At 41.8% G+C, this 72,089-nt stretch overlaps 2 protein-coding genes and 1 pseudogene across 2 annotated transcripts; all 3 read left to right on the plus strand.

Annotated features, from left to right (window-relative positions):
* The first annotated feature begins 21,155 nt into the window (after positions 1–21,155).
* LOC142137181 (U2 spliceosomal RNA) lies at positions 21,156–21,266 on the plus strand (annotated as a pseudogene).
* Positions 21,267–21,659: 393 nt separating this feature from the next.
* On the plus strand, positions 21,660–40,189 carry LOC142150625 (uncharacterized). Its single transcript, XM_075205854.1, has 3 exons — positions 21,660–22,595; positions 22,866–23,013; positions 40,149–40,189. Exons 1-3 carry the CDS (start codon positions 21,660–21,662, stop codon positions 40,187–40,189), a joined length of 1,125 nt encoding a protein of 374 aa, XP_075061955.1.
* Positions 40,190–57,217: 17,028 nt separating this feature from the next.
* Positions 57,218–59,095, plus strand: GADD45G (growth arrest and DNA damage inducible gamma). The gene is made up of 4 exons (XM_075211137.1): positions 57,218–57,381; positions 57,751–57,852; positions 57,993–58,206; positions 58,321–59,095. The coding sequence occupies exons 1-4, from the start codon at positions 57,329–57,331 to the stop codon at positions 58,429–58,431; spliced, it is 480 nt and encodes a 159-aa protein (XP_075067238.1). The 5' UTR covers positions 57,218–57,328; the 3' UTR covers positions 58,432–59,095.
* The last annotated feature ends 12,994 nt before the right edge of the window (positions 59,096–72,089 follow it).

Genomic DNA, 72,089 nt, shown 5'->3' on the forward strand with positions numbered 1-72,089 from the left:
TTTATATAGCGCCAACATATTCTGTAGCGCTTTACAATTTAAACTAATAAACAAACGGGGTAAAACAGACAAAGAGGTGAGAAGGCCCTGCTTGCATATAGGATAGCATGGTGTGTGGATAGGTGCAGGCGTTAATCTGTGGATGAATTTGAAGGAAGAAGACTGGTATGAAGAGGAGTAGCTGTAAGTATTGTTCAAAGTCAGTGGATAACCAAATGTAAAGTATAATATCTTTATTAGTCTCTAGCATGGATGAGAAATGTTCTAACATGGCCATAGGGCTGTGTGATGCAGGCAATGAATAGGCACAGAGCAGCCAGTACTATTGTCATGTATTATGGGGGGTTACTCCATAATGTCTGCTATATAACCTAGTTATACATACAGGTGTATCCACCTTTATCCTCTATACAATGGATGCCATTTTGTGTCAAAAGGATTGCAAAGCATGTCAAATCAAGAGACATGACATAACTCACTATTTTATTGGAGTATATTGTGCATATAGTACTTATCACAGCCCAGAATATAGCCAAGTAAGCCCCATGGAAGCTTTCACTTATTTTAATAAATATAAACTAGAAAATATTTTGATGTTAACTGTGCATAATGATAATACTTTTGCTGATCATTCGTAGGATAATAAAGTGAAAATAAAATAAATTGAAAATAAGATTTACTTATGGATGGGACATATATTTTTTAGTTGAACACATCTGGTTTGTTGAGCAGGATGCACATAAAATGAAATGGTGCAGGTCACTTTGGGATTGTTAGAATTGTATACACATAGCGGGAGGTCTCTCTAGGGAACACTGTGGCACTGCAGGATATGTAAAATACCATTATCCTGCAGCTCAAGTGCAAACAGCAAATCTTTTCCTGGTTGTCCTGGATTCTGCCCAATACTTCCTGCTTTTCTAATCACTTGTTATTCTCTTAGCCTTAAGGGATAGGGAACATACTGATAACTGATATGTAAATTCGAATTACAGTAACACCCATTGCACCAAAAAATTACGCTTGTCCAACTCTAAATGAGCCCCAAAGTAAGCAGTACCCTGGTATACGTAGTGGAAGCAGATATTATGGTCGTACCACTGTGAAATGTTTGACACTGTAGCACAAACTGCCAATGGCTGCATTTCTACTATATCTGCAACAGTTTGTCCTTATTTGCCCTGCACATGTTGTATCTATTGTGACCGTGCAACATCTGTTGTCATTGTTTGAGCAGCATCTATAACAATAAGTCATGCTTAATTAAGTTCCCAGTTTATAAAATGAATTACCTGCAATGTACAGCACCAAAAAGAAAATTAAGGTATATGATCTATTTTCTGCATAAGTAATTTGCCATAACTACAGTCGAACAAATTTTTGCCCTCTCTAGTGATTATGAATATATTTAGATAAGTAAATTATACACCAGTGCAGCATGAAGCCGGGAACCTTTAAATCACTGAAGTGATGTGATGTGATATGTTACTGTATGTAATTGCATGCAAGGTACATTGCATCATTTGCATGAAAACATATGCGCATCAATTAAAATGGACAGTTTCTCTATGTTGTGCGGGCATACAATGACTAGTATTCTAAATCAATAGCTGACTGATATCAATAAGATATTAATCAGAACTGCCTGAAAATACGGTCAGAGGGTTGTTGTGATCTGATCACTTGGCTGACAGACATCAACTGGATCCATCCAATTTAAATCATGTTTGGTCAGATTGAGTATGTATGCAGCCACTCGGCGCTCATTAATATATAGACTTCACCTTTATCTTTTTATTATCCCAACTATTTAATAATTAAATGTAACTATCACTCATAATTGCGTTTACTTTTTGGAAAAGACTGATTATAGATAAGGATATAGGGCTGGAAATAACTTTGTTACTAATCGCCATATCTCTAAGATGTCAGTGATGTCAGTATGACAGTAACACTATTGCACTGGGCACAGTTCACTATACCATGCAATTAAGAATTTGCAAGCTCAAATATGTTGCACTTTGGAAATGATCTGAGCAGTGTTACAATGAATCTAGCTTTAACTATTGCAATTGATTTGACTAATTTGATTTTTTTCTAGGCCAAATCAGCCCAACATTGGCACCTGTATTCAAGGGCAGAAAAGTGCATAGCTGAGCCCATAGCAAAGCATGGGTATGGGTCAGACTAAGCCAATGTAGCCACCCGGGTGCCCTGCTCTTCTCTTAAAAGAGCAAAGAGGACATATCGGAAGAGATCCAGGGGCCTGGAGCATTACCAGGACATGCCACCTCCAGGCTTCCAAGCGCCTGCACCCCTTACACCCATGGTAGTTCCGCCACTGCCTGTTGCCTGTGATGTCGGTAATGTTTTCATCCAATTGTGGCCAAATTTTATCAAGCACAGTCAACAATCTGGTTGGCTGTTGGTCACATCAGCATATAGGGATGGTCAGCTTCCAACTAAAGGGCCCCTTACAATCTATTCCTTCTACCAACCAGCAAATGACTCCATCTGTACACTTATCATCATCATGGTTTATTTATAAGGCACCTTAAAAGTCTGCAGCCCCAGTCAGTATTAAAAAATCATACAAAAAAACAAATCACACAATTAGAAGAAGGACATAGGAGGGTCTAGAGGGCCTTGCTCATGAAAGTTCACATAAAATTTTCTCTCGTGTGTATGACCAAAAGACCACAAATTTAAAAGTGTTATTAAACATTTAAATTACAATAATCAATGTGGAAAATTATATTTCCTATAACTGCTCATTAAATTATTGCAGTCATTGAAGCATGTTTTTCGGTTCCAGTGCAAATTTTGGCAATGAATGGAAAGTCACATGCCCTTAATTTCCAGAATGCAAACATAAAAGAACTCTACACTAAAATAAAAAGCCTAACATTATCTATTTATAAATAAAAAGATCTCTTTCAGTTCATTACAGTGCTCACTGTTCAGGCTATATATATATATATATCTATCTCTATCTATATACATATATCTATATATATATATATATATATATATATATATATATATATATATATATATCTATACATATCTATATCTACATCTATATATATATCTATATATCTATATATCTACATCTATATATGTGTGTGTGTGTGTGTGTGTGTGTAGATAGATAGATAGATAGATAGATAGATAGATAGATAGATAGATAGATAGATAGAGATATAGCCTGAAAACTGAGCACTGTAATGAAATGAAAGAGATCTTTTTATTTATAAATAGATAATGTTAGGCTTTTTATTTTAGTGTAGAATCCTTTTATGTTTGCATCCTGGAAATTAAGGGCATGTGACTTTCCATTCATTGCCAAAATTTACACTGGAACTGAAAAACATGCTTCAATGAGAAGTCATAGAAATCTTTCCAAAAATGGGCTTTGTGGCTCTTTATTTAAGCAAAATGGAAAAAGCGAGATGCTCCTATAAAAGGAAGTTATTTACAATGAATGTCTCTTTACAAATAGGCTTCGCATGTGCAAATCTTTTTTTTATTGGACATACATAGCTACTAATTACATCATCATAATGGTTACTATTGTAGGCTGTCAGACAAAATAAGGATCAGGGCCTGAGATCAAATAGTTATAGAACTATGCGGTGCAACTAAACAATAACAAATCTCAGAAGATTAAATTGTCAAATATGAACCATGGATGTAGAATACATGTCTCTGTGTTAACCTGACAATACCCTGAGACTCTGCTAGAAGTATTACATCCCCAATACATGACAGCTGATGTGCCTCAGACATCTTTAGAGACAGCTGATTAGATCTGATACAGGCTGAAAAAGCTGGTGTTGTAGGCAGTTAAGTTACTGTGACATCACTGGCCCCGTCCCTATATATGAATGAACCAGTCCACACAGTGCATTTCTCTTTAAGAATCCTAAAAAGCCTCATACTGCGCCTGCTTACTTCCCTCCTAACATGGTTACTGCAACAAAGGAGCGAGAGAGAGCATAGATATTTAGCTATGTATTAACACTCCAGTTAATTCTTGTATATTACTCAGCTCAGTAATACACAGGAATTGCTATATATTCAAGTAGTGGTTTGCCTTGCTCTTTAAGACAAATGCTCTCTTCTGTACCAGTAAGACTAGGTACACACTACAGAAAATTTCTCCCAATGCGATATCGTTAACGATTTTACCAACAACTGAAAGTCCCCATCAGCATGCCAATTTCTGTATACACACTATTGATGTTTTACATGATTTACTGTCAGATCTGTGCTCTTCATCTGTCATAACCACCGGATGAAAAGATTGTAACTGCACACATCATAGAGATCTATGGACATTACCGGTCATGAGAGCATACACACTGCAGGATTGGAACAACATTGTTCTATCGCTTATAGAATTTTTTAGTCTAGTTTAATAATCAAATCAAACGATATGATGTCCTTTGAAACAATAATCTTTCATCGTTGGAGCATACACACTAATGCGATATTGAGTCGAACGGTCGATTATCATGAGATTGGCCCGATAATCGGGCGAAAAACCTGTAGTGTGTACCCAGCCTCAGGGTAGGTGGCACTCAAAGTATTGGCAAAGACAGTGAGACCTATTAGAGGCTGAGGATGTGAGTAAACAACTGATAGCCAAGAAAGCCTGCAAGGATGTGTCTGTATGTGTCGAAAGCAAAAGCCTCTTCTATTTATATCTGGTTCTGCCCCTCTTGCCTATACCTTGATATAAGAACAAGGGGCCTGATTCATTAAGAATCTTAACTTGAGAAACTTCTTATTTCAGTCTCCTGGACAAAACCATGTTACAATGCAAGGGGTGCAAATTAGTGTACTACATGAAAAAATGGTCAGTATTTAATTTATGTGCAAAACAGAATACTAATTTGCACCCCTTGCATTGTAACATGGTTTTGTCCAGGAGACTGAAATAAGAAGTTTCTCAAGTTAAGATCCTTAATGAATCAGGCCCAAGGTTATTTGTGCAAAATAAAATTCACTAATGATGAATGTAATACCCAGGAAAATCCTAAATATATTTAAAACATATGTCTCTTATTCCCCAATAAGACTTGATTGCAAAGATATCAAACAGCTATTGTGGAAATAAAAAAGTTAAAGCAGAGCAATATTGTTATTAGTATTAATCAAGATAAAAGTATATTTAAAAAATCCTCTAGCATCAAGTTGCTGACCCTTGTTGCATATTGAGATCTAGGGGTATATTTACTAAACTGCGTGTTTGAAAAAGTGGAGATGTTGCCTATAGCAACCAATCAGATTTTAGTTTCCATTTATTTAGTACATTCTACAAAATGACAGCTCCAATTTGCTTGGTTAATATAGGCAACATCTCCACTTTTTCAAACCCGCAGTTTAGTAAACAAAGCCCCTGACCTTTTAGCTATAGATTGCATTTTAATGTTAATTCCATCTTTAAATAATATATGTATGCAGTCAATATTTGCCTGTATTTGTAATTTTATTTTATTATTTTTGTCCCAGAAATGCCCGTTTTTAGGAACTTTTTTAAATCCCAGTAACAGTTTTCAGGAATTTCAATCTGCAATCATGGTAGAGGACAGATAGGTCAGAGCTCGGTGTAGAGTGATTGTGGCAGTAAATTACACCTCTAACCAGAGCTGGATTAAGGGTTGGAGGGGACGGGGCACTTAGGAAAGTGAGTCCCTATTGCCTAAAATTAAGGGCATTGTGTCAGGGCACAAGAGAAAAAAACTGTATTATTGTTACACTTATGTCTCTCTCATTTTACCCTTCATATCTCTCTTCATCCTCTTTCATGCCTCTTTCATTGCAGCCTTCTCTGTACCTCTTTCATTGCACCTCCATGCCCTTCCCATTGTTGTCCCCTCCGTGCCTCTCATTGCTGCCCCCATCATTGCAGCCCCCCCATAGGAGTAATTGCAGCCCACCACCCACATAGGTCTCATGCAGATCCCCCATAGGTCTCATTTTAACCCTCCCATAGGTCTCATCTTAGCAACCCTTCCCAACCTCCCCACTCATATGTCTCATTGTAGCCTTCAAGTGTCAGGATCTGAGTAAATATGAATCACAGATTGTAAGGTAATTTTTGCTGGGGCATCTTTACCTTCTATTTCATGTCATTATACATCAGTTCTATATATCATGATCCCCACAATGTGCAGCACTGCATAATAGCACTTTATAAATAAATAAAGAATAATTATTATAATAATATACTCAGCAGCTGATACAGTATTATGGTAATTATTGTACATTATTATATGTAGTAACATTGCTGGAGAATTTCAGCCTTTTTCATATGAAAGCACTGGGAACAAAGCATGGTATACTAAAGAGAAACACTTTTTGGCTCTTTAGCATTAAAGTGGAAAAAGAAGCACTGAACTACTGCAGACATCTTATGTGGAGAAGCAGGTGCTGAGAGCCAGGTGATTGCAGATAACACTTACAGCAGATTGTGGACAGAGGAACATCAGTGTCTGCACAAATAGATAAGACTTGATGTTATCCTGTTGGTCTTCATTGCATATCACCTGCTGGTAACCCTTTCACAATATACGTATTGCACTGTTCTTGCATTAACAATCCACAGAGTTCTAGCTTAACCACACACATTGAGGGATAGATAATATAGATCTGTTCATTGGGCATGCGGGCTGTGGATTACAAATGGTCACTGTATTGTGGTCAGCTGATGATCACACATGCCAACAATCTGCTTTTCCCTGTGATTAAAATAGGACCCCAGGAGCACTGCTACCCCTGATTCCTGCAACACAATCCAAGGAACTTTATAAGTTTTGGGTTACAGATAAATAAATTGACTATATAAAGGGATGAGGCTTTATTCCCAATGCTTTTATACTGTTCATGAAAACACAATGTGATTTATTAAATCTATATTAAGTTAGAGTAAGGGGACCTGAGTCATTAAGGAAAGTAAGGCAAAAAAGGAGCAAATGTTCTTCGGGACAAACCATGCTACAATGCAAGGGGTGCAAATTAGTTTATTACTTTGCACATAAGCTAAATACTGTATGTTTTTTCATGTAGCACACAGATACTTAATAGCTTTAATTTTACACTGAAATTTAAAGTTGATCTAAAACATGTCCTAACTCAACTATAAATCTGTCCTCACATTTTACATTTAACAACATGGTTTTGCTCAGGTTTAATGTTACTCCATTTCTATGCTTTACTCTCTTTAATGGCTCAGGCCCAGGCGCGCATTTTTCTTTATAATACACACATTTTTCTAATGCACTCTGAAGTGATGATGTCAGAGTTCCTCAAATATACAAATATTATTTAGAATTGGTTCTATATATTAGCATCACTTGGGTATTATAGGTATATTATGCATTATGTAAGAGATCCCAGTAATTACATATCTGACAGATTAATTCCTGTCATTCACGTTATTTCTTAACATTTATTTATATAGGGCCAGCATATACTGCAGTGCTTTGCAATTGGGAATAAACATGGTAATTACACAAGGCTGGATAATAGAAAGACAGAGAGGTAAGTGTACCCTGTTCGCATGCTTACAATCTATACGGAAATAGGAGTTTATTACTCTTACAAGAGGTTAAGGGGCATATATTGCATATTGGTGCTGCCAGATAGCAATGGGAAAAGTGAAAAAGATAAAGGGGCATTTCGTTAAATGAATGAAATGTGTACAAATGAATAACGTCAATTGAAAAACTGCAGCCAGGACAATTAAGACCAATATATATTTGAGAGCAAAAGAAAATGTTGTCAAATTGCACTAAAGCAAATGTTAATCACGCTTCAGCATATACATAAATAGGAACATTTTGCGCACAATATAGCTGGTAAGCTTATAACCAGTTGAGCTTACCCCAATATAGCTATATTGTGCACAAAATTCTCCTGTTTATGTATATGTTGACACACAGATTTAATTCTCCGCGTTGCTCCTCTGTTGATTTTTTCTTGCAGCTCTCAAAAATCAGCGGCGAGATTACCATAGTAACGGTAATAACTTATATATTGATTGCTTTAGAGCACCAGACAATGGTTTCTTTAGCAATGGGAAAGTGTTTAGTGGATTACATTGATAACAAATTGTATATATGAAAGATTACTTTATCCTCTCATTAATAATCACTTTTACACCAATCGCCAAATTACATTTTTAAGTTACTTTTGCTTACATTGCATCGAAAGCAAGCCATAGAAGTCAGTTGTAACATTGTATATTACATTGAAATACAACACAATAACTTTCTCCATCAAGCGCATCTCCACAACGGACAAGAACCAGGGGCCTGATTCATTAAGGATCTTAACTTGAGAAACTTCTTATTTCAGTCTCCTGGACAAAACCATGTTACAATGCAAGGGGTGCAAATTAGCATTCTGATTTGCACATAAGTAAATACTGACTGTTTTTTCATGTAGCACACAAATACTTGATAGATTATTTGTACACTGAAATTTAAAGTTGATATTTGTGTGCTACATGAAAAAACAGTCAGTATTTAACTTATGTGCAAAACAGAATACTAATTTGCACCCCTTGCATTGTAACATGGTTTTCTCTAGGAGACTAAAATAAGAAGTTTCTTAAGTTAAGATCCTTAATGAATCAGGCCCCATGTCATTATAGTTTGTACAGCTATATAAATCGCTGCTGACGTCCTCTGCAGTCAGTGATTATGCAAATATAAGATTGAGAGAACTACATTGGACACAGAAGAAACATCCAGTTTCGCAATACAGTTAAATCAAACCAGACCAGGATTTTTTTGTGTGTGTGGTGTGTTTTTTTAAACTTCTGACAAATTTCCTCCATCGGAGCCCTATTCTTTTTGATGTTACGCTAGATCAAGAACGGCATCGTCTGCAGCCAAAACATAGTGAAAAGGAACGGACATGCCATGGTTTTATTGAACATCTGTGTGAAGCCAGGACGCAGAGTAGACAGCTCCATTACCAAAGGTCACAAGGTTTAGATAGAGAAACTTCTCATCTTATTGCTGGTACTAATTATGTGTCCTGATTTCCTCTTTCCCTGTGTGTTTAACAGGGGGTGAAAGGGATTTCCTGCCGATGAGATGACTTCACTCACTGTGCACACACTCTGCGTTAATCCTGGGGAAAAAAACGCTGCTGTAGCTCTGTGATCTTCGACAGGATGGTGCAAAATTTTGCAATGCTTGATGGCATTAACTATCCAGTTCTGCAATCTGAATATGAGATTTAAATGGCTATTGAAACAATAACACAACCATTATAATGGAAAACATGTTTTTTTCCTTCTAAATATGGAAATGATAAAATGGTTTACATATGCAGTGACTTCTAATATACCTGTTTATTTGAGAGGTACATTAGTCATATATATATTGGATAATGTACTTGCCACATTTATATATAAGTATATTAGAAGTCTGAGAATGTGGAGTGCCGTTATACAGGTCATGTAACTGCTTAACTGATTGATCAACGCATCACTACTTTACTGATTACCTCTTCCCACTTTCCCCTTCAGGACTTTGCCTGGGCTGTTTCCCAGCTGTGAAAGGATTTCTCACGCCCCATTAGGTTATCCTCTGCTCTCAAAGGCTTCAAGAGTGTCCTTAAGACTCATTTCTTTATTCAAGCCTATCAGCCTTCCTCCTTGTCTCTGCTTTCACCCCCACTCCCCCAATCGATACCTCCCTATTTGAGTCTTCCCCTTTAGTATATAAGCTCTCATGAGCAGGGCCCTCTTTGCTTGTGTTCTCCTTCTAATATTCCATCACCCTCTGTACCTCTTGGCCTGCTTCCCTAGCCCTGTTTTCTTGCACTCAGGCCTACTTCACACTGGTCATTACTATCAATCTCACTCACTGTCCCGTAAATAATTTACTCTGCATTACCATGTTATCTATTATTTGTTTATTCAGTATGTCTGGTCTTTCTATTTTGTTTTTCATGCAGCGTGTATGTGCTACCTTTTGTGGCACCTTATAAATAAAAGATAATAATATAATTACAGCTAACGGCAAAGGGTATTTTATTCCTGATGATATATAAACAATTTTTTAATCAGGAAATATTTTTTTTCTGGCTTTTAGTATCATTTCGGTAAATTATGTTTTGATATACTATTTGTTGTAATTTTCTTTTTGTAATAAAGAGACCTGTTACAGAGTGTTTGGGAGGCTTGTGACAGGTTGTGCCGAGCTAAGGTGTTTTGTGCACAAAAAAGAGGTTGCAGGGGTATACGTCAACCAAATAACATTTATATCAAAGCACACACCTCCAGTTTGCAGAGTCAGAGAAGTGTTGTATCAAAGAACACACCTTCTGCTTTTAGTGTCAGAGTCGTGTCAGGCTCTTTGGCAAGAAACAACCATTGTGCCGCAACTACTGTTGTATACAAAAGCTGGAGATGGATTTAGTAGGGGTGGCCTGGATTAGCAGTTGGATATACTTGTTAGATCAGCCTGTGTGTTTTGTAAGTGGAACTAAGAGGGAGGAGTGAAGCAGAGAAGCAATAGACAATGCTTAAACCCTGTGTATCCTTTGCATAGCATGACACTGAAACATAAATAAGGTATATGAGGTAATGGATTATGAAATATAAGTTGTTCTGTCACCATGTAAAAACGTCTGGCCACAGGTCAGAGAATTCCAAAGTGACATCTATCAAAATTGACTCCTTTTAATATATAAGTACTTATATAAGTACTAGATTTATCAAATTTTAATGTTTTATTTACCACTGTGATAAATTATGTTTAGGCATATTTATTTAGTTCAGTTGTATAAATGTGTGTTCTTTTTAATAAGAGACTGGAAAGCTATCATACCACTGGGTCATGCGAGAATATTCTATAACATATGCTGCATGAGGGATAAACTGGTGCAGTGGTTGTTCTGTGTGTAGTTTGTGCAGTGTAATGTCTAGTTAAGGTAACTTTCAAGGACAAAAATAGGAATAAAGAAGAGAAGCTGTAAGTATTGTTCAATGACAGTAGATGAATAAATGTGAAGTATAATCTTTGTCATTCCCCAGTATGGATGAAGAATGTTCTAACATGGCCACTGTAGTGAAATATAGTATCATCTTTAAATATATCTTTCACCTCTCTCACTCTCTCTGTCTCCCCCCCCCTCTCTTTCTCCCCCCACTCATTTTATATTCTTTTTATGCATTTTAAATACATTCTGTTTTCTCATAATTTATCAAACCTAAATCCTCAGTTAAATCTCCAAAAATTGTGATTTATGATCATAGATATCTGCTGCTTTGCATTTCTTTTTGTTTTACTGTGCAGTCCCCATAACAGTGTGTGGGGAGTGCGCCGTAGTGCTATTTACCAATGTCTGAAAACAATTCTTTTTCTCTTTTGTTCCAATGTTCATGTTCGCCAGCTGAAGCTGGCGTACATTAACATAATAGAAACTTTTACTGCTGTCAGCTCTGATCCCTCCCTGTCACATGACTCACTTTCTTGCAGTCCAGGATTTCTGTGCGCATGCCCGAGGTTTTCGGTCGGCGACTGCGCACCGGGATTGAAAGGAGGAAACATCAACGCAATCAGCATCGCATGGGAGAAGAGGAGGAGAGGTAAATGAAAGGTGAGTTTTGCACTTCACAGGAACAGCAGTTTTCGGAACTGCCATTCATGTGAAAGATAGTTCAATCCTTATCTATGCAATGAGGATTGAAAAACTATCTTTCATATTATGCAGTGCATCTTAAATATGCCCCAATATAACATAAAATATAGTTAAAAAGAGCTATCATTAAAAAAAGTAGCCCTGCTTGTAATTGATGTCTGTCTGGTTGTGTAATGTGAATTTATTGTTCAGCACTATTGAAATGAAACACCGTGCACCTGTATTTCACAACTGCTAAGATCTAAGGCTGTTGATAAAAGCAGTCTGAGTAACTGTAAATTATAAACACTTCATGAGCCATGGGACATGAGAACAGAAATTGCAGACTGTGAACAAACATGAGCAACATACAGCTCAGTCTTGTGTGCAGAGAAAACCAGAAAAGAGTGAGCCAGCCAGAACAAACTATGCCAGGAAAGTGGACGTCTTTCAAATGATTTTCAAAGTGAACATCTTGATATATAGAAACTACACAGATTACTTCCCAGACAAATTATTTCCTGAGACAGCATTTTACCCACATGCAGATGACTGATGCTAACAAAATTCAGTCCTTGACCCTTCGTAGCACCATGTGATGTAATGCTGGAGGACAACATGAATACAAAATATTTGTTTACCTGTAGATGACCTCCTCTGAGGCACAGTCACATGACAAGTGTCATGTCTAAAGCACAAGATGCTATGTTTAGCATCAGCTCAGGTAAAGCACTTTTCATGTTTGTGTAAATTACATATTTTTAAAATACTAGAGCAGTCCTGGCCAACCTGTGTCTCTCCAGATGTTGTGAAACTACAAGCCCCAGCATGCTTTGCCAGTAAATAGCTGTCAGGGCATGCTGGGACTTGTAGATTCACAGAACCTGCAGAGCCACAGCTTTGCCAGGCCTGTACTATAGTGTGTTTTATTAGGGAGTAAAAAAACCTACTGTGTTCATTTATTCAGGTCTCTGTTCTCATTGTGGAACCACTTTTGGGATCAGCACATGAAAACAGCACCACAAATGCAGTTTATATCTGTTGTCATGCATCTAGGAGGACTCAGTGCAGTTGGATTCAACGGAGTCCTCCTGAACATATGACACCTACATGAAACCACATATGTAGTTTTAACTCAGTGTGCAGTTTACCCACTGTCATACTTCCCAACTGTCCCCGATTTAGGATTCCTGATCGGGATAGCGTTGTCCCGCTTTGTGGGCAATTTGGGAGGTATGTGAGCTGCTGTCAGAGTGCTACTAGGTGCACGCTCCCCTCCTGGAGGGGTAAGTGATCTCCATTGAGTCCAGCTCACCTTATACATAAGATAATGACCCTTTATTCCCTTGCTTTAGTGCTAGGCAATTTCCCGGGGAGGGTGGCCACACCCCCGGGATGACACAGACACCCCCCCTGATGATGCAGACATGCCCCCGTGATGACGCGGGCACGCCCCCTTTAGTCGACTATCCCGGTTTGAGATCTTTCAGTGTTGGGAGGTATGCACTATCCGTATTTAACTGCACATTCATCTGATACTCGGGTACTAAGGGATTCAGTCTTGTAATGGGACCACTTCAATTGAAGTTGTAGATAAAGTTTCCACAGTATGAAGGCTATCTGGGCTTTTAGCTATGCCCCATGCAGGTTACGGCATTGTATGCTGGTCACTAAGATCTCTGACTAGTATACACCCGCAACTCTTGCAATTTGCTTTCTAGGAGGTTCGGGGGGCAGGTGGGGCTAGGAGAATCGCATCATTGGCCCCTCCGCTAAACTGTCATAGCCATTTTTGATCTATAACAGCAAGGGTTGGAACCAGCATGACGCATGCATTGTGTCACTAAGCCCCGCCCCTCAATTTAACTTACCAAACTGGCCGGGATCCGGATATTGTCCTGCTCTTCCGGGAGTACGTACAGTATACATTAATAATATCCTGATAAACGTATTTTATGGGGGAAACATTTGTTTTTAAAAAATATCTTTTATTTAAAATGCTTTTATTTTAATGACTATGGGCCTGGTTCATTAAGGAAAGTTAAGCAAAAAATTGAGTAAGTTTTCTTACTCAAGTCTTCTGGACAAAACCATGTTACAATGCAAGGGGTGCAAATGAGTTTATGATTTTGCACATAAGATAAATACTGGCTGTTTTTTTCATGTAGCACACAAATACTTGATAGCTTATTTGTACCCTGAAATTTAAAGTTGATCTAGGACATGCCCTACCTCAACTATAAATAGCCCTATGTTATTAACATGTGACTATAATTGAATACTTTTTTTTTTCTGTGTGTTCTCCTGGGATTTAATATTGCACATATGTATATTGTACGGATCCTGCAGTGTGTTGTGTTTGTCTCAATATGGCAAGTGCCATATAAGCAGAGTGTACCTAGACCCATATTCAACAAGAGATATTTCTTTAGAACCACTTCTAGTTACATATGGATGTGCGTATGCCCAATTTATGTGCATTAAAAAACCCCTCAAAAAACCTTAATTTTGCGTGACTTAATAAAACATGCCCCCATTGTTCAGTTCTTCAACATGCTTTCACCAACTCTTTCTACAAACAAAAACAATCCACCCCAGCCCCTCCAAACAATCACTCAGCATAATGTCCAGTATTGAGTCCAATGATTTTTTTCTCCCTAGTTCTGAAAACTCTGGAAAAACATCTGATTTCCTTTCTAGTCAATGAAATGCAAGGGAAATGGTTAGAAATGATTCCCATCATTATTGGATTTTTTTGCATGGGTTACTCTCCCATTGCACAATGGCATTGGAGTATTGGTAAGTGCCATGAGAAAGACAAGGGCATTTTAATTAACAAATGTAACTTTATTTTGTATAAAGATACAAAGAAACAGACATAATATATAACATTCAAATGTGCTGCGTTGTGAATACACTGTGAAACTTAATCAGATATACCGTACTTTATAGTACAATACAAGACATATGGTACAAGATAATACATCCTACACTATACATCAAGTACTGCACTATCCATGCATCACTTTAACAAGACAACAGTTTCAACAAGCAATGGATGTTAGGGGGGAGGTAGCTGGAGAGGGGAAGGGGGGGGAGGTGGAGATCACCTTCCTGTAGCTTTATCGATAAACAGACACATATAAGGGGAGGGTGAATAAATAATGGCAAGATATTCAACAAAACGTCAACCAGATGGGGAAATGGGGTGGAGGGGGTAAAGGAAGGGGGTCACTGGCCCAAAGTTTTATTGAAAATACAGCCACATAGGGAGGAAGGGGAAGAAAGAGGATAATCTAGTCCTCTTCTTCTTCCTCAGGAATGTTCATTATGTTATAGTCATTTAGCAGGCTGTGGATGAGCTTGCGATAGTCCTGGATGGACATCTTCTCCCTTTTCAAAATGAGGGGACTCCTGGTAAACCATAAGCTTCCTTAAAACAGTTCGTAAGGTGCCAGACCTGCAGGATTCCCCAATAAGTGTCGTTTTTATAATCCATAAAATATACAATGGTATGAAAGGCAAGCACACTGTCTCTAAGTTCACTGTCTCAATGCATTCAACAGTGCCTGGGCATAGGGGCAGTCTCAAAAGACATTGTGCGTTGTTTCCTTGTTGACAATGAACCAGGGGCAGTGACCATATATGCACAGGTTTTGGGAGTGCATGCATGTCCTGAGAGGCAAACCCCCCTAGATAACCATCCATGCTAAGTGGTAATCTCTATAAGTCAGCTTCTTGTGCTAATCTCTGATGACTCCCATGGCACCCTGTTTCCCTTTTCTGGGCATGCTGGTCTCCTCTCGCAGCTCAGGCAGGGGCGTGTAGCCAGAGTGGACTTTCCTGAAAAAGAAAGAGACATTTCTCACCCTTTTCCAGATTATCCACCTTAGAACGAAAGATGATGCGTCTGGATTCTTCCTTGAAGTGCCTCTCTTGTTAAACATGTCAGGTATAATTCAGGTATCTGCAAGAGTATAATGTCTAAAACATACAACAATGTGATTATCCATGATCGATTTGCTGATTCTATTTATAGAATGGAATGCTATTTTCAATATTAAAAAATAAAAACTTTCCTAAATATTCAGCTCTCCAAATATGGAGGTAAAAATATGGCCTCCATAATGAATAAAGTATAAAGAAATGTATCAAATATTAAATTGTTAGATGATCAATTACATTGGTTTACACGTACCTACTAATTGCGGATTGTGGTACAAGACAGGTGAACTTTAAGGGACAGGGGGCCTGATTCATTAAGGATCTAAACTTGAGAAACTTCTTATTTCAGTCTCCTGGATAAAACCATGTTACAATGCAAGGGGTGCAAATTAGTTTTCTGTTTTGCACATAAATGAAATACTGACTGTTTTTTCATGTAGCACACAAATATCAACTTTAAATTTCAGTGTACAAATAAGCTATCAAGTATTTGTGTGATACATGAAAAAACAGTCAACATTTAACTTATGTGCAAAACAGAATACTAATTTGCACCCCTTGCATTGTAACATGGATTTGTCCAGGAGACTGAAATAAGAAGTTTCTCAAATTAAGATCCTTAATGAATCAGGCCCAGTAACTGTTTACTTATAGTCCATTCCCAGTTTTAGCATATGGTCAAAAAGTATTTTTAGCCCTTTCAAATAACGCAGTTTTGGAAATATTGAAGATGAGGCAATGGCCATTACTGTCATTGGAATTCACTGGATAAACATTAGTTCAATTGTGATATAGAATACAGCCCATATATATCGCTTTAAGCTCATGAATTATTTTAAGCAATGAAATACAACAAACACCTGTGTATGCACAAAGCAACCACATATACACATTTATTTAAAAAAATGATGAGCTGCACGTCTCCATAGCATCTCTCGGAAGGAACAGCCTTGATATGTTAAGCAAGAAGACCTCTACACACGTTTCGTTAGAACGTCCCTTTACAATGCACATTTATTTACTCTCCTTTTGTGATGAATTCCTCTAACAGAATGTAATGATTGTCACATGAATTATTGTTATTAAACAGAAGTGGGCAGGCATTTTAGTCTCTATATTCAGTGTCATTTTTCTTCTACTTCCTGTTGTTCTGACTCTCTTCTATGTAATTTATATTTTCACATATGCTACAGTGATTCATAGTAATTACTCTCAAAGAAGGGGTTTATGGATTGAATAAGAATTCATAGCGATTGCCATTAGAAGCAGAGACCAGTTGCAGCACAGAAAAGAAATGACAGTTAATGAGCTCAGGCAGTGCTTGCCAAACAGGAAATCCCCGTCTCATATGTCAGTACTGGTGGGAGACTTTAAAGGGCCAGAAAAGGCCAATTTCCGGAAAAAAATATTTCTATGCTGCCTTTTCAAGTAGGCATATAGTAAACAACAACATTATTAAGGAAGCAGCATATTTCCTGCTTGTAATACATATAGATGCAGGTTCTAATATTTGTATTGAAGTTCTGAGAAAATAAAAAGATCAACATTTTCCAATTGTCTATAAGTAATTGAAAATACTATATATATATATAAAGCATTGACTGAATGATAAAATATTTCAAAACTTGTATTTACAAAACATATTACACTTATTTCACAAACTTTTAGAATGCTATTTGTTTGTTAGTGTCACTATTTGTTTGTTAGTGTCACTAAAGGCGTACTTGCCAACTTTCAGCAAGTGTATTCCGGGAAAGGGGCGTGACTAGAGGGCGGGAGGGGGCGGGGTGCGGCCAAACGCGTCATTTGACCGCACCATGGCGTTTTGTCTGGGGGGGGGCGGCAAAATGTCACGATTTGCCGCGGATCACGTCATTTAGACTAGGCATGTACAGGATGCGGGAGACATGCCTGCTGCCCCAGGAGTCCGTGAGACCAACCCGGGAGATTTGACTAAAGGGCCTATATAAAAGTGTGCCCCCCCCCCCCCCCTATTTCTGCACAAATGCAAAAATCTTGCATTCAGGATATATATTTAAATGAGATTTCATGGGTGGAGACGGCACAGTTACGATGCCATTCCCTGGTTTGTGGACGTTGCACATCCCCTTACCCTCTGCAAAGAACCTGCATATTCATGCCCTTGTTTTCACTGGGACGTCTTTTGCACTTTTTAGGTGCTCTTTATATGAGATATTGCGTTTCTCTTCAATAAAAATATTTAAATGTATTATAGTGACACATTAGACTGTCTTAATGTTCCCTCTGATTTATTTGAGACATGAACGAGGCTAACCCAAGCCTATTTTTAGGAGAAATGTGGAGAAGTTGAAGTGAATGGTCCTAAAGAGGTTGAAGGACTTTGAAGTGATGTTTTTATTTGTATTCTTTCCACTATGCACATTAACAACCAGACCTGACATTGGGGTGATACAGGTGGATGGAGGCATGGTTTAGGTGTATCAGGGGTTTGGCCAAATTTCTCCTGTTTTTCCAGGACAAATTGGACCAAATGTTGTGAGGTATGACACTAAAGCTAGGTACACACTACAGAAATTTCAACCAACTTTTTATGCCGAGCGATTTTACATGCGATCGATGTTCCGATCGCTCGGTCCATGGACTGCATACACACTAGCCTCGTTTAGGACGATAAAGGGAAGAGTGGACGTCCCTTTAGCGACTTTTTACAGCCATGTTGTCGTGAGCAATGACTGTAATTTCGTACTCACTGTTGTGGATCGGTCGGAAGTTTATACACACTACACAGCGGAAACGAGATTGGAATGAAAATATTAAACGGTACGACCAACCAAATGAGGCGACAATCGTCCATTTGGGCAGACTTTCGACCATCGTGTCACTCCACACAAGGACCGACTTTTGAACAAGCGGTCGTATGTCGGCTGATTTAGCCGATTATTGTATGAAAACTGTGTAGTGTGTACCCAGCTTTAGTGAATGTAAAGAGAAATTAACAGGTCGTTAATGCCTTCATTTCCTGAATTCTAGATCAATTGAGAAAATGAAGCTGGTTTGACCATGTTCGATTCTGGTTCCTTGCATCTGAGCATAAATTGATACATTTTAATGGTTTGTACTGACAAACGTGAAAGAGTAAGTAAACAGCAAATTAAGTTGTTTTGCAGTTAGAATTAACACATTTTAAAATATTGTATTATGTAAAAATTATTTAAATAGTGTTTAAAAATAAAAAATATTTAAAAACACTAATTTTAACACAAACGACGAATGGCAAACCACGAATGGGTAAATGTGGGAGTGTACTGCAAAAACAAACTAAACACAGTGAATGCGAGGAGCAAATTTTGAAATGCAATTTAGAACTGGGATCTATTGAGGATTGTACTGCAGACATGTAACCATTGAACCAGGGGTATTTGATCAAATTAATTTGAGAGCATTTCTAATTTTGGATGGAATTTGGATAATGGAGGGTAGCTGGGAATTCATTGGGGGGAGGGCAAATTAATTACTGTGCTTTCCTCATTTCCTAAAAAGAGTCAGCAATTCCATGGAATACTAAGCCCAATTTCCAGATTCCCATATAGCTGTTTAAGATTTAATTCAAGATTTAATTTAGCGTTCACTCAAAACCAGATATATTGGAAATGTAACAAAAGATGCTGCCTCTGTGTAGTCTGTGTAAATCAGCCGTAGCTGTTTGCTTTTTACAGATAACCTTCTAGTAAAATGTCCTTAGCAGTCTCCTATTACTCAGATTGTGCATTGTCATTTCCAGTCATTTAATGTCCCATGTGGCTGAATTCTTATCATGTTGCTTTCAAATGAAACTGGCCTGAGGTCATCTCTATCTCTGTCAAGGAACAGATTGCTCTGGCAGTATTTCAATACATTCTCCACCTGGAAGAACAGGCAGATGCACATTGATAGACAAAGATTTCTATGACAAATAACAGCTTTAGACACTTTGTATTCTACAGAATAATCAATAAATAACCTGTGGGAAATGTTCAAAGCAAGGCTACATATACGATGTGCTATATTAAATCTAAAATATCCACAGGAAATGCTCACTCTTCTATGCTTATTATGTTAATAAGTGAACAATGCAGATTGAATTTATTTGATCATTGCATATTTTTATTATTTGTTACAGATAATTATAAAGACTGTTTTGCATTGTGTAATTCTGGTCTGCGAATAATGATAGCTTAAATTGGTGAGGTCCTATCTGAATCCCAGAAATAACAATGTTGCGCCTAATAGCTGTGGCAAGGGGTTCGATACACAACGCATACAATAAGAGCGACAATGGACATCCCTGTCATGTTCCATTGCTCAAATGAAAAGTAGTCAATGTCATCCTATTGGTGAGAACCGCCGAGGAGGGGTGGTGGTAGAGCGCCTGAATACCCATGAAGAAGGCCCCCCTGAATGCATGTACAGGAAATGAATGCAACCTCTGTATGGAGATAAGTTCTCTTTAAGTCACTGCTACTTAGCTTCCCTATAATGCATACAATCTTGCATATCGACCAACATTTTGGATTATGATGAAAGTCAGCCAGCTGGCACATCAGTTATATATTATTATTATTAGTTTTTATTTATAGGTTGCCACAAAGTTCTGCAGCACCATAAATGGCGGCATGGAGCCTAAAGCCGAGTGACTGTCCAATCTGGTCACACACATGGGTGGCCACCTTAGACAACATCTTGCCACTTGGCACTAAAGCCGAACAGCCAGAAAACTTCTACCATCATAGGGACTAGTTAGATGACCGCACACTGAGGCCAATAGAAGTCATCTTCCAAACTCAGTTTTATAGGATCAATATTGAGCATCATGGAGTTTTAGGGCCACATACATGGTAATATCGGCCCAATTATTCACTATCACTAGTAATACTGCAGTGTATGTATATAGAATTAGCACTCCCTAATGCATTTTTGGTAGGATAACTAGAAGGAATCCCTGTATTATTTAATACTCTAATACAATTATTGTTTAATCCACGGCCTGACTATCCAATAGACTGACTAGGCTGCAGCCTAGGGCGCTAGGCATTTGGGGGAGTGCAAAGTTTTGGTGGTGCAAAATGGTGACAGGGAGAGGTATAAGTTGTTCTCCAAAGTAAAAAGAAAACCTAAAAAAATGTAGTAAGGGTTTAATCTTGATGTATTTCCCAGTGGTAAACACAGGATTTGTAGAGAGGGGTTTCCACACCACACCGCCAGTGGGCATGACCAACATGCATGGGAGCGTGGCTATAATTTTATCCCCATCATATACATGGGCAATGCTGTGTGCACTACTGTTAGTTGCATGTAGCTCTCACTTTTCAAGTAGAAGCACGTGAAGCAGGGTATACCTTCCAACTGTCCCTACAGTCAGGACAAAGTCCTGACTGAGTGTGTCAGAACAGTTGGCAGACTGTCCTGCTCTTCTACCTGCTTTTGCTGCATTCACTACTTGTTGTTGCTGTTTGATTCCTAGGCTCAGTTGCTGCTTGTCTAGATCCTGAAATGTTGGGTCCATGTTTGGAAAAAGGACAGGTACAAGATATAGAAATCCCAGCATCGCTTCTCGGCCTTTTGGCTAAGATCAAGTGTAGTATCTGTTCTTATCAGTTTACCAACTACCCGGTGGAGGTTATGCTGAGTGTGGCTCATCCGATAGCCCACTCTAACATCGGTGAGGGGCTGATGTAGACTCTGCTGCATGGTGCACTTGTCTCTCTCCTGCCCAAAACCCAGAGGACATACCTGAGTGTGGCTCATCCGATAGCACACTCTAACCCTGGTGAGGAACTGTTTAAAACTTGTGTTACCCGATCGAAGCCGGCCAGGAGCAAGAAGACCGACCCCGGGGAAGAAGCGCTGCCGACCCCTGCCTGCCGGGAAGAAGACACCAGGAGCACCTCCGGCCGAAGAAGCCCTCCTCTCCTTGGGCCCTGCTCCAGCGGAAGAAGCTCCTCCTCTTCAGCGGAAGCCCCTGCTCCTCTCTACCCAGCGGGAGGATATCTGCACTGCTCCCTCCACCCCGGAAGACCAGCCTCTCTGCCCCAGAAAGAGCCAGGACGATGGCCTCAGCTACTGCAGCTCCTGCCTCCACCCCTGCTCCTGCCGCTGGGAAGAAGGGAGGAAAGACCACCGCCCCGAAGCCTCTCCCCGTGGCCGGAACCTCTGCCTCCACTGCCCCTGCTACTGCTGGACAAGGCCAGCCCAGCCAGGACACCCCCCAGAAGACCCCCACTCTGGAACCCTGGATGAGGCAGACCGTGGTCCTGAAGTTGAAGGAAGTGGAAGGAAGGGTCCCAGACATGACGGCTGAGACATTCGGTAAAAAGATGATCCTGGACCAGGGCTTCTCCAAGGCTGAAACCCTCAGCGTGCAGAATTACCTGAAAGGGATCTGGTACATCACCTTCGCCTCCATTGCCATCTGTAAGAGGTACTGGGAGGCAGTGAAGACTGCGAGACCGGAGTCTCCCTTCTCCCGCTTCGTGGGGAACTGCCCCATCCAGAGAGAGGAGAGAAGAGTCACGGTCTCCATGAGAAATCCTCACACCCCTGGTAAGGACATCGCTACCTTCCTGAGCCGCTTCTGCTCCGTGGTCAAGGACCCCTCCAAGATCCTGGATGTCAACGGCTTCTGGACAGGCAAGTGGTCCATCATTATCAGACTGAGGAAAGACAGCACGGCAATTGACGGACTCCAACACCTGCCATCAAGCTTTGCCCTTGGCGGCTCTGCCGGCCTTCTTTACTATGCCGATCAGCCGAGGAACTGCAGGAAATGCGGTGAAGCTGACCACATGGCGAGAAGCTACAAAGTCTCAGCCTGCAAGGTGGCGGGGCACGAGACCAAGGATTGCCCACGAAAATTGTCCTGCAACCTCTGCGGCCTGGCCAGCCACATCTACAGGGACTGCCCCCACAGGGCCAGAACCTACGCTGCAGCTGCCGGGATTGGACTGCCGGAAAGTGGACCTGCCCCTGCCATGCAGCCCAAGCCAGTCCAGAGGAAGCAACAGAAGCCCACACCGCAGCCAAGAGCTGGTAAGATATCTCCCACCCCTGTTGTGACAGCACCCACCCCCCTCCCCGCTGTCACAACACCCCCCCCCTGTAGTAGCACTAACCCCCTCCACTGCTACTGCAGCTCCCTCCCTTTCCCTGGAGGATTTCCTCCCCTCCCCCCTCTTGTGTCTGCAGGTGATGAGAACAAACAAAGGAGGAAGCGGAAAGAGCTGGACAGCCCAGCTGGCGACTCTGACCCTTCCAAGAAAAAGGCAATCGAGCTCGAAGAGGACCCTCTCCCGTCGGAGGAGGTCCTGGTAGAGATGGTGGATGAGTTGCTAGATTCCGAGCAGGAGGAGGAAGAATTCCTGCAACTACCCCACATCTGCCTATTCGACCAGCTAGAGGAGAAAGGTCTGCTCCCACCCGAAGGGGACACGGGCAGACCGGACCAAGTCCCACCGGACGAGGAGGGTAACTGATGTATTGACTGTGCTAACTCTCTTTTTTCTCCCAACTAATGGCTAACTTTTCTCTTTTTACCATTAATGTGAGGAGTGTGAAGGATAAGATTAGACGTCAGTCTGTGTTTACCTTTCTTGACAGTCAGAAATGTGATGTTTACATGTTGCAGGAATGTTCTCTCCCTTTCTCTAGTTCCTACAGGCATCTGGGGAGGCAGTGGTCTCACGGGCCCTCCTATTGGTCTGGGGGGAGTGACTGTAAGTCTGCAGGGGTCGCCATTCTTATCAGGGGAAGCCTCTTCACACTAGATTCTGTTCAGGAGTTTGTCTGCGGCAGATTGCTTATCGTAGATGGCTCCTGGGCGGGTGAGCCTATCAGGCTTATCTGTGTGTATGGATCCCCGGGTAAGAATGAGCATTTGGAGCTTTTTCAGACCCTGCGGGCCCAGCTCGCAACCACCAGGGTGGTAGTGATGGCTGGGGACTTTAACTGTCCTATAGAGGAAGATGGTAGGAGTTCCTGTACTAATGCTAAACTTGATGTTTCTTCCAGGTTGTTGCAGGAGATGGTAGCCGAAGCATCCTTGCGGGATGCAGTGGGATCCATGGGGGCCGGCTCTGTGAATTATACTTGGAGTCGCCCAGATGGCTCAGTGCATTCCCGGATTGACTTTGTGTTTACATCGAGAGCGGTAAGACAAAATAGGCATGTCATGGTTCCCTGCTTTTTCTCTGATCATAGGGCCATTCTCTTTGAAGGTGTTCTGGGTCACGGGTTCCCTCCCGGCCCTGGCTCTTGGAAGTTGAACTGCGCTCTGCTGGGAAAGGAAGAGGTGATGGTTGAGCTGAGGGATGCCTATGTAATGTGGAAAAATGACAAAATGTATTTTGACTGTATGTCTAACTGGTGGGAGTATGTCAAGGGCAAGTTTCGCATTTTCTTTCAGGCTAAAGGCCGCCAACAGGCGTGTGAGAGGAAGAGAAACTTCAGGAGGCTTCAGCGTCAGCTGCAGTCCCTGCTGGATCTCCAACTCTGCGGCTGGGATGTGAAGGATGATCTGGCTGAGGCCAAGGGGGGCCTGAAAAGGCACTTCGAGGAGGAGTCCAGACGCATCGTCTTCCGTTCCAAGGTGGAGAATCTGGAGAAGGGTGAGAAATGTAATTCTTTCTTTTTCAGAAAACTCCACTCCGGCCACACGCCCCTGACTGAACTGCGGGACGAGTCTGGCATCCCCAGGAGGGGGAAGGAGGGCGTCATGGGAGTCGTCACAGACTACTACGGCAAACTCTACTCCCCTAAGACTACAGACGACGACGCGGCTGAATCTTTCCTGTCAGGTATCACTAACCCTATTGATCCTACAGGTAGGGCAGCTATGGATGCCCCCCTCACCTTGGGGGAGCTGCACTCTGCCGCTAAATCCTTTAGGCAGGGCAGGACCCCGGGCAGTGATGGCCTCCCAGCCGAGCTCTATGTAGCGCTGTGGGACCTCATTGGCCCGGACCTGCTAGAGCTGTATGAGGAGATGGTGGTGGAGGGCAGGATGCCTCCTACTCTGAGAGAGGGCTTGATCACGATTTTGTATAAGCACAAGGGAGAGAGATGTGACCTCAAAAATTGGAGGCCCATCTCCCTCCTGAACGTGGACTACAAGATTTTGGCCAAGGTACTAGCCAACAGGCTAAAGGTTGTCATTGGGCGAATTGTTCATGATGATCAGACTTGTGGCATTCCTGGTAGAAGGATTGCAGACAGCCTTGCACTGCTGAGGGACACGGTTCATTATATCAAAGACCGCCATGCACATGTGGCCCTGGTCAGTCTTGATCAGGAGAAGGCCTTTGATCGTGTCTCTCATGGTTTTATGCGTAAGGTTCTGTGCAGGTTTGGATTGGGTGATATGTTTTGTTCTTATGTTAACCTGATGTACCTTGATATTTACAGCTCGGTGTTGGTGAACGGCTGGAAGACTGACCCCTTCTCCATCATGTCTGGGGTCAGACAAGGCTGCCCTCTTTCACCTCTCCTTTTTGTCTGTTGTATAGAGCTCTTTGCGATGTCCATCAGGCGAAACCCAGAGATCAGAGGGATCACCGGACCGGGTCCAGACCGACTAGAGGCCAAGTGTTCGCTCTACATGGACGACGTCACTGTCTTCTGCGCTGATCAGCGTTCGGTGGCAGCACTCGTCCAGACCTGCAACAACTTCGTCCAAGCTTCAGGGGCAAAGGTCAACTGCGGGAAGTCAGAGGCAATGCTGTTTGGTCAGTGGCACCTGTCATCCCCCGCTGCATTCCCCTTCACAATCAAGCCGGACTTCATCAAAATCCTTGGAGTTTGGTTTGGTGGAGAGGAGGCGGCCCTGAAGTGCTGGGAAGAGAGACTGGCAACAGTCAGGCAAAAGATTGGACTGTGGAGCCTCAGACTCCTTACCATCGAAGGGAAAGCACTGGTGCTGCGCAACGAGATTCTTCCCGTTCTTCAGTACACGGCCCAAGCTTGGCCACCTCTTGCTGCTGTCTCTAAGACCATCACGAGGACAGTCTTTCACTTCATCTGGGGCTCCAAAATGGACAGAGTGAAGCGGTCAGTTATGTACAAGGAGCCCCACAAAGGTGGGAAAGGGATTCCAGACATCCCCACCATGCTGCGGGCCTTCTTTGTTTGCAACTGTATCCGCAGGACACTCCTTGAAAAGAATGTTTGCTCTGCTGGGAAGTCCATGTCCCACTTTTTCCTTCTTCCTCTTTGGAGGAAACTTGGTTGGGACAAGTGGGACAGCTCCTTCCCTTACAACTGGACTACACCTTGGTTTTACCTGGATGTGGGACAATTTGTGAGGGAGCACCATCTGGAGGGACTTAAACCAGACTTGTGGAAACCTAAAACTATCCACAAGCTCATCAGAGCTAAGGACATTATGGAGTCTGTTCCAGGGCTCCCTGTGGCCACGGCCAAACATGTTTGGGAGAATGTGGCCTCTAAGAGACTGACTAATGGACATAAAGACATTGCATGGATGGCCTTTCAGGGGGGTTTGCCTCTCAGGACATTTATGCACTCCCGGAACCTGTGCAGATATGTTCACTGCCCCTTTTGTATTACCAAAAGGGAGACTGCTCAGCATATCTTTTGGGACTGCCCCACTGCACAGGCATTGTTGGATGCCCTGGAACATGAACTTAAGGAGAGTGTGCCCAGGACTTGCCTTTCATACCATTCGGTATTTTATGGATTATTTCCTGGGACTCACACCGTTGAGGCAATCCAGGAGGCCTGGCGCCTTATGAACTGTTTTAAGGACGCTATGTGGCTTGCCAGGAACCGCCTCATCTTGAAGCGGGAGAAGATGACCATCCAGGACTGTCGCAGGCTTATCCATAGCCTGTTAAGAGACTATAACACCCTTGACAGTCCTGAGGAAGACGAAGACGACGATTGATTGTAATTGATTGATTGTTGTCTCCTCTTCACCTTCTCCCCATTGTGTCTATTTCCAATAAAAAACTTTTGGTTTGTGCTCCCCTCCCTCCTCCCCTCCAACCCATTCCCCTTTCACAGCATGAAGTATTATTGAATGTCATGTCTATGTCACTCACCGGACTGTGAGTGCTTCTTCCCGTATATTTAGGAACCGTGGCAGTCCTCCATCCTGAGGGTCTGCGCATGCGCAGCCCTTTCAAACCCTTCAGTAGCTGTTCCTTTAACTTAATTGGCAGATCAGGCAACACTCCCTATATTAAGCACCTGTGGTCAATACCACGTTGCCTGATCTTGGAGTCTCATTCCCCATGAGCCTCTGAAGGTGTTCCTGTGTTTCCTCGTGTATTCAGCGCTGCTGATTCCTGTGGTTTCCAGACCACTTCTACTCCTGTGGTTTCCAGACCACTTCAACTCTGCTGTGTTTCATCGTGACTGTTAGCTGATTCCTATCCGCTGCCTCCGTGCACTACAGTCTTCAAACCACTTCAACTCTGCTGTGTTTCATCGTGACTGTTAGCTGATTCCTATCTGCTGCCTCCGTGCACTACAGTCTTCTATCTACTTCAACACATCTGTGCTTCATCGTGACTGTTAGCTGATTCCTATCCGCTGCCTCCGTGCACTACAGTCTTCAATCTACTTCAACTCGCCTGTGTTTCATCGTGACTGTTTGGCTGATTCCTATCCGCTGCCTCCGTGCGCTTCAGTCTTCAGCTCATCTCATCTCTCCCGTGTTTCCTCGAGACTGCTACAACTGATTCCTATCCACTGCTCTCCATGCTCAACAGTTCCAGCTCAGCTCTGCTCTCCTGTGTTTCATCGTGGCTGCACCTGCTGGTTGCTATCCGCTACCTCCGTGTACCTGCAGAGTCCTGCTGACTGCTACTCCTCAGTTCTACTCGTGTCTACAACTGCTGATCTGCTCTCCGTGCTTCTCTGTGTTCCTGCTGGTCTCTACTCGCCAGTCTGCATCGGATCTGCGCCTCACTGCTTTCATCTCGTCTAGACCATCGCTACTCTTCAGGGTTCTCCAGGAGTCCAGTTCTACATACTACTGCTTCCTGAGTATTTGTTCCCCTGCTGGTCTACCTACCTGTGCGCTGCACCTACTTGATTACCGCTTCACCCTTCAGGGACTTCGCATCCTGCCGGCCTCCAGCCGTTCAGGTATCTCTGCACTCCTGTCTGACAGCCTGCTCCTGAATCACGGTATGCATACTTCTCATTGACTGTGCTGGTGTATTGCATATCTTGCTGGACTGAGTTTGTTCTCCTCTGGAGTTTACTATCCGCTGGGACTATTACCATCATTGACTGTGTTATCTTTTGCCTGGATTGTTTCAGTGACTTTCTACTATTGCAGTGCTGTTCAGTCATTACTATATTGTGCATGTTATTGTGGATCAAGTTTAAGGTGCCCGTGTATCCTCTGTATTGCAGTCTCTCCCCGTGCTCCTCCTCACATATATATTCAGTGGTACAACTTGCTAACGCAGACCACTGACTCCCCGGATACCTCCACTTGGATTTCATTCCTTCACTCAGACAGCGGTACAACTTGCTATCCGCAGACCGCTGACTCTTATCACCTCCTCGTTTCTGTTGGACATTCCTCCTCACTATAGCAGTGGTACAACTTGCTACCGCAGACCACTGACTACCCTCACCTGTCCTTTGTCCATACAGTTCCTCGTGTATTACTACATCCATATTACCAGTGCTGCTAGTCATAGACTTTCCTGAGCATCTCTATCATCTGCTATTTCCTGTTCCGTGATCACCCTGCTACCAGAGTACCATATTACCATCTATACTGCTCTGGTAAGCCTATCACCTGGTGATCCCTGGGTAAAGACTCCTAGTGCCCGTGACAGTAAGATCAGGCCATGACAGACCCAGATACGGAACCTACAGCCAAAGAGATGCTGCAGCATCTGGTCACCCGTGTGGAGCAACAGGATGCTCGCCAACAGCTGTTACTTCAATGCTACCAGTCGTTAGCCTCCCAAGGACCATCTGGACAGCCTGTTACAGCTAATGTTGAAGCTCCTGTGCTTTCCTCCGTTTCCCCAGTGCCATCCCAGGTGTCTACAGCTCCCACGCTTCACCTGCCTACTCCGTCAAAGTACGATGGAGACCCCAAAACTTGTAGGGGTTTCCTTAACCAATGCTCAGTTCATTTTGAGCTCCAACCTCAAAATTTTTCTACCCACCGTTCCAGAGTGGCCTATCTTATCTCATTGTTTTCTGGACAAGCTCTGGCTTGGGCCTCCCCTCTGTGGGAGAGAAACGATCCTGTATTACAAGATAGTGCCAAATTCATTTCTATGTTCCGAAGTGTGTTCGATGAACCAGGTCGTGTGACCTCCGCTGCTTCCAGCATTCTTCGTTTATGTCAAGGTTTTCATACTGTAGGCCAGTACGTCATTCAATTTAGGATATTAGCCTCTGAACTTCAGTGGAACACTGAAGCATTAATTGCCGCCTTCTGGCAGGGGCTCTCCGATAAAATTAAAGATGCACTGACTACCCAAGAGCTTCCTTCGTCACTAGAAGATTTGATCTCTCTTTGCCATCGTGTAGACATGAGGTTTCGTGAAAGAGAATCTGAGAAAACAACTTCAGTTAAAGCACCTCTTCGCTCAACCCCTCAGTTTCGTCCAGCTTCACCTTCCGTGATTCCCATGGAGATAGGACGTTCCAAATTATCTTTAGAAGAGAGGAAACGAAGAGTAAAGAATAGACTTTGTATCTATTGTGCTGATTCCACACATATGCTCAGTTCTTGCCCTAAGAAATCGGGAAATGCCAGGCCCTAACTAGTTCTGGAGAGGTGAAGTTAGGGTCCCTGGAGTCCTCTCCATCTTCTATGAAATTAAAAGTCTGCGCTTTTGATGTTACGATTTCCTTTGCTACCAAATCCTTTGAGCCTGAGGCACTGATTGATTCTGGAGCAGCAGGAAATTTCATTTCTAAATCCCTAGTGAATCAATGGTCCCTACCAGTGATTACTTTGAAAACACCGATTACTGTGACTGCTATAGATGGATCACGTCTCATCAATGGTCTCATCACTCAGAGTACGTCTCCAGTAACACTTCAGATTGGTGTGCTACACCATGAAGAGATCTCGTTTTTAATTCTTCCAGTTACGACAAGTCCGATTGTCTTAGGCCTTCCATGGCTTCAATGTCATTCTCCCCAGATTGACTGGCGCACTCCTCAAGTTACGTCTTGGGGAGCTGAATGTCATCATCGTTGTCTTTCTCAAGTCATTCCTCTTAAAGTACAGCAATCTTCCATCTCATCTTCCTCACCGGGACTCCCTCCTCAGTATGCTTCATTTGCCGATGTTTTTGATAAAGCTCAGTCTGAACGTCTTCCTCCTCATCGTTCTTGGGATTGTCCGATCGATCTTCTACCTGGCAAGACTCCTCCTAGGGATCGGGTCTATCCACTTTCGTTACCTGAAACTCAAGCCACATCTGAGTACATCCAGGAGAATCTCCAGCGAGGGTTTATTCGACCTTCCATCTCTCCCGCTGGAGCCGGATTCTTCTTCATAAAAAAGAAGGATGGATCACTACGCCCCTGCATAGATTTTCGTGGACTCAATGCCATTACTATTAAGAATCGGTATCCCATTCCGTTGATCACTGAGTTATTTGATCGCATCAAGGGAGCTCGGATCTTTACCAAGTTGGATCTTCGTGGTGCCTATAATTTAATTAGAATCCGTTCCGGTGACGAATGGAAGACAGCTTTCAACACCAGAGATGGGCATTATGAATATCTAGTAATGCCTTTCGGGTTGTGCAATGCCCCCGCTGTTTTCCAAGGCTTCATTAATGAGATCTTTCGGGACTTATTATATGTATGTGTCGTTGTCTACCTGGACGACATATTGATCTTCTCACAGGACCTGCCTTCTCATCACCAACATGTGGCAGAGGTCCTTTCCAGACTCCGGGAAAATTCATTATTCTGTAAACTAGAAAAATGTTCATTCGAGTTGCCCCAGATTCCATTTTTGGGGTATATTGTTTCCGGAGTTGGCCTGAAGATGGATCCAGACAAGGTGAATGCTGTATTACATTGGCCCCAGCCAACTACTCTTCGTGCTATCCAGCGTTTTTTAGGTTTCGCCAATTACTATAGACGCTTCATTCAAGACTTCTCGTCCATTGCATCTCCTATTGTGGCCCTGACTCGTAAAGGGGCCAATACTAAGCAATGGTCATCCGAGGCCCTCCAAGCCTTTCAAATTCTTAAAGAGTCCTTCTCCTCTGCTCCCATTCTTCGACAGCCTGATGTGACACTTCCCTTCTTCCTAGAAGTAGATGCCTCTAATGTGGGCTTAGGAGCCATTCTCTCCCAACGCTCGGAGCAACAAAAATTCCATCCTTGTGCCTTTTACTCTCGGGGTCTCCTGCCTGCAGAGAAAAATTACACGATCGGGGACAAGGAGTTGCTGGCTATCAAAGTTGCATTAGAGGAGTGGAGATACTTATTGGAAGGAGCTCGTCACCCGGTGACGATTTTTACAGATCATAAGAACCTGTCATATCTACAGTCTGCCCAATGCTTGAATCCTCGTCAAGCAAGATGGTCTCTTTTCTTTTCCCGTTTCGAATTAATCATAACCTTCAAACCAGCTGCCAAGAACAAGAAAGCTGACGCTCTATCTCGAGCTTTTGTGACGTCCTCTGACGTTGAAGAGGTTTCCAACCATTCTATATTAGACCCCAAATGTATCTCGCTGGCTGCTTCGTCCACCAAAGTGCTACCATTTGTGAAGACCCTCGTGCCTCCTACTCTGAGGAGGAAAATCCTTTCGTGGTTCCATTCTTCTCGTTTTTCTGGACATGCTGGTGAACGCAAGACCTTTGAGATTCTCTCTCGAAGTTACTGGTGGCCCTCGATGAGGAGAGACGTCAAAGAGTTTGTTGCTTCCTGTGAATTGTGTTCTCAGTTCAAATCCTCCCGCAGAACTCCAGCGGGGTTGCTGCAACCACTACCCATTCCGGCCAAGCCCTGGACCCATATTAGTATGGACTTTGTTACTGATCTGCCATCTAGTAAAAATTGTAATACTATTTGGGTAGTGGTAGACAGATTTTCGAAGATGGCTCATTTTGTCCCTTTGTCTGGTTTGCCTTCCTCGTCTACTCTGGCGGAACATTTCGTTAAAGAAATCTTCCGTATCCATGGATGTCCGTCTGAGATTGTGTCAGATAGAGGAGTACAATTCGTTTCCAGATTCTGGTGGGCCCTTTGTAAAACCTTGGGCATACGATTAGCACTCTCATCTTCTTACCATCCGCAATCAAACGGACAAACTGAACGGGTCAATCAACATCTCGAGACCTTTATAAGGATGTTCTCATCAGCCAATCAAGACAACTGGGTAGAATTGCTTCCTTGGGCTGAATTCGCCCATAACAACATGTACCATGAGTCATCGTCCAAAACTCCATTCTTTGTGGTTTACGGTCACCATCCGTCTTTTCCGGAATTTCCTGCCCTCCCTCCCACCCAAGTTCCTGCTGTAGAGACTGTTTGTCAGACCTTCAAAAACATCTGGTCTCAGGTCAAAACCTGTTTAAAGAAGACATCTGACAAATATAAGTCTTTCGCAGATAAGAAGAGGCGGGCTATTCCACCACTAAAAATTGGAGATCGTGTCTGGTTATCTACCAAAAATATTCATTTGAAGGTCCCATCTATGAAATTCGCTCCTCGTTTTATTGGTCCATATAGGATCATTCAAGTAATAAATCCAGTTTGTGTCAAACTTCTACTTCCTAAGAATCTTCGTATTTCCAATGCCTTCCATGTGTCCTTGCTCAAACCTCTCATCATCAACCGTTTCTCGACTCCTCCTTCAGCACCTCAGCCAGTTCAAGTTCATCAGGAGGAAGATTTCGAGATTACTCAGGTATTGGACGCAAAAATTTCGCGAGGAGTTCTCCGTTTCCTCGTTCATTGGAAGGGCTTATGTCCTGAGGAGCGTTCATGGATCAAAGCTGAAGATCTCAACGCCCCAGCTCTTCTTAAGAAGTTTTATTCCAAAAATCCGGACAAGCCCGGTTCCAGGCGTTCTGTGCCCACCTTTAAAAGGGGGGGTACTGTCACTCACCGGACTGTGAGTGCTTCTTCCCGTAAATTTAGGAACCGTGGCCGTCCGCCATCCTGAGGGTCTGCGCATGCGCAGCCCTTTCAAACCCTTCAGTACCTGTTCCTTTAACTTAATTGGCAGATCAGGCAACACTCCCTATATTAAGCACCTGTGGTCAATACCACGTTGCCTGATCTTGGAGTCTCATTCCCCATGAGCCTCTGAAGGTGTTCCTGTGTTTCCTCGTGTATTCAGCGCTGCTGATTCCTGTGGTTTCCAGACCACTTCTACTCCTGTGGTTTCCAGACCACTCCAACTCTGCTGTGTTTCATCGTGACTGTTAGCTGATTCCTATCCGCTGCCTCCGTGCACTACAGTCTTCAAACCACTTCAACTCTGCTGTGTTTCATCGTGACTGTTAGCTGATTCCTATCCGCTGCCTCCGTGCACTACAGTCTTCTATCTACTTCAACACATCTGTGCTTCATCGTGACTGTTAGCTGATTCCTATCCGCTGCCTTCGTGCACTACAGTCTTCAATCTACTTCAACTCGCCTGTGTTTCATCGTGACTGTTTGGCTGATTCCTATCCGCTGCCTCCGTGCGCTTCAGTCTTCAGCTCATCTCATCTCTCCCGTGTTTCTTTGAGACTGCTACCACTGATTCCTATCCACTGCTCTCCGTGCTCAACAGTTCCAGCTCAGCTCTGCTCTCCCGTGTTTCATCGTGGCTGCACCTGCTGGTTGCTATCCGCTACCTCCGTGTACCTGCAGAGTCCTGCTGACTGCTACTCCTCAGTTCTACTCGTGTCTACAACTGCTGATCCGCTCTCCGTGCTTCTCTGTGTTCCTGCTGGTCTCTACTCGCCAGTCTGCACCCCCCTTTAAAAGGGGGGGTACTGTCACTCACCGGACTGTGAGTGCTTCTTCCCGTAAATTTAGGAACCGTGGCCGTCCGCCATCCTGAGGGTCTGCGCATGCGCAGCCCTTTCAAACCCTTCAGTACCTGTTCCTTTAACTTAATTGGCAGATCAGGCAACACTCCCTATATTAAGCACCTGTGGTCAATACCACGTTGCCTGATCTTGGAGTCTCATTCCCCATGAGCCTCTGAAGGTGTTCCTGTGTTTCCTCGTGTATTCAGCGCTGCTGATTCCTGTGGTTTCCAGACCACTTCTACTCCTGTGGTTTCCAGACCACTCCAACTCTGCTGTGTTTCATCGTGACTGTTAGCTGATTCCTATCCGCTGCCTCCGTGCACTACAGTCTTCAAACCACTTCAACTCTGCTGTGTTTCATCGTGACTGTTAGCTGATTCCTATCCGCTGCCTTCGTGCACTACAGTCTTCAATCTACTTCAACTCGCCTGTGTTTCATCGTGACTGTTTGGCTGATTCCTATCCGCTGCCTCCGTGCGCTTCAGTCTTCAGCTCATCTCATCTCTCCCGTGTTTCTTTGAGACTGCTACCACTGATTCCTATCCACTGCTCTCCGTGCTCAACAGTTCCAGCTCAGCTCTGCTCTCCCGTGTTTCATCGTGGCTGCACCTGCTGGTTGCTATCCGCTACCTCCGTGTACCTGCAGAGTCCTGCTGACTGCTACTCCTCAGTTCTACTCGTGTCTACAACTGCTGATCCGCTCTCCGTGCTTCTCTGTGTTCCTGCTGGTCTCTACTCGCCAGTCTGCATCGGATCTGCGCCTCACTGCTTTCATCTCGTCTAGACCATCGCTACTCTTCAGGGTTCTCCAGGAGTCCAGTTCTACATACTACTGCTTCCTGAGTATTTGTTCCCCTGCTGGTCTACCTACCTGTGCGCTGCACCTACTTGATTACCGCTTCACCCTTCAGGGACTTCGCATCCTGCCGGCCTCCAGCCGTTCAGGTATCTCTGCACTCCTGTCTGACAGCCTGCTCCTGAATCACGGTATGCATACTTCTCATTGACTGTGCTGGTGTATTGCATATCTTGCTGGACTGAGTTTGTTCTCCTCTGGAGTTTACTATCCGCTGGGACTATTACCATCATTGACTGTGTTATCTTTTGCCCGGATTGTTTCAGTGACTTTCTACTATTGCAGTGCTGTTCAGTCATTACTATATTGTGCATGTTATTGTGGATCAAGTTTAAGGTGCCCGTGTATCCTCTGTATTGGAGTCTCTCCCCGTGCTCCTCCTCACATATATATTCAGTGGTACAACTTGCTAATGCAGACCACTGACTCCCCGGATACCTCCACTTGGATTTCATTCCTTCACTCAGACAGCGGTACAACTTGCTATCCGCAGACCGCTGACTCTCATCACCTCCTCGTTTCTGTTGGACATTCCTCCTCACTATAGCAGTGGTACAACTTGCTACCGCAGACCACTGACTACCCTCACCTGTCCTTTGTCCATACAGTTCCTCGTGTATTACTACATCCATATTACCAGTGCTGCTAGTCATAGACTTTCCTGAGCATCTCTATCATCTGCTATTTCCTGTTCCGTGATCACCCTGCTACCAGAGTACCATATTACCATCTATACTGCTCTGGTAAGCCTATCACCTGGTGATCCCTGGGTAAAGACTCCTAGTGCCCGTGACAGTCTATTTATGCACCTTTCCCTTTGTGTCTGTTCTCAATAAAAACTTTTTGCTCGTGACTCCATCACCCTACCCCTCTCACCTACCTCCCCCTCACATCCAATGTTATTTTATTGCACTGTGATACGCTTTAAAGTTTGAATGGTTAGTGCAGTACTTGATGTATATAGTGTAGGATGTCATGTCTTGTACTTTATGCCCTGTATTGTACTAAAAAGTATGCATGATCATGTCTTACGGTGTACTGTGTACACTAGAATGAAACGTATGAACTGTGTTTTTTGTACTTTATACAAAATAAAGCTACTTTTTCAATCAAAAATGGAGATAAGTTCTCTTTAAGTCACTGCTACTTAGCTTCCCTATAATGCATACAATCTTGCATATCGACCAACATTTTGGATTATGATGAAAGTCAGCCAGCTGGCACATCAGTTATATATTATTATTATTAGTTTTTATTTATAGGTTGCCACAAAGTTCTGCAGCACCATAAATGGCGGCATGGAGCCTAAAGCCGAGTGACTGTCCAATCTGGTCACACACATGGGTGGCCACCTTAGACAACATCTTGCCACTTGGCACTAAAGCCGAACAGCCAGAAAACTTCTACCATCATAGGGACTAGTTAGATGACCGCACACTGAGGCCAATAGAAGTCATCTTCCAAACTCAGTTTTATAGGCTCAATATTGAGCATCATGGAGTTTTAGGGCCACATACATGGTAATATCGGCCCAATTATTCACTATCACTAGTAATACTGCAGTGTATGTATATAGAATTAGCACTCCCTAATGCATTTTTGGTAGGATAACTAGAAGGAATCCCTGTATTATTTAATACTCTAATACAATTATTGTTTAATCCACGGCCTGACTATCCATAGACTGACTAGGCTGCAGCCTAGGGCGCTAGGCATTTGGGGGAGTGCAAAGTTTTGGTGGTGCAAAATGGTGACAGGGAGAGGTATAAGTTGTTCTCCAAAGTAAAAAGAAAACCTAAAAAAATGTAGTAAGGGTTTAATCTTGATGTATTTCCCAGTGGTAAACACAGGATTTGTAGAGAGGGGTTTCCACACCACACCGCCAGTGGGCATGACCAACATGCATGGGAGCGTGGCTATAATTTCATCCCCATCATATACATGGGCAATGCTGTGTGCACTACTGTTAGTTGCATGTAGCTCTCACTTTTCAAGTAGAAGCACGTGAAGCGGGGTATACCTTCCAACTGTCCCTACAAGTCCTGACTGAGTGTGTCAGAACAGTTGGCAGACTGTCCTGCTCTTCTACCTGCTTTTGCTGCATTCACTACTTGTTGTTGCTGTTTGCTTCCTAGGCTCAGTTGCTGCTTGTCTAGATCCTGAAATGTTGGGTCCATGTTTGGAAAAAGGACAGGTACAACATATAGAAATCCCAGCAATGAGTAAACACAGTAGGCCTCCCTCCCCCAAAGCAGCCCGATATTAAATCAAAAGCACCCACGTTTAATAATTAGGCCTCCCAGCAACCAACCAGGACAGTAAATGAATGTCATTCACCTTTAATAAAAAGATCCATTTCCCCCCTGAACAACCCCAACATTAAATTAATAGTATTTACATTTAATAAATAAACCTATTTCCTCCCAAACCTTAAATAATTAGCATTCACTTTTAAGAAATAGCTCTCCTTCTCCCCAAACTCAGCCACACATTCAATTAATAGCACCCAAACCACCCCAGCATTAAATGAATAGTCCCATCATCCCACTCTTAATAGGTTCGCCATAAGCCCACTATTAAATTAAATATCCCCATCCTTCACCCCACCAATAAATTAAAAGCTCCCACTCTCAACCTACTATTAAAATGAATATTTCACACCCCATCCACATCACATAAAATACCCCCCTACAATTACCTTAAAATTCATTTTCCACCCTCCCCCCACACTTATATTAAAAATTCCTCCAAGCCAATGTTTGCAAAGGAGCTATTGTACTTATACATCTCCCACTTACATGAAAAGCACATGAGAATCCCCCATACACATTCACACACTCACACACTTAAACTCTTCATCTAGGGCCTGATTCATTAAGGATCTTAACTTAAGAAACTTCTTATTTAAGTCTCCTGGACAAAACCATGTTACAATGCAAGGGGTGCAAATTAGTATTCTGTTTTGCACATAAGTTAAATACTGACTGTTTTTTCATGTAGCACACATATATCAACTTTATATTTCAGTGTACAAATAAGCTATCAAGTATTTGTGTGCTACATGAAAAAACAGGCAGAGATAAAGGGGCGGGGACATACAGCAGGGGAGAGAGATGGCTGTGAACAGTGCAGACAGAAACGAACGGCACACAAGCGGCAAAGTGGCTGGTCCCGGGGTCGGGGTCCAGCCATCTCAAGCATACAGTGCCCCAGGCTGGGAGGGGGGTTTTGAGGCACTAGGAAACCCACTCTCAGTTTGCCTATGTTTCCAATGTACAGGCTGAAGACAATGTGTCATCTTTGGGCGGGCACTTGAGAATAAATGAGTAGGAGAGACAAGGATGGTAACAGATGCAGACGTGCCAGCCCCCTATAGATCTTCATCCTCAGTAACACTCGCTCATTCCTCCATTCTGCTATATAGCTGTGGTTTTAATGAAAACTAAATGAGTGACAAATCGCTGTGACCCTTTTAAAAAACCAAGAGGAGCAGTGTTTCGAAAACATGGGAACATAATCATTGGTATGGGCGGGGGCAGGGGGGCTGAAGGAATCCAGCTTTTAAATAATGGACAAGTTTTTACCTGCCACGTATTGTCCTGGCGTGGAAGGCGGAGGGGTGTTACGAATGTAGAAGCCTAGAGTGGCATGAAGCATTAATCAGGCCCTGGTTTAATCATATATAAAAAAACATGCAAGGAATATCAAGTAAAATATACACATTAAAACTAGAGATGTTCACTGACTCCCGTGTTTTGATGTTGGTTTTGGATCTGGATTAACTTCATGTTTTGGTTTTGGTTTTGGCAAAACCGCCCTCTCGTGTTTTGGTTTTGGATCCCTATTTTTTTTTTAAAATCACATAATTTGGCTCTTTTTTTGTTCCTACATTATTATTAACCTCAGTAACATTAATTTCCAGTCATTTCCAGTCAATTTTTGTTAGGTGACAAGAACACTGCTACCCCTCCTGTCCCTATATGAGCAATGGCACTGAGCAATGGCACTGGAGACTGGAGAGTGACAGGAACACTGCTACCCCTGTTTCTGTGTGAGCAATGGCGCTGGATCTCCTGGAGAGGGAGGTACTTATGGAATCCAAAACCCGCGAGATCTAACAACGCAACAATGACATTTTGCCTCGATTCAGATCCGAGGACATGCGAAAGTACCTAGTCGGCTCGTGAGCCAACTCGGATCCCCTAAGTTCGTGTGGGTTCGGTTTTCAGAAAACCGAGCCCGAACATCTCTAATTAAAACTATTAACATTGAATAACACAGGAACGGTATACAATATCTGGTTAACATATTTTGTAGTTGCTCTTTACTTTAACACATTAATATTTAATTGGGCTCTTCTAGCTGCAGTATTATGGAAGCTATTGATTATGGAGGCATTACTGATAAACACCACTTCTGGGATTACAGTCATCTCCAATAAGTGTATGACTCTACAGCGTTACAACTTCTAAAAATCAATTGAGCTGAGCAATAATGTACGTGTCAATTAAAAGCACAACACTGTGTCATAAAGGTCAAGCTAGGGCTGTTGATCTCAGTAATGTGTTGTAATGATATTGTGGCTTTACTTTTTGTGAACACATCAGTGAGGTGTCGAAGAGCTTATTTCTACTTGCAGTCAGAGGACCTATAATAAATTACTTGTAAATGCTATTTTGTATAGCACAAACTATATTCAGGGCTGCCAAGAGGAATTCAGGGCCCCGGTACAAAAACTTAATGGGGCCCCCCTTATAGTCGAGCACGCTAAAAAAAATTGCGCCGCCACTGGTGGTCATCCAATTGGGGGCGTGGCTATACATCATTGGGCGCGTGGCTAGCAGGTCAAAATCACAAGGCCCTGAATTCGCCGGAGCGTGACATATGTCTAAGCACTCCTGACTTTCAGGACATCTAGCACCACAGTGTAGTATAGAAAGAGTTCACAGTCTTGGCCTGCACCTTACATTGGGCAGAACACTCACCAAAAATTAGCATTGTCCCACTAGAATCACAACATTTCACACACTCTCCTGCTCTCTCATACCTGTTCTTCTCACTTTCACCACCTGTGGCTGCAGGTTTCTTTAGTTGTGGCTTGTCAGGATCCTGGAATGCTGGGGGCCCTATTTGGAAAAAAATGGGTACATTTAGATAATTCCAAACAGCCCCGGCATTAAACTAATACCACCCATGATTAATAATTAGACCTTCCTACAGCCCCAACATTAAAATAATAGTATTCCCATTTAATAAAAATGTAGAAAAAAAAAAGCAAACAGAGTAAAAAAAAAGCAAACAAAAAGGAAAAGAAAACCCTGGCCCGCCCGGGCCTGGGTGGGTAAATAGTACCTGAACCCCCCCCCCCCCCCCCTCAGCGGCCCTGACTATATTTTATAGCTATCATCCAGATAAAACATTTTAGAATGTTGTGTACAATTATATACAATTGAGCATAACTATATTATATAAAAAAATTTGCTCGCAGCTTTGTGAGCCGTGGGCAAAAATCTGTGCTCATCTTTTACTGTAGTAACGGTAATAGTGCTCTCCCCGCGGGGAATTGAATCTGCCCCATATTTCTTTTCTTGGGTGCAGGTGCAACAAAATAGAGCTTGTTTACTCATTGACTTCAGATAATGGAATGTGTTTTTGTTGTTTCTTAAATGAAAAACACATTTTTTTCTTAGGAGCTGAATTTGGAGAGGAAATGCCCAGTCCAAATTATTAGAGCTTAGATACAGTATACTTTATACTTAATCTATGTAAAGAACAACTCCACTAAAAACTTTTATAATACAGTTAAACAAGACAGTTGAACAAACATTGAACAGCAATTGAAGACCTTTTGAAATAATCTACATCTGCTGCATCTTTACTCTGCTACTTCTGATTGCACAGGACATAACAACTAGGCAATTCTCTTAATTCCTGCAATTGTTGCTATTTGCCTTCTAAATACCAATGTTTGCCAAATTATTTTTCTTGCTTTTCTTTCATGGCATTATCTTCAGCACTATATTCTCCTTCACCCTTCCTTCAACACACTCTCTGTCCACATTGCCCCTTCATTACTTCACTCACCTCTAGTGAACACTGTTGTCCTATTTAAATTCAATAGTTATAACATTCTCACCCTGTCGCCAGAAACTAAAAGGACACACATCTTACAATCATCTTTTCTATCTTTGTTTCTCCCTGCTTCTATTAGCTGGTGACATATCACCCAATCAAGGTCCCCCTCACTTCTCCCACACACATATATCTGAACGCTACAGAAATCCAGCAATCCTCAAACGCATCACCTGTCCCCCATCTCTTTCAAAGTCCTTTAAATGTGCCCTTTGGAATGCACGCTCTGTTTGTAACAAACTTACCTCCGTACATGATCTCTTCCTCTCATACAACCTCAACCTTCTAGCAATAACAGGAACATGGCTCACGCATTCAGACACTGCCTCACCTGCACCGCTTTCATATGGTGGCCTCCATTTTATCCACATCCCCAGACCTGGAGGTAGACAAGGAGGTGGGGTTGGACTACTTCTCTCCCCACAGTGTACATTCACAGTTCTAGCAAATGTCCCATCACTCACATTCACATCTTTTGAAGTATATACTGTTAGCATTTTTAACCCATTCTCTATGCATATCGCTGTGATCTATCGCCCCCCTGGATCCCACCAACAATTTCTTGAACACTTCTCTGCATGGCTCCCCCACTTCTAATCTTCTGACATCCCCACCATCATCATGGGTGATTGCAACATCCCTATTGCTAATCCACGTTCCAATGCTGCTTCAAAACTGCTCTTTCTACCCTCCTCACTTGACCTCTCCCAGTGGATTGAATCCGCTACTCATCAGGATGGCCATTGTCTTGATCTTGTTTTCTCTACACTATGCTCAGTTTCTAATTTCCTTAACACTCCTTTCCCCCTCTCGGATCATTACCTTATTAGCAACTCACTCACTCCCAGTTCTTTAACCTCCCTGCTGTCAAACTCTTCCAAGTCTCCTCATACCCGCAGGGATATTAACTCTTTTGATTTTCAACAGTTTTCAACCTCTCTCCAGGGCCTGATTAAGGGTCACAGCCGCCCCAGGCTACTACACTAGTTGCCCCCCCCCCCCAGTGTGTGTGTGTAAATAAATTTGTTTTATATATATATATATAGATATAGATATATATATAGATATATATATATATATATATAGATATATATCTGTAAATAAAATTGTGAAACATTAATACATAAAACACACTTCATTATGCACTTCCTCTCTTACCTGATCTTGCAGTGTAGACTACCTGGTGTTCTCTTTTGCATGTTCTTGGAGTGTTGTCCGTTGGCTTCTGGAAACTTGGGAGCCCTGTATTTAAAAAAAATTGCAAAAAATATTGCAAAAATTGTATTATAGTGCAAAATTTTAACAAACCCTCAATGATACAAAACAACCCCCTAGTACAGACAGACAATAAAATATATGAAAATTATTTACACTCCTATAGTAACATCTACCAGCCCTTTCTATCTAGTATTTAGTATTCTAGTGACCGCTGAAACCACAGTCAGCATCAACATCACCACCACACAATACAGAAATCCTGCCCCCTACAAGCTATTTCATCACCTCCCCACCAATTCATCCCCCCTGTCATTTTTATCAACCAGCACCAGACAGTTTATGACCCCACCTATCCAATTCACTAACCACCCCCCCCCCCGTAGCCAGTTCCTTACCTCCCCATTGCTTTTTCATTAATCTCCCCTATCCAATTCATTAACCCCCCCTCTAGCCAATTCATTAGCTCCCCATTTTCACTTCATTAATCCCCCCCTCTAGCCATTTCATTAACACCCCCCATCCAATTGATTTGCCCCTCTATCCAATTCATAAGCCCCCCCCTCTAGCCAGTTCATTAATCCCCATTTTCACTTCATTAATCCCCCCCCTTTAGCCATTTCATTAACTCCCCCATCTAATTCATAAGCCCCCCCCTCTAGCCAGTTCATTAATCCCCATTTTCACTTCATTAATCCCCCCCTCTAACCATTTCATTAATCCCCCCTTCCAATTCATAAGCCCCCCCCTCTAGCCAGTTCATTACCTCCCCATTTTCACTCCATTAATCCCCCCTATCCAATCCATACTAGCAGATCATTAATCCCCCCATATCCAATTTATAAGATCCCCCAGTCATCTCCCCCCCTCCACATCCGATGTGTCACCCCCCTGATATTTAACAAGCACTTACCTTGCTGTCTTCTGTTCTCCTCTGACCAGACGCCGGCGCTTCTGTCATCTTCACACGCAGCTAACAGCATCGGATGCTGTTAGCTGCGGGCGCGCTCTGTGTGATTAGTGTGGTCACGTGATATGTGAGATCTCACGTGACCACACTAAGCAATACACTGATAGGGCAGCTAACAGCGTTGGATGCTGTTAGCTGCGTGATTGGGCACAGGAACATGCGGGACCGCCCCTTTGAGACCAGGGGCGGCCCCATTAGAGGAGAAAGAAGCCGATCACCGGCACTTGAAGAAAAAAACAAACAAAAAAAACCAAACAGCTTGTCAGTGTTCCGCGCTGCGCCACGCAGGACTCAGCGCCCCAGGCTGCAGCCTGATCAGCCTAGTGGTTGATCAGGCCCTGCCTCTCTCCAACACCTTCTATCCCCAATTTCTACATTCTCCTCCCCTGATATGGCAGTTTCTCATTTGCACCATACCTTAGCAACTGCCCTTGTTCAAGTGGCTCCAGTGACTCTTCATACTCCGTGCAGACTTCGTTGTCAACAGTAGCACGACATGAGGATTCCGAATGAAGACTACACCAACCTGTGAAAAACCTACTTACCGGAATGCAGATAACTTCCCATCACGACTGCCTGTCTTGCCGGCTGCAGAAAATGACGTCATGAGCAAACGCGACTTGGCTTAAAGCGGCGATCGACGGACCCGACTGTCACTTATGTAAAGTAAGTACTGTTATAGGGGTTAGGGGTGTTAGGGATATTAAGGTTAGGAGTTAGGGTTAACCCTAATCCTAAACCCTAACCTTAACCCCTAAAACAGTACTTACTTTACATAAATGACAGCCGGGTCCGTTGATCGCCGCTTTAAGCCAAGTCGCGTTTGCTCATTCTCTGCAGCCGGCAAAACAAGCAGTCGTGATGTGAAGTCATCTGCATTCTGGTAAGTAGGTTTTTTCACAGGTCAGTGTAGTCTGAATTCGGAATCCTCATGTCTTTCTGTTCTGTGTCGGGGTAGTCAGTATCGTGAAGCTGACTACCCCCGGTATCCAGAAGGGAGCAGGAAGAAACTGTCAATACATGAGCTCACCCAGTCAGTAACCCTAAAAACTCCTGATTTCAATCGACAAACAAATTATGTAAGATCTTCAGTCAAATAAAAAGTTTATATAAAAATGTCTTTGATACACACAATATATCAAATAACATGTACTTATAATTGTATTAATCATCGTCAGAAAATTAGTTTATCAATCAAACATAAATATAAGTATTGCTAACAGGCTAATACCAATAATTTCCATAACTGTCCATAGAGTATAATGAGGAGCTCCTTACAAGTGTCCAGAATTATAGATCTCGTACACATGGTCAGATTTGTAGAAACGATTGAAGGATATTCAGGAACCAAGCAGGTTTCACTTCACCTCTTCCTTAGACCAAAATTCACTGTATATAGACACTATACTTTGATTAAATCCATGGATCTCAAACTCAGCTCTTTACCTCACAGAAAGCATTGGCATATGGTTATCACATCCAATCACTCTGGGCTACAGTAAAAGTTCAAAACTTCATTTATTCAACACAGTTCACTTATGATGTAAGCAGATTTGTACCAAATGGGCTACTGCAAAGTAGCGACCAGTTACAAATTTACAACTGACTAGATGAAAATAAGATGAAACTAAGCAATTCCGCTAACTATGTAGGACTTGTAGAACAAGTACTTTATTCACTTCGCCAGGATCCGAGAGTTATCAACATCTTGAAATCAGATCACTACATTTTGGCAACTGTGCATGATCATAGGTTTAAGAGCTATGTCTTCTCTTTCTTTCCAGCTGACCCAGATCTCAAGAGATGCAGTGAGCTCCAGGTCAGCAAGTTGACAGCTCAGGTGGTACATGACACAACGACTTCTCCTTTCTCAATTTCTTTGCTAGGAAAAAGTTTAGCTTTCCCAAGACACCCAGTGGTGATGCAGATGAGTCAGCATAACATTTTGACATTTAGTCTGGTCTAAAATAATTGGTCAAAATTCGTGACAGGTCTGAATGTCACTGGAGACTTTTAAGAACACTGCCAGCCCTATTATTTGAATTTCTGTTTCAGCACTGAACACTGCCACCTCTCCTGTTTCTGGGTGCGCTGTGGCACAGTAGAATGTGATTGGAGACTTTTAAGAACACTGCCAGCTCTATTATTTGAATTTCTGTTTCAGCCTGAACACTGCCACCTTTCATATTTTTGGGTGAGCTATGGCACAGTAGAATGTCACTGGAGCCTTCGAAGAACACTGCCAGCCCTATTATTTGAATTTCTGTTTTAGCACTGACCACTGCCACCTCTCATGTTTCTGGGTGAGCTATGGCACAGTAGAATGTCACTGGATCCTTTAAAGAACACTGTCAGCCCTATTATATGAATTTCTGTTTCAGCACTGAACACTGCCGCCTCTCATGTTTCTGGGTGAGCTGTGGCACAGTACAATGCCACTGGAGGCTTTGAAGAACACTGTCAGTCCTATTATTTGAATTTCTGTTTCAGCACTGAACACTGCCGCCTCTCATGTTTCTGGGTGAGCTATGGCATAGTAGAATGTCACTGGAGCCTTTGAAGAATACTGCCAGCCCTATTATTTGAATTTCTGTTTCAGCACTGAACACTGCCACCTTCCAGTTTTTGGGTGAGCTATGGCATAGTAAATGTCACTGGAGACTTTTAAGAACACTGCCAGCGCTATTACTTGACTTTCAGCACTGAACACTGCCACCTCTCCTGTTTCTATGTGAGCTATATCTCTGTTGAATATCACTGGAGACTTTGAAGAACACTGCCAGCCCTATAATTTGTCTTTCAGCACTGAAAACTGCCCCCTCTCCTGTTTCTGTGTGAGCTATAACTCTTTAGAATATCACTGGAGACTTTGTCACCCATCCTCTTTCTGTTCTAGATATGAAGCTGCCCAACTGCACTGGAGACTGGCAACAACCCTGCTACCCGTTCTGTGTCTCTCTGTAAAATGGTGTCAGATCTCCGTTGAGGGCGGTACTTATAGAATCCAAGACTCGCGAGATCCGATGACGCGACTATGACATTTTGCCTCGTCTTCAGTTCTGAGGGCACGCGAAAGCTCGGCTCGGTACTCGGATCAGCTATTCGGGCGGGCTTGGTTTTCCAAGCATTTCTAGTTACATGCCACTTACTCTGGGTCTCATCTCATCACTTCCTTTCTGGCCTGAAACCTTCCTTTTACCCCACTCAAATATTTCTGAGGCCGATTGCTGCCTGGGATATATAACCCTGTTTAAGAATGGCAGCAATATATAGTTTACATTTCTCTATAGTATATAAGGACATAAAAAATTACCCAATCAATGTGAAACCCTGGCTATTGTGTGTCAAGCTCACTTGTGAGGGAACAATTCATTCTGGGCTAGTTCAACAAATTTGACAAGAGAAAATCAGAGTGCCTGCCCTGCAAATGACCCATATTAATAGAATGTGGGCCATTTAGCTCATTGATTCTAAATACAGAGCTGACTATATGGCTGAAATAGAGGAAAATTGGTGTTTTGGTATGGTCAAGTCCTCAATGTAACCCAACTGATTTTGGCATGACCTAAAGAAAGCCGTTCATGTAAAATTGTCCAATAATAAGTAGTTGTGAAAAAAAGAAATAGCACAAATTACCTCCAAACCAATGCCTAGGACTTAACAATAGGTTTAGGTTAAGTAATTGCTGATAAAGGAGTTTTAACTAACTAACTAACTAACTAACTAACTAACTAACTAACTAACGGATCACATACTTTTTCCAAAAATGAGAGTGAACGTTGGGTCAAATTGTTCATTAAAGGCTTGAGTTTGGCATTTAACCAGACTCCTTTTGTGGATTAGTAAAACTCAGATTAAAGTGAATCACCTGAAGCACAAAATCACATTATATGAAGATTTATATTATATTATTTATAACTGTCACTTTCAAAAACCAAAATGTTTCTGTTATTTAATCCTAGGTCCTTTATTCTTATGTTATGGGCTGAATGCCCCAGGCTGAATGGTTAGAAACTACCAGCCTTACATTAATGAGTGAAGGGATAAAAAAGCCAGAGACAACCTTACAAATATGCTGCATGACAACCCAGTGGCCCCAAAGTAACCAGCATCATGTTGAACTAGTTAGCAATTTGGTTATGCAACTTACAATAACATAACACTAGAACCAGTGGACTAGTAGCCCTAGGCTATCATTCATGTAATAAGAATATAGGTCTAATTAGTTGTTTAAGATGGCGTGTAAAGTGTTAATTCATTTTTTCACTTTAAGATCAGATGACACTTTACAGGTCAAATTAATACATTGTTACAGATCAGTCTAAAGTTTATTTCCATAAACTTTGCTTTCATAACTGCGAAGTGAAAAATTAAATAACTGTAGCAAACATCATTATATGATGTTATCAAGCATTCACATTCAAAACAACTTGTCCTCCGTGCTCATGGCTTGTCATGTCCCTTGACAGAACACAGATAACTTCCTGTAATTTCAGACATATAATTATGTAGAACAGCAGCGTGCCGGTCTGTGTACTCATCCCTGCTTGTACTGAGCTACTGTAACTTAATGCTTAGCAGTTCTGTCATATCCCAGGGGGGAAGAGTTTGGTTCTCCTAGTACAATTCCTGTACTTGTATGATTCACACAGTGAATGCTCCATGTCTTTGTTTGTGACAAAGTTTAAAGAACTGTCACCAAGCACATCGGTTTGTATAGCATATTGTGTTACTAATCAAAAAGCCCAGACACTTAAGTGCATGTATAACACAAGAAGCAATAAGAGGATCCTTATGGACTGTGTACAAAAACAATAATGCCTGTAAATGTGAGTCATCTGTTATATAGCCAACACACATGTACAGCAGGAGAAATGAGTAAGATATACCTTTCATCCACAGTGTACAGTAAGTACTTTGTTGTGGTATTTATAGTAATTGATTCTGGCATCACAACAAAAACCACATCAGAGTATTTTTTCTAGATTGAGAGAGAAGAGCAATAGAACAACTTTTGTAATCTTTTCATAGTATTAGTATGCCTGGCAAGGGTTGGTGTTAGACAAGCGCCTTTTCCCTTTAGAACAGTACTAGCGTTTATGCACTTAATCACTCCCGTTATTATTGTTTATTTATATAGCGCCAATCATATTACACAACGCTGTACAGGGATTATGTAATCATTTACATCAGTCCTTGCCCTATTGGAGCTAACATTCTAATGGATCTATTTATCAATTTGACTTTTCACCAGATTTAGGCCTTCTCCCTTTTTATCGAAGTCCCTTGACCTGTGAAGACTAATCCCGGTGATAGCCTTCACCGGTAGCTTCTGGAAAGCTTCCCCATACTTTTATTTATAAAATCTGTTTAAAATTCTTATGGAAAGGGGAAATGGAAGCCCAAGTTTCGGGGTTCCCGTTCAGCTGTGCATGCATGAACCAGCAAGACTGTTTAGACAATCATATAGGCTCTCCAAATGTCTTGGCAAAGCAGTAAATTTAGCCTTACTGCTACCAGCTAGTATAACCGGGGAACTGAGTATCCCTCAGATGCCTGGCTAAAAATTATTTTGCCACTATTTGAAAATAGGCCCCTAAATTCCATAACACACACGGGGCCATTTTTTCAGCAGCCAGTTAACCCAAATGTATGTGTTTCTACTGTTCCCTTCAGTTCAATCTGCATGGAAGCTATGAATGCTGGCACTTTACTATATGTAAAAGCGATAGATTTCAAAGCAGCTGCCTGATACAACTGCAGCCCTCTCTCAGCTGTATGTTAGTTGTATATAGCTACAATTAAGTATAGTGTGCTTAGGATTTGGTAAAGCTGATTTAAAGTGAAACTATACAGCTTTAATATAAATTTTTCAACATGGTGTGCAGGGGCAGGCTGGGCTGGGGGGCAGGGAGGCATCTGCTCCCTGGGCCAGTCCCATAATAGGCTACCTTGGGCTGAATCACTGGGCCTCTTGCATATTTTTCCAATAAAATAGGCTGCTGAGTCGAGTCTTGCCCCCCGGGCTGAAATTTGCCAGCCTTCCCCTGGTGGTGTGTCACAATAAATATAAGTAAATATTAGTATAAATTGGGTATATTGGGTAGCTTTAGGCAGCTGTCTAGGGACTTGGGGGCACTACTGAGCTGCCACTGAGCATTTAAGTAAAGATTTTATTTAATTCCATGCTGGCGGTGGACGCAGAGAATAATTAAAGTACCTTCAAAAGCTGGCCGTCACACAGTTTGTGGTTACATGCTTTTCCTAGCGCCCCTCCCAACAACACAAGTTCCACTGCCCAAGGAGCAGAAGAACATCAAATGCACAGTATACTTCCTGGTGGCTGATCCCTCCACCCGGGACCAGCCACCTTACAGCGGGCACACACTGATCGTCTATGTCCTTTTCCTCACTGTCTCCACCGCTCTATGTGCCCACCTATCTCTTCTCCGCTGACATCATGTGTGAAGACAGCAAGCTTCATTGCTGCAGGGCAGAAGGTGTCGGGGGAGGGGGAGACTATTTCAATGTAAGTGTGGTGGGAGGGGCTTTTAAAGTAGTGCAAGTGGGGACGTGAGGTACAGGGGCGGATCTAGAATAGTATCCTACCCCGGGCGATTTAGGCCCCGCCCCCTTTTTTACTTCAAGACTGCCGGCGGCTGCACAATATGTGCAGGTCCGCTCGGCAGTGACAATGTGCTGCCCGGCTGCTCTGATTGTGTTTTAAACACAATCAGAGCAGCCGGGCAGCACACTGTCACTGCCGAGCGGACCTGCACATATTGTGCAGCCGCCGGCAGCAAGCCCCTGCTAGGGGGGGGCGATCGCCCCGATCGCCCCCCCCTGGATCCGCCACTGGTGAGGTATTAGCTTAATGGTAGGGTGAGGGTGACTAATCATTTAAAGGTGGGAGGGAGCTATTCATTTATTGGTGGGGGCTATTTATTTAATGATGAGGGTTATTTAATTTGATACTAAGGTTATGATGGTGCTTATTATTTGAAAATGGGGTGACAGAACTATTAATTTAATGATGTAGTGTTTTGGCGGCTACTGAACATAAGGCTTGGGGAGAAGGGCCATTTATTTAATGTGGATAATAATTATTTAATTTCTGGACTGTTTGGTAGGTTTATTTATTAAATTTGGGCACTATTTATTTAATGTTGGGGCAGGTAGGAAGGGAAATAAGTCTATTAAATGTGAATGGCATTAGTTTTAGGTTGGGGCTGGTTGCAGGGAGGAGGGCTTATTATTAAACCAGGATGCTATTGATTTAATATTCAGCCTGGTTGGCAGGCGTGAGGCCTAGGGGTAAATGTATCAAGCTGAGAGTTTTCCGGCGAATTTGAAAAGTGGAGATGTTGCCTATAGCAACCAATCAGATTCTAGCTGTCATTTTGCAGAATGTACTAAATAAATGATACCTAGACTCTGATTTTTCAAACCTGCCGGAAAACTCTCAGCTTGATACACTTACCCCATAGAGTGTTCACTCATTGCTATGCTGTCCAGATCTCATGTATCTATCCTTTTTCCAAACAGGGACCAAACATTCCAGGAACCAGACAAGCAGCAACTGATTGGCTGCATCATCTAAAGAGGTCATCTCATCGGGACCTTCAATGCTAGTTTTTTGCTTTTCTACCTAGTGCATTTTAGAAATGGATTTCCTGATTTGACTGATCCACAAGAGGTCGCTGTTTACAATCTAACTGTACAACCAATGTGAGCACAAATTGAAAGACCACTAAAGATAAAATAAAAGGTGGTGTAAATAAAAGAGATACTATTAGCATTCATGAATACATATGTTAAAGTTTCAGAACATTATCAGAACTTAGGATATTTAAGATACTTAAGATAAAGTTGTGATTGTGGAGTTAGATTTTGCAGACTTCCAGTACAGTATTCACATTGAAGGACACTAAATAAAATGTAAAATATCTAAACTGTCAATGTATTTAAACTTTTACATATATAACTATGAATTCTATTAACGGAACTCCAACTGTATATTGTTCCCCTTTGTGTTGTCTAACATAAATATTTATTGATCATTCAAATATTCTTGCCATTTTCATACTTAAGAATCTGACAGTCTGAAATGTTATTTTTATAGAATGGAAGTGTTCATTTGTAGGACATAATTCATCTTCACAGAAACCTTTCCCACCAAAAAGAAAGAAAATACTGAAATATCATCATTTAAAAAATAATAATTCTAAGAAGTGAGATAGCTCTAGCAGCTATAACAGCCTTTTGTATAAGTATTAATGTTGAGCACCGATATCGAGCAATATTTGCCCAAGGTGGGTCAGATTAGTTGGGGACAGTAAGTTTCAGTTATTGCCATAGATTTTTCGGTGAGATTAAACTAAGGACACTCTGATTAGGTCACTCAAGGACATCTGTTTCTTCATTTTAAGCCACCCAAGTGCTGCTCTTGCTGTGTTCTTTGCATCATTGTTATGTTGAAAGCCAAACTTCCTCCCCAGTTTGAGCTGCTTGGCAGAAAGTACCAGGTTTCTGTACAAGATTTGTCTGTAGTGTGCAGGGTTCTAGGGTTCTTCTTCCCATTGATCCTGACAAAATTGCCAGTCCCTAATGCTGGGGCAGCACGGTGGCTTTGTGGTCAGCACTTCTGCCTCACAGCATTGGGGTCATGAATTTGATTCCCAACCATGGCCTTATCTGTGTAAAGTTTATATATTGCTCCTGAATTTGCATCTATGCGTGTGTGTGTGTGTGTGTGTGTGTGTGTGTGTGTGTGTGTGTGTGGTGTGTGTGTGTGTGTAATAACTGATGATGATGACTGATGTGAGTGACTTTGTACAGTGCAGAGGCAAATAGTGGCGCTATATAAATAGTTGATGATAATAACGATGATGAAAGCCATCATCATACCACGATGCTGCCACCATACTATGCAGTAGGAATGGTGTCACATGGTCTGTGTGCAGTGTTTGATTTACACCATTTATATCACTTAGTATTCGGATCACTTTGTTCTCGCCAGAAAATAAGACTTTCTATCATATCTTATACATGGCGTTTTACAAACTCTTTGTTGGCAAAGACACGGTTGTTGTTGTTTTTTTAAAGCTTTTTGTTGAATATGTTGGATATTGTTGGCTCATGTACATTATTTTCCATTGCAGCTACTGACTGCTGTAGCTTGTTCACTGTTTCAGTTGGCCATGCAGTGGTTTCTCTAATAAGGGTCCTTCTTGTCCTGCAAATAAGTTTAAGGGGACATCTTGATCTATGTAGTTTGGCCACATTTTCCTACTCCCTCCACATCTCTACGCTGAACTCTGAGAGATGTCTAATGCCTTTGCTGGGGTCTTTTACGTTCCCCAAGACCTGAATTGTTTGCTTTATGCTTTAATTTTCATTTCACAGAAAAACTGATCTTCTATTGCCACTTATCGCAGGGATAGAAAATCAATTATCGCCACAATTTACTAAGAAAATATCTCCAAAACAGCTGAGTGATAGCTTACGCTTAGTGAAAGCTTTACTTATCGCTTTTCCAGGCCAGTCTCCAGGGATATATGCATATGTGACCCGGCAGCCATCTCACACCATGCAGTGGAACTGAAAACTCAGACCAGGGGGTATAATTACTAAGCAACGGTTCCGATGAACCGCTTTTCCATCATTTTTTTTAAAATGTCAATTTTATTAAACACAAAGCCCATTGGATTTTGTCTTTGATAAAATTGCCATTTTACAAAACTGACAGCAAATCGCTGATTATCGGTGGTTCCTTGGAACCGCCACTTAGTAAATATACCCCCTGGTCTTTCGGTTCCTCTGGTTGCAAAAATATTAAAATAAAACTTTCTTTTTTTTTAAATAGAATTTTTTTTAAAAAATATATATATATATTCTTTAAAATAATGCCAATGTGGAAAAAATACTTTATTTAAATCATGAAGCATATTTTCATTTAATCTCCTGATATCACCAGTCTCTCCATCTCCTGAGACCGCAATAGTAGAAGATATATAAGCTTTTCAATGATGTTACTCTTTAAATAAACTAGTAAGGGACAGTGGTGTTCCACTATTCAGTATACATTATTTGTTTGCAGCTATAGGATTGTAGCATACAGAGATAACATGGACCTTAAAGAAAGTGCAAATCAGATTAAGCCATGACTGAAATTTGCATGTGTTAAACTTCTGGAAAAGAGGGAACAGCTGCTCCACTGATAGAATAGGGACTTACACTGGCAACAGCTTCAATGCTATGAGTACAGAGGGATGACCACAAAAAGTAAATGTTTTTAAGCCTCATACATAGTATTACAGACAACACATTGCAGGCAGAAATAACCATTCAACAAATAATCGTTAAAAAAACACCACACACATACTGGCCATATTTAAAAATAGTTTCCATGGACACATTGCTGATAAGCAATTGCATCAAAGCGCATCATCATCATCATCACCATTTATTTATATAGCGCCACTGATTCCGCAGCTCTGTACAGAGAACTCATTCACATCAGTCCCTGCCCCATTGGAGCTTACAGTCTAAATTCCCTAACATACACACACAGACACACACAGACAGAGAGAGGGAGACTAGGGTCAATTTTTTTGATAGCAGCCAATTAACCTACAAGTATATTTTTGGAGTGTGGGAGGAAACCGGAGCACCCGGAGGAAACCCACGCAAACACAGGGAGAACATACAAACTCCACACAGATAAGGCCATGATCAGGAATTGAACTCATGACCCCAGCGCTGTGAGGCAGATGTGCTAACCACTTCGCCACCGTGCGATACTGTCATATGATGTCATGTTTGCATTTAAAATACTCCTAAGAATAAGAATATAGTGAAAATTGCACTCAATATTCAGAAAATCTTTAACATTTGGGACTGTGGAAATTAGGGACAGTTGGCAACTACAGTATGCGCATATTGTCTGGGTGGGTTTCAGAAATCAGCCATGCGTATATAAAGAACAGCATGCAGCATTGCTGGAAGAGTACTCAATACCCATTTATACCGACCTCTTTTACAAGACATGTTAGGCGGTTATTTATATTGAGTCCATACAAATAGGCGTTGGCTATGATGCTCATGTATGTTCCACCACAGCTGTGTTTATTGCAGCCGGCCCTGAACAGTGGTAAATGGGGTTTTCCACATTTGGTTAATGCTTTGCATATGTCCTGCTCCCCTCCATGTAGCAAATATTGGGGGTATCTTCCAACTACAAGGTCATGAAGGTGATGCTTGATGGATCTAAAATAGAACATGCTGGGTTCCTTGTCTGGCAAGATTTCAGAAAAGTGTCAATGTATATTTTACTATAGGGGTCAATGAACCTTACAGAACAACTGTTCAAGTTGCGGTGAACAGAGCTCAAATAGAATGTGCCCCTGTGTACGAAGACTACTGACACCTTTGCTGGTCACCTGTTGCATCTTCACAGTAGAAATCCATGGAATGGTCAATTCCTATTATGTATATTTTACAATCCCGACTCTCCCTGCATAACAAATTTAGAATCAAGAGCTCCAGTTACAAAAGCCCGTTACAAACCCTCCCTGCATTTAACTTTTACCAAGTACAACTACTCAGAATCATGTTTTCAAAGAATCCAACGGAAAACATGGACATTAAGTACACTCAATAGGAATTGATTTTTACATGGATTTCTTCTGGGGAAACGCAGCTGCTGATCAGCTGAGATGAGCCGTGTGGCCTCTCTGCAGAAAAGCATCCCTCAAAGTTTGTCCCTTGGCCTAATTTCTAGCCTTACCATACGCATTACATAAATTGCTGTCTGTAGCCACTAGATGGTGCTTCTCTACCGGTCTTTTTACTGTTCAGTATTTATAGAGGCTGGGCAAGAAAAATCAGCAGCTGTATCTGTGCACTTGTGAACCAGGAACAATATTTTGAACAAATGGAAAGAAGAACTGCCAAGCATGTGAATGTTAATCACTTGTGCAAAAATATTTGTTTGAGAATGAATCACTAAATCTAAACTAGCTAGTAAGGTCATGGTTGTTAATTCTTTAGGATATCCAAGGTCACTATTCATATAAATTATTACCGAAGGTCTTCAAATGCAAAGAAAATATTAGAATGTTTGAAGTGTCAACTACCAATCACCAGCTTATCTACGTACATAATTGTCATAGCATAGGCCCAGTGCCTGTTGCCAGATGGATACACACACACACACACACACACACAGACAAACACACACACACAGACAAACACACACACACACTCCAAACCCAAGAGAGATCTAAAGTCTACAGGGATGAGATTTGCTGATTGATGGTTACTGATAATCTGCAGCCATCTGCCCCATGAAATACACTCCAATGAGTACACTTTGTCAGTTGTTGCTAGTAGATATAAGCACACTGCTTTTTTTTCTTTAACAGAAGTCCCCTGCAATTTTCTCTGACTCTGATCCTTTCCTGTTATTGTTAAAGTAATTACTTTTATTACAATTGGAGATTCCCATTAACAGCGATAGACATGCCAAGTGGGAGAGTTTCTATTTTCAGGAAGGATTTGTGGACTTTAGTATTCTTGGAATGTACTAATTAAAACTGTGATGCTGGAGTGCAGATCAGGCTGTGATATCAGTTTAGACCCAATCTATTGACAGAAGTTTATGCTAAAAATGTTAGTATTTCTGGTAGAGATGAGCAGCGTTTTCATGAATGACTGTTTTGTGGATTATACACCTCATTCCACCATGAAATGTTGCACCTTTTGCGGGTGGAATATGGTCCTAAGAACAGTGAAGATTGGAGATTGCATTGCAGGAAATTGGCTTCTCTGCCTCTCTAGCAGATTTTTTACTTGCATATGAAATTTCATGAAAATGAGTGCAAGTGTAGTTAGTCGTATGATAAATATATGTACAGCAGGTGGCGCTATAGGTTGATTATTGCCAAGTTATTCCCAGCAACATCTAAGGACAGGTGAATAAACTCTACCAGGAAAGCTGTGCAAACAGTAAGGGACACTCTCAGGGAAATGAAACTTTGTCATTGGCAGTACCATGCAGTAACCATTGACGCACTCTTCTTTCTGGCATAAACAAACGTAATGCTTGTAATCAGTTTCAGCTAGAAAGAATTTTCTTTAAGCTTAATTCGCAATATGTTGCACGTCCAAGGTAATTTAAGGGTTATTCTACCCTGCAACTCTTGCAGATATTTAACAAATAACAAGGTTATAAAAAAACGTTTTAAATAAAATGCGCCAGTGACTGCTAGACCTGTCTGCTAAAGTGCTTTCCGCTGATTACCTCTGTCTAGAACTCCAACCTTACAGTACTGGTCGTTTACATTCCTCCAAGTCTAGCCTAGTCTAGTCTGATTCCATGTGTCTGGCTGTTCACAATAATAATGTTGCAATGTAGTCTTTGGAGACTAGTATGCAGATCGCAGCATAAGATGATTTATACAGTATGCTGATTACGGATGATCAACCAGGCAAAGTATGTGTCACCGAAAATAATGTCACATCAAGTCCTTACACGTGCCTGCTGCAGGGACTAGCATGTGCAATAAGGGTTAACATTAACAGGGAACCCCCCAGTGTAATGAAGCATGACAGAGGGGAGGGATGGGGGGATTTTCATCTGGAGGACATTGTTAGAAGATCGATTCGTGCTCTACTTCCCCCAAGCACAACCCCACCCCAGTGTGGCAGGTGGACAGTGTCCCTAGGAAGAGAAAAAGGGCCAATTGTCTAATCTCCAAACTGCCACACGCCAGACCCTCTCCCCCATTGTGTGACTCCTATAGAAATGCAAACTAGCAGCGTGTGCCATTCACAATCTGCTCCACACTAACCCTATTATCTGTGCAGACTTGTGTCCCTATTAAAAAAAAACTCCTGGTGCAAGATGTATGTTTTTGCATAATGATTAAAAACTGTGCTGAATTAATCGCTTTGGAATAGATTTTTGCAAATACATTATTGCATCCCTGTATGAAGTTGCCAACAACATAGACTTTGTAAGTTTTGATCTTTACTCATCACATCCCACTTACAAGCAGCATGCACATCTAGCGGAGAACAGTAATAGCAGTTCTCTCAGCCACATTAACACCCACAGTGGGCATAGAGATGCAAAGTTTTCATTTCGTTTGATGTCCCTTCTCTTTTCTTGTAAAGATGAAATCCTCAGGCTCCAGTCTGCCTGGTAACAGCATCACAAAAGACATTAGACTTTGAGTCATTGTAAACCCCCCTCTGCGCCCACCACAGACACACTCTGCTCCACTCCACAGCCCCCCTTCCCCACGTGGACTTCTGGCACGAGCCAGAGCGTTCTGTAGTTCTATTAGCATCACAATGCCTCCCCGACAGCCAATCAGACAGGAGGAATGAAAGAAACCACGCCCACGCTTCTCGCTGTATAAATATCTGAGCTGCGTCGATAGAGCTTCACACACTTCTCTGCTACCCTTGGATTTAATACTCTTGCGAGAAACCTTTGTGGATTTTTTTGGACTCTTTGCTTGTTCCTTTGTGATACACTTAAGAATCATGACTCTGGAAGAGGTTCACGGACAGGAAACAGTTGTTGAGAGCGCTGAAAGGTAATTATCATGCAATGTTATCAATATTTGCAGTTTGTAGCATATTTGGATGTTAGGGGAATATAGCAAATGATTTCAGTTACCATTGTTTTGAAAATAGCTGTAAATGGATATTTTGTAGCCATTTGAGAAATTGTAGCACTTAAAATGCAATATGTGTAGCCGTATAGAGTGATCCTTGTTAATACACTGTCACTGCAGAAGTATTGTCAGCTCCTCTATGCGGTGACAGTGTATTAACAGCTCAAGCTGCTGTATCCATAAAAGGAGTCCTGATAGTTTGCTACTGTTTAGCAAGAATTCTTTTGCATGCATGTTTCTCATGGAGCCCGAGCCTGAACTAAATATATGTATTTTTGTCTTGTTTAGCATGCACTGCGCTGGCAAAGCCCTACATGAGCTGCTGATCTCCGCCCAGAGACAGGAGTGTCTGACCGTTGGAGTCTACGAGTCTGCCAAAGTAATGAATGTGTAAGTATCATACTCCCTTGCACAGATCCCACGCACATCCCTTACTCATGCACACACGTAACACAGTACCCACACACAGACCCACTTGTGGTTTTCTGACAGCAGAACTAACGTTTATGTTTTTTTTTTCTCCTTTACAGAGATCCAGACAATGTCACTTTCTGCATTCTGGCTGCTGATGAAATCGATGAGGGAGATATTGCCCTGCAGATTCACTTTACACTCATCCAAGCATTCTGCTGTGAAAACGATATCAATATTGTACGACTGAATGACACAGAAAAGCTGGCTGAAATCTTGGGCAGCACAGATGATTCTGGAGAACCTAAAGATCTGCATTGCATCCTTGTTACGGTAAGTTTCATGTTCCTGCTTATCTCCACTGACTTGGCTGTGTGCCCTTTGGCTGTGTGTCAACACTTTTCTCATAAGCAGTTTGCTCATGTTCTGTTCCTCTTCTTTTCTCAGAACCCTAGCGAGGATGCCTGGAAAGACCCAGCTCTGGAAAAACTTGGTCTATTCTGTGAAGAAAGCCGCAATGTTAACGACTGGGTTCCCACTATTACCCTGCCAGAGTGAAAGCCTGACTGGTGCATTAGATTGTGAAAATCTTTTTGCATTCTTATCACGGTGTTGTGCTCCTGGATGGACCAACTGCGTTCCCAAGTCTGTGGATTACGCTGGTTGAGGTCGGGATGTGTCGCCAAGACTGGCAAGATGTTGGCTCTTGTGGAGCAAAAAGAGTAAGGAGGAAACTTGACATGGACTGATCTACTTAAGGGATGGCTCAGGCCAGTGAAAAGCCTCCTACACTAATGGCACTGAATGGGCAGTCATACCGTGGAGTTGGAGTATATTGCATGTTTGCAAGCCTGGAAGGACTTTTGCAAAGTGGAAATGTTTTTTTTTCTGCATAAAATAGTTCAAGGCAGATCATGAAAGATGGGAAAACAACTTGATATGCTGAAATAAATTGGATTTTTTTGAAATGTTTGGACTGACAGTTATAAAAAAAAAAAAGGACAAAAAATTCTGGATTTGGCACTTGCAGTTTTAAACTGGAATGTGTGTGTCTCAGCCTGTGAGGCAGTGTTCTGGAATACCAATGAACTATATACTACAGAGACTTTAACTCTTTGCCAATCTCTTGGCACTATTCTAAAGGGATCATAATGATTCCACCCACCGTTCTTTCAAAGTTCAGATTATTCTGTTTGTGCTTCAATAAACAATTTGAAAATTATTTTATGTTGTCTGTTTGCTATATTTTGATACACTGCTGAGCACTAATAAAAGTGTGCAACTTGACACTAATAAACACATTATAAATGGTCATTCAAAAGTAAGACATGTCACACAAAAAAATGGGGCAAAAAAAAAATGATCCACTATACTTTGGTCTAAAATGCTGAGCAGTCTTTTATTTTTATATATATATTCACAGAAGGGGCTTGCTGCTCCAGATAAGCCGTGCCTGAGACAGCTAATGCTGCCTATTCAATCTGATAATTTGACCTCTCACCCTCCTGCAACAGCTGCTTATCGCAACAGCTTGCAAGACGGGGAGCCTGCATTTCAAATGAGTGTAATCTTCTAGTAGGAGGTCTTTAGAAAGATGTGTTTCTATATTGCTTTTAAGAGTGCAGCTGGCCATGTGTCATTCTGAAGGCTTTTCCTGCCACTGAAGCTCTAGGAGTGAAACAAAAAGTCCCCCAACCCCCTCCCCTGATGATGCACAAAGTAAAACTAAACAGTCGTCTCTCCAACGCTGTGGTATAGGTTTCAGCAATGGTCTGACCTTCTCCAAAGGGTTACTTAATGCAACATATTTCATGAATATAATAGACTATGTGCATGTGAACTCTTCCGGAATGTACTTTGTTTATAATTGCTAGTAAGATCACAACTCAAGTATGCTTTTTAAAAATTAAGTCTTTTCCAGTTCCGTGCCACCTATTGCCAAACACACTACTTATCAGTATACATCAAGGTGCCAAACATTTGGCCGTGCCTCTATTTCCAAGAACTCGGTGCTTTGCACCTTTTATGCAAGAGCATTGTGTCCTGCAAAGTAACAGAACCCTTAGTGTCTCTGCCAAGAATGCTACCAGAGTGGTAGCAACCACACAACAAGATATAGAGCTTTTGAACAGTCTTGGAACAATTGCAGGTATTATAACTGGAACATATTTTTGACCAATGAGACGTTGAGTTTGTGTACACAAGTTCTAGGAAAAGGGTCAAATTGTTCTGTTACAGGAGCAAGGAGAAACTCTTCTAAGTAGTAAATCAGTACCATACTGTTCACTGATTAAATAAGCACATACTGTGTTTGGGAGAAACTATTCAATATGCACATAATGCTCTTGCCAATCTTATTTATTTATATAATATTTTCTTAGAAGTCATGTTTTTTTTTTGCATGAGTACAGTGTATGCTAAACATGGAGAAAGGTGCAATATTTTATATCAACACTATTCCTTTTCATTTCAAAGGGTTAAATAGCCATAACTGCGCTCCTACTAGGTCAGGTCCAGCAGAGTAACACAATCTCTATTGCAGTAAATGATTTTGTGGCCCTTATTATATTGGCCATCAGGAATTTGAATAGGAGGTCTGTATTGCAAATCATCTGCACATCATTTTCATATAAATAATACATGTGGTTATACAAATGAGGGCTATTTGCATAATTGTTTTCAGTCCCCTGGAATTGTGGAAGAACCTGCTTCCATTGAAAGGCACTTTTTTTTCCACTGTAGAGACAGAGTTCTTCATAGTGTATTCAAGTGCCTCGGGGTATTCAATATGCAAATTGTCTGGAACAATGGACTGTTTAAGGACATCTTTGCTCTGTGCCTGGTACAAGCTGCAGTTCCATGTAGGAGTTAGTGTTGCTATGTAACATGTAATGACTTTACTGTTGGTAGTGGTTTAATTAATGGTGCAATAAAGTGATTTGATCACATTTAAAGTAGAGCTTCTAGTTACCATTTAATGCACTCACCTTGCTACTTAGATCAATACAGCCAGGGAGCACGTGTACTTTTATTTCCACTAATATGTCATAATGACCCATTAGCTGATAGTGATAGTTTGGTGGGTAAAAGTATACATCTATATATAGGTGATTTAGTGCTCTACAGTCATGTTATTACACTATGCATTTTATTTAGGCAGATTTAAGTGCTTATTCAATATGGTGGTCAGAGGTGTAAAACCTGTCACAAAACAATTAAACTCAATCTATTTCTCTGCAGGAGGTTTGGAAGGTGAAAATGACTTTTACCATGTTCATCTGCATAACGATATTTAGCAGTGTTTGTGTTAATTATACACCTCTGAATGTTTTCCTGTGTAGAAGAAACACTGATCAGCAAATTGAGATGTAGATTGAGTGAATGGATCAACATTGGGCATGTGTAAAACAGTCAGTGTCCAGTTTGAAGCTTTAGGTAAAATTTAATCTCACAATCAAACAACAATCCACAGCTCAGTGCAGAACAGATGGATATGGAATGGTGGATAAATGGATATAATAAAATAGTTTTCCTGACAGTAGTTAGTTTTGCCTATAACAACTTCACATGGCAAATAAATTAAAACCTCTAAATAAAATGTAGGCAACCAATAATTCTTCTTATGGTCCCACAGCAGCTAGAGAGACACCGGCAGCATAAACTTGCCCTACATTATAAGTGGGGTATCCTATCATTGTTTATTAACCTATGATAGCTAGCCGGAATGAGTCAAAAGTGTTTATTTTCTTTTCAGTTCAGTTTTACATGCCGAGTAAAGAATGCTACCAGCAATGGATTCGGTGGATACAGCAGCAGGGCACATAGAGAGTATGGCCAGTTTTCGGATTTCTTTTCAGGCCTTTGCTCTAACTATAGCTCAATAAAGCACGTTTATTTAACGATTTATTTATATAAGTAAATCTAACTTCTTGCACTGTATAAACATTTGGGGCTAGATTTACTGATGGGCGACCAGTTTTCTGCAATTTTTCCAGCGGTTTTAAACCACCAGATTTATTGAAGCCCAAACCGGCATTAAAACAGCCATAATTGACATTTCACAAAACCACCAATTTACACATCACCATCCCGATTTTTACAATGATGAACATAAAAATCGCCAAATAAATAAATAATGATTGCCCCAATAATTTAAATATCAATGGTGCTTCCTCTTATGTTCTGAATGGCAATATAACTCAAACAGCATGTTTGAGCTATCAAGCCATTCAGAAGCAGGTATTAAAACTGTCCTGTTTTTTAGATGGCGGTTTTAACCAAACTCTTTTGTCCAAACCACCAGCGTTTTACCTGTTTTCAATCCGCCATTTTTAATCGCAGCCTCAAACTGCCCTATAGTAAATGCAGCGGTTTGGACCACTAAACCGCCGGCGATGTGTGGCGAATTGTGGCGGAATTCTAGCCCTTGGACTTAAATACATTTGCGGTACCGATTACCAATGGTATACTAAGTCATAGTCACCAGCATTTTAAATATGTTTTCAGGGACACTTAGCTGCTAAGCAGATGCAACTAAGTATACTACATGTTGTACTGTCTATATGGGCCTACTGGGCATATCCAGGTTGGTGACCAAATTGCTTGCCCGTTGTTCAGGTTAAATGATTTGTTCACATGCAATAATATTAGATTGATTGGCAGATGACCAGTCACATTTGCAAATCGCTCTCCCTGATTACGATATCTGGTAGTTGTGGATCACCACACAGAGAAAGTTAAGTGTAGACTGTCAGTTCGTATTGTTTTGTGTATGGATAGCTTAGAATCTTAACACTTTTGTGACATAGTTGAAGTCAAATTATGCTGTTACAGTAACCATTCATGTATAATATATTATTTTCTGCATTTCACAAGGATCAAGCTGCTTTAATTATGGCCATCAAATAAAATAGCTGCAGTCTTATCCTGGCCACACTGGGTAACATCTTATTGGTCAGTTAGATAGCTTTCAACCAAATTGTCCCAAACTGCACAATGTGTGGCCTTCCAAAATGATTGCCTTAAACAATCAGAATCATATTGGAATTAATTAGACATATTGGAAAATAAGGTTGGCTGATCACTTCCATTCCATATCATGTTCATCATCTGGCCTAGAAGAGGTCGATGTTGTTGTCAAAAATGACCAGATATGTGCAATATGTGGACAAATTGCTCACAGATCCAGTTATTCAATGAAACTATTGAATGAAAGCAGCGTACATTTCTTAAATAAAGATAAAGCTTATCTGTCAAATGCTCTATCCAGGTAGCTTAAATATTATAATATAATAGATAATAAAATGATTATAAGTGAGAGCTGAGGATCCTGTCTGTAGTGCATCCATCGAGCATTTGACATCATCATCAGCTATTTATATTGTGCTAATTCTGCAGTGCTGTACAGAGAACTCACATCAATCCCTGCCCCATTTGAGCTATCAGTCTAAATTCCCTAACATACACAGACCGAGAGAGACTAAGGCCAATTTAATAGTGGCTAATTAACCTACCAGTATGTTTTTTTGAGGGTGGGAGGAAACCGGAGCACCTGGAGGAAACCCACGCAAACACGGGGAGAAAATACAAACTCCACACAGATAAGGCCATGGTCGGGAATTGAACTCATGAGGAGGCAGATGTGAGGCAGATGTGTTAACCACTAAGCCACCATGCTGCCCGCTTTATCTTTATTTAAAAAATGTACGCTGCTTTCCTTCAAAAGTTTAATTGATTGTACATTAATTATTACACCTATGTTTTTTGATCGTAGATTTTTCCATTACCGATGTGGATATTTAGAAGAAAGGAGCTGCATTTGCCTTTGGACTTTATTTTTTATGGTTTATATGTAGGAAATTGTTTATGAATTTAGTGTATGTAATTTGTAGCACTTGGCAAGGAAACCAAGAGATTGTATGCCATTATATATGTTTTATTGTATTAAAATGACACATTCGTTTAGGTTGATTTTTCCAGATGCAGTAATAATAGGTGCTAATCGGTATTCCGGTGCTCTGCAGGGCCATCTTAACAACATTATGGGCCCCCGGGCAAAGCAGTGCACCGGGGCTCCTACATATATATATATATATATATATATATATATATATATATATATATATATATATTTATCTATAGATATATAGATATAGATGTATAGAGATACAAATATAGATATATAGAGATAGAGATAGATAGATGTACTTGCTCAGTGACCCTTGAAGGTTTTTTATGCATGCTTTTTTTTTGCAGGATTGTTTATTCTAATTAAGAGACCTGCCTATGGGGCCCCCTTGCCCGTGGGGCCCCCGGGCACCTGCCCATCGTGCCCAATGGAGAAGATGGCCCTGGGTGCTCGGGATACCGACACCAAGTATAACTACAAAAAAAACACAACCACATTCATAACTATATAATTAAAAACCACACTTACCTTTACAGCAACGGTAAAGATTAACGAAAATAGTGGTATTCGACCGCTGCTATATCCGAACCTGCTGGATGCCGCTGCCTAATTTTGGCATCACTGAAGACGCCGACATCTATTTCAACAGGTATCTTAAGCGTTAGGGTTCGTCGGGAACTTGCCTCACGTCAAAATCACCCGCCGCCATCCACCATGTTCGGATTTAGCGGCGGTCGCATCCCACTGCTTTCAGTAATCTCCCTAGTCGCTTTACAGGTAAGGCTACATTTTAATTATATCGTTATCAATTTATTCATATTTTTTTTGTAGATATACTGGGTGTCGGTATCCACAACATTGGATTACCGTACCCACCCTTAATAACACATTGCATATCTTTAACACAATAGACTTGATTTCAACGTTGTATTAAATGTGCTTCAGAACATTACGTTGGTATGATTGGAATGCACCTTAAAGCAAATTAATGAGTCAAACACATACAATCTGCCTAACAGTCATCTTCATACCTGATCTACTGTTTGGTCTGGACAGTATGTGCGAGTAAGGCAAGTAGGGAGAATACCAGACAGCTCACAGTCTATAATAACATTGGGACATGCATTGCACGTGTCATAAAAATAGTATCTCTGGCAATGCTTGGGGAACGGCATTACTGGGGTATCAGCAACGATACCGGGTGTATTTAGCCTTCTCATCTTAGTGATCACGTTACAGCATGTCCTGATGTACAGGGTGTAAAAGTTTCTGTCCATAAACCTGTTAGGCAAGGAAAATTCTTTTTCAAGTGGATAGATAACTGGTATTTTGGGATCCCTCCCATCAGGCAGAACATTATGTATTTTTATGTACATTTTTATTTTGCAATTGTCAGCCCTTTCAAAATCATATTTTTCAATGCATGCTACAAAAGTACATTTTCCTTGAATCCAACATCTTACGGTATTTAAAGCATTATTTACTATTTCTGTGATTCACAATTAACAAATGTCCTTCTGTAGGCCAGGCAAGTCTACTGCTCCATCACAAAGCATTATATATGGTATAATGTACCCCTTACTGTGGCCTTGTACTGTGTCATGCATGTGAAACACTTCAGCAACTTCTAAAACTGGCAAAAAATTACATTAAGGAGTCCATTAGTCCTTTTAATACACAAATATAGTGTTATTTTTTGGAGACTGAGACACACAAAAAACAGACTCATACACACAGTTCTACTTATGGTGGTTGCCCACCATTGTGTTGCACCCCCTACTCCCCTGCTGCTTACCTTAGCAGCAGAGGAGTAGGGGGTTTACCTAACCGTTGACACCATAGGCCATAGTGGTAGCTGTTGTTACTGATCACTTGACCCACTGGGTACAGCACTGAGTGTCGGGATGCAGTAATTTCTTTTGAGTTGCTCACTGGTTTAGACAGCGTAGAAGATGTTCACATGCTGCCCAGATCAGGGAGATGCTTAGAAAACACTCAGTGGCGGGAATTCAGTTGGCTGCGTTACTGTAAAAAGTAATGCGGCCTGCGCACTATTACCGTTATTACGGTAGATTCAGCGCCGGCTTTTTGCTCGCAGCTCAGGGAGCAGAAAGGCGGGTTAAATTCACCATGATAACGGTAATAGATTTTACGCTGCGCTAATTCGGAGGGAATTAAATTCCCCCCAGTGGGTCATATCCTTTTGGAGGAAAATATTTTACCTAACCTGATAAGATCATTGATTTGCCCATCTACATTTTATGGTATTGAAGTTATTGTCACCCACACTCATGTCCTTTAACAATTTGTTGATTTGCATGTTCAGCTTTATGTATACTGTTAACTCTGCTATGATGTCAATCATTAGAGATGTGAATGTTCCATCAAGGAAAGTAAATTTAATTTAACACCAGTCATCCAATTGTTGGTATTTTGCCGTTCAATAGTCCTATGTACATGTTGTACTGAACTCATCAGCCCATAAAAGAAATACCAACAATGATAGGTCACTTGTGATAACATTAGCAGGAATTGTTTCATCCAGACTTATGTAACTACTATTACTGTATTACCTGGAAGAGAAGCACCACTCAGAAATCTTCTGGTGATAATAGAGTGGTGCATACATAATCCATTAATTTTTACAATCTGTTTGTTATAAGCTTGTTTATGTACAAATTACACATTTAGCCTAGGACGGCAAAAGCGACAGTGCTGTGTGATTGTGTCAGATATGACAGCATTGCACTATGACATCAGAGCTATCATATGCTCTTACCTTCTAGGAAACCAGTTATATACAAGCTCAAAGTTAACATTTGTCCTTACTGCTCAGCACTGTAGAGGTCAATGGCCCCAACTTCCATCATAGGAATTCTGTACTCTATCAGTAATCAGTAATGTATTTTTTTTTATAGACGTACAGTCTAGTAACAATGGGGCTGGTGAAGAGTGAGTACTATTTCAGCTTTTGTAGAGTATCGTACATGACATTGCTCTGTGCATCCCTGGAAAAGTTGGCGAATGCATATATAGATTTGTGTGATCCTGACACTTACGCACCCCCGTCGCCCATAGAGGAGGGAAGGTAAAAGAAAGGTGCATTCTAACATAGTCTGAGTACAGGAAGGGCGTGTTCAAGCAATTGCGAACAGATGCAGACTGGGACACAGACACATATAGGCCTATCCAAGCCATATTATTTGCCGGTGGTAAGGGTCCAAATAGCAGATGGTGGTGGTGGTGATGACAGTCCCCAGCAAGAGCGAACTGATCGTGACTGGCTGTTTGTGAATGCACACACATGAGACAGGGCGCTGTTTCTCCTGCATTATAGAGTTTTTTTTGAAGCTTTATTAATGCGTAATAATGAATACGTATTTTGCAAACATCACAAATGGTTATAAATATGGGCGCAGGTGTATGTGATGTATGGCTGGTGTAATCTGGGCTCATAAGCTACATATACTGCATATCTTGTGATAGTTGTAGCTTTGCATATGGTAGCAATTGCTGCTTTTTTAGTGAATGCAATTTGCCCCAGCGATTTGGGAAGCAGTATATGCGGTGTTTGCAGAGTGAGTGTTTTTTTATTAACATGTGCTGGTATTGGAGGGATTTAAAGTCTTAAACGGTGAGCTAAAGAACCACCACTGTGGCACTACCCCTTTCTCAGTGCATGAGTGAGTGGGACATCTTACTGGAAATGCTGTGATGTGTTTTTCTAGAAAGTGAAATAAAAGGAATATAGGAACATGCTTTTTGTCTGTTTTGTAATCTTAATTCTGTCTCGCTCTTATTACCCACAAACTCCAGTTGCGTTCATACAGTATAAAAACAAGCTGCATGGTGACATTTAATGTGAACATATTTTTTAGATCATATTTCTCGGTATTTCCTATTTGGGAAGGGAATTTAAAGTGTGTTCTAGATCTCAGGATCCTGCAAGGGAATATGAAGATTGCACAATCTATGCTATGCACGCTTTGGTCTCTTATCCAAGTTCCATTCATGCCGGAGATGTTTAACAGGGTGCCTGGTGACCAGTCGTGACACTCCCCTATACTGTATGCTTCTAAAAATAGACATCCCATGTAGCAGTGCTTCTCATCATAGTTTGTTAGGCCTTTGACGCTCAGGATCATGTGATATACATTATATTACAACTCTCTATTTTTTGTAGTGTAGGTAATATATAGATAACTTTAATCAAAGTAAATTCTGACCATAATTTAGACATAAAAATAATTTTACACAGTTTGAAAGCAAATAGAATGCCTTGCATATTAAATGCACTGCTAATATAATACTTGCCGACTCTGTGTTGTAGACCTCTGGGAGTCCCAGGAGGAGGGGGTGTGGTGAGAGGGCTGAAGGGGTGGGGTGGGGCAAATTTCGTAATTTTGGCCCAAATGGGGCCAAAATGACACAATTCGTGGTGAACCGCGTCATTGAGGTTCGTCGTTGGCAGGATGCGGGAGACCTACCCGGAATTCGGGAATCTCCTGGACATTCCAGGAGAGTAGGCACGTATGGCTAATATACCTATACTTATCATGTTTTGCTTTTTACAGGTAGGCATTAGTGATCAAAACTCTTATTAATGTGCTCCCAAATATTTACCTTACAGCTGCAGTATCCACATTTTCACCAGAAAGCACTACAACACTAATAAAAAGTATACTTATATTTAAAATTGTGGGCACAATCAGATCCACTTGAGGCTAGGGATAAGTTTAGTGAATGCACTAATTATGTCTTTACTAAGTAGGTTGTTTCTTAATGAATCATTAGAATCAGAGCTCTATTGTCTGCAAGGCAACCTAGTCTTTGTCTAAGGGCCAGATACATTTGAGGGGAACTGGGGAGTAATAGCAGAGACTGTAAGGGAGCCTGGGCAAGAGAGCAGTAACAGAGAATATAAGAAAGCAAGAGAAAGGGAGCAGTAACAGAGAATGTAAGGGAGCCTGGGAAAGAGAGCAGTAACAGCGAGTGTAAGGGAGCATGGGGAATGGAGCAGTAACAGAGAATGTAAGGGAGCATGGGGAAGGGAGCAGTAACAGAGAGTGTAAGGGAGCATGGAGAAGGGAGCAGTAAGAGAATGTAAGGGAAAAAGAGGAATGGAGGAGTAACAGAATGTAAGGGAGCAAGCGGAAGAGAGCAGTAGCAGAGAATGTATGAGAGCATGGGGAAGTGGCAGAAACAGAGAATATAAGGGAGCCTGGGGAGGGGTGCAGTAAGAGAATGCAAGGGAGCATGGTGAAGGGAGCAGTAACAGAGAGTGTAAGGGAGCATGGTGAAGGGAGCAGTAACAGAGAGTGTAAGGGAACAGTAACAGATAATGTAAGGGAGCATGGGGAAGGGAGCAGTAACATAATGTAAACGGAATCGGGGAAGGTGAGCAATAAGAGAATGTAAGGGAGCCTGGGGAGTGGTGCAGTAAGAGAATGTAAGGGAGCATGGAGAAGGGAGCAGTAACATAGAATGTAAAGGAGCAAGGGGAAGAGAGCAGTAACAGAGAATGTATGGGAGCATGGGGAAGGGAGAAGTAACAGAGAATGTAAGAGAGCATGGGGTGGGAGCACTAACAGAGAATGTATGGCAGCATGGGGAAGGGAGCAGTAACAGAGAATGTATGACAGCATGGGGTGGGAGCAGGAACAGAGAATGTAAGAGAGCATGGGGAAGGCTGCAGAAACAAAGAATGTGAGGGAGCCTATGGAGGCGTGCAGTAAGAGAATGTAAGGGAGCATGGGGAAGGGAGAAGTAACAGAGAATGTAAGGGAGGCAGGGGAGGTGAGCAGTAAGAGAATGTAAGGGAACATGAGGAATGGAGGAGTAACAGAATGTAAGGGAGCAAGGGGAAGAGAGCAGTAGCAGAGAATGTAAGGTAGCCTGGGGAGGGAAGCAGTAACAGAGAATGTATGGGTCATGGGGAAGGCTGCAGAAACAAAGAATGTGAGGGAGCCTGGGGAGGGTTGCAGTAAGAGAATGTAAGGGAGCATGGGGAAGGGAGCAGTAACAGGGAATGTCAGAGAGCATGGGGTGGGAGCACTAACAGAGAATGTATGGCAGCATGGGGAAGGGAGCAGTAACAGAGAATGTAAGGCAGCATGGGGTGGGAGCAGGATCAGAGAATGTATGGGAGCATGGGGAAGGCTGCAGAAACAAAGAATGTGAGGGAGCCTGGGGAGGCATGCAGTAAGAGAATGTAAGAGAGCATGGGGAAGAGAGCAGTAACAGGGAATGTAAGGGAGCATGGAGATGGGAGCAGTAACAGAGAATGTATGGGAGCATGGGGAAGGCTGCAGAAACAAAGAATGTGAGGGAGCCTGGGGAGGCGTGCAGTAAGAGAATGTAAGAGAGCATGGGGAAGGGAGCAGTAACAGGGACTGTAAGGGAGCATGGGGTGGGAGTAGTAACAGAGTATGTATGGCAGCATGGGGAAGGGAGCAGTAACAGAGAATGTAAGGGAGCAAGGGGAAGGGAGCAGTAACAGAGAATGTAAGCTTGTCTGAAAAGGTGGGTTTTCAGAGAACACTTGAAGGTTTGAAGACTAGAGGAAAGTCTTTTTGTGCGGGGAGGGAATTCCACAATGTGGGTGCAGCTGTAAATAGTTCTGCAACTGGCTATGAGAGCATGTGAAACTTATTGTTTCTGGTTTCTGGAACCCTACCTGCTGGGAAAAAATTGTAGCATTCACCAATTAAAAGCCAAAGCTACAATTAGTACCTGTTCTCAAGGTGAGATAAAACCAAGAAATTAATATTTATGAAAGTCACGTAGTCCCCTGAACTTCAAATGCACAATGTCTTTTCTAGTTTCTTTATGCAATATGTTTCTGCAACAAAATCTGCCACCAGGAATCATGTTATGGAATTATTTACTGTAACAACTTCCTTTTTCATTTCATAAGAAACAGGCAGACAAACGTAAGTAGAGTTGAGTAACGGCAAAATCTACTATTGCTATGTCTATAATTACATCCTTTGTTTTACTAGATTGAGTCCTCTGTAGAGGAGACACTGAGGAGATGCAAGTATTAGATGAGTGTTACATCCTCCCCAGCTGCTGAACCCCCCTCTAGTTTGGGGAGTTTATATATCCCAGGATGCAGCAACAAATTAAATTATTACATCCACCATCAGAATGACCTGGAAGACTTTTAAGATTACAGATTTCAAAAATGATTTTTCTGTACAGTTTTGTCATATGATCCACCTCTAATTCCCTGTGAGGAATTTCCAACCCAACAAACATTTCTCAAAATAGAAACTGAGCTAAAGTAGGCATTTCACATGGCTCCCATCCAATCTCACTGCTGCCCTTACTAAAATACCACAAAACATATCTTACAGAGCACAGAAAATGTTTGAAAATGGTTCAGTCCCACAAGACAAGCAGTTAACTTTACCTCCCAAAGACAGGGCTATGAAAGGAAAATATTCTAAAAATGTTAGTGTCCACAGTTTGCGTTACAGTGGCCTGCTTTTTTGCATAGCTACACTATAGGACTCTACAAAAGAAAGAAATGGTTGTCATTTATTCTGGACTTCCTGATTGTAATTGGGTTATATACTTGGGGACATATGCACATGATAAATCAAGCTTATATTTTCATCGAAGTGAGAGTGGCTCTATTGTATTTTAGTTGTTCAACTGGCTTGTAGTTCCATTATGGCAACAAAAGTCTTTTCAATGGCCCCACACCACACCAACTTTTCATGCTTGCCTACCCTACCCCCACTGAGGGCATCGTTGTCCACTCCTTCTACTTCCTCGGGCCACCACATCCTCTCATGTCCCATTTGCACTTACTATATCTCATTACATCCTCCCTATAGAATGTAAGCTCTCACGAGCAGGGTCCTCTCTACCCTATGTCTCATGTCTGGCCACCTCAAACTTGATGTGTATGAGGTGGACTGATGTCATGTCTAACTGCATTTCTGATGTTTGTTTACTCACACGCATGGAATTTGTACCTATCTGTGCTAGCTGTAATTGTCTGCTCACGACTGTCCATGTATGTGTTATGTTCAATTGTATTCATATATCTGTTATCATGTTTATTGCTTTCAGATATGTCATATGTGTACGATGATTGACCGGTTTAACGGAATCTGTGACACCCTATAAATAAACATTGATGATGATGGTGAAATCTATAGAGTTTTGTGGAGAAGTGTAAAAATGAGATTTAATTTCTGCCAAGTTCGTTTATTGGAAGAAGATAGAGGGGTGGAGAGGTCCAATTTTAAGAGGCATTCCTTGCTTTTCAGAAGAGCACAAAGGAATGTTTACTCCT

Source organism: Mixophyes fleayi, chromosome 1, assembly GCF_038048845.1.
Source record: "Mixophyes fleayi isolate aMixFle1 chromosome 1, aMixFle1.hap1, whole genome shotgun sequence".
Classification (NCBI taxonomy): domain Eukaryota; kingdom Metazoa; phylum Chordata; class Amphibia; order Anura; family Limnodynastidae; genus Mixophyes; species Mixophyes fleayi.

What these genes read in the sequence shown, in the direction of transcription:
- LOC142150625 (XM_075205854.1), top strand. Translation starts at nt 21,660, where the DNA reads ATGGCCTCAGCTACTGCAGCTCCTGCCTCCACCCCTGCTCCTGCCGCT. An exon ending in CTGCCATGCAGCCCAAGCCA is followed by an intron (nt 22,596 to 22,865) that starts GTCCAGAGGAAG and finishes GACCCTTCCAAG; the next exon opens with AAAAAGGCAATCGAGCTCGA. An exon ending in CGACCAGCTAGAGGAGAAAG is followed by an intron (nt 23,014 to 40,148) that starts GTCTGCTCCCAC and finishes TTTTTTTCTTAG; the next exon opens with GAGCTGAATTTGGAGAGGAA.
- GADD45G (XM_075211137.1), top strand. Translation starts at nt 57,329, where the DNA reads ATGACTCTGGAAGAGGTTCACGGACAGGAAACAGTTGTTGAGAGCGCT. An exon ending in GTTGTTGAGAGCGCTGAAAG is followed by an intron (nt 57,382 to 57,750) that starts GTAATTATCATG and finishes TGTCTTGTTTAG; the next exon opens with CATGCACTGCGCTGGCAAAG. An exon ending in TCTGCCAAAGTAATGAATGT is followed by an intron (nt 57,853 to 57,992) that starts GTAAGTATCATA and finishes TCTCCTTTACAG; the next exon opens with AGATCCAGACAATGTCACTT.